At 47.4% G+C, this 71873-nt stretch overlaps 1 long non-coding RNA gene across 1 annotated transcript; it reads left to right on the top strand.

Annotated features, from left to right (window-relative positions):
• Positions 1 to 46078: 46078 nt before the first annotated feature.
• On the top strand, positions 46079 to 56197 carry LOC132243933 (uncharacterized). Its single transcript, XR_009455489.1, has 2 exons — positions 46079 to 46183; positions 55844 to 56197. It is a non-coding gene; the product is annotated as an uncharacterized LOC132243933 (long non-coding RNA).
• Positions 56198 to 71873: the final 15676 nt, after the last annotated feature.

Here is a 71873-nt window from a genome sequence, read left to right as displayed (position 1 = left end):
CTGCCTTTCTTTGTGGGGCATCACGAGTATGCTCTCTGCTCTCCTTCTTCTTCAGGTGCCTGTGTTCACGTTACCTAGACCGAAGTCTACTGAGGTCCCCAGGTTGGATTCCCAAGATGCGAGTTGTTGTCCAGGTCAAAAAGACACGTGCGCTTTATCCCGGAAAATGTGGTGGAGACCAAAATGGGGTGGGTTCTGGGCCTTCCCGATGACTGCCCAGCCTCTCAGAGAAGGGGGACCATAATCACCTGAGCTGTGGAAGCTCCGATATGGCGGGTGTTCCTGACCTAGTCCCCGGAAGTACTTACTGATGTCAGGGGCTGCTGATGTTTCCTACGGGTCACCCCCGATCGCTGGAGGGGCAACAATTGGAACTCCAAAACGTCCAACAGACCAACACAGGCATCGATAGATTCATGCTTGTGATTTCTGGCTCTTCCTTAACCTGTCCGTGGCGGCTGCCTCCCATCAAACTGTCCCATGCACAGCTCATGGCACCCAGTGGACACCTGCTGTTGCCTGTGAATTGAGAGAAGCACACATCAGATAGCACCCCGGCGCAGTTAACAAACCCTACCCCTGCGACACCCAAAAGAAAACGCGGCGGTGCCTGTGACGGCTGACTCCTCCCTTTCGTTTCTGCCATGGTCAGTGGAGACAAGTCCCCACCGAGAGGGATCTGCCTGGCCTTTGGCTATCGAACACCATCTAATGCTTATGCATGAAAAAGACACCCCTGCCGAGTTGCTGAAGGTCCAAGCCTGGGGTTGTCATGCACGCGTGTGCAAGAGACTGGTGCCATTCCCATCTAAAGAAATGGGTGTGGCCACGTCCATGGTCATGAAAGCGCGCACTGAGATCATGGGCATGGCAGCTCCCAGCAGACACAGAGCACACAGCACAGTTTTCACCTTAGCTGTGTGATACGTTTGAATAGGCCGTGTGCAGGCCACATAGCTACCAAGGTGCCGCTTGCTCTACATGGAACATTCTGCTTGCCAGTCGGTCGACGCTGTCACATGAATGGGAGGCATGTGTGAACACGTGATGAAATGGGAGGGAAGGACGTGCCCTCGGGGAAGCTTTCCAGTTGCCCTGTGTGCAGTGCTGGCCTGCCGCAGAACCAAGAGGGCTGCCGGGACAGCTCTCGCAAAGGGCTGAGTGACTGCGGAGTCCAGCCTCAGGGCCCAGGTTCCCAAGCCTGGCCAGCTGGGGAGCCCAGTACTGGGGAAAGGCTCCCTGGCGACAGGGTCTCCACGCACCTGATGGATAAAGGGCACGCCAGGCACCCCCACCCCCGGGGCAACGGTCCCTGGTTCTGGGTGTCCCACAGACTGTGGTGTTTTAAAGATGTCCTGTGGAAATGTTTTCCACTGATGATGGAAGCTTCCTCCACTCTGCTTTTCTCAGTTGGTGCGGCACAGTAACAGTAGTGGTCTGGACGTGCTCACCATGCCGTGGTTTTTCCTAACGTTGAGCCTGAAACGAGCCTGACACGGTCTTCCAGGAGATTGTCACCATGACTCCTGGCTTTCCCCAAGGGTGCCCTGGCAAACCGGTTGTCCCCCAAGCCCCAGATGGTGTAGTGACCAGCTGCAACCCAGTTCTCTGTTGGCCTTCTATTTTTCAGGCTGGCGAGTCCCAGATCCCGTCGCCCTTCCTCATATGGCTTGCCGTGCGAGTCTTTGAGCATATGGGTGACTCTTCTCCAGCCTCTCTTGAGCTTTACCATGCCCTTCTTAAAGTGCGGGGCCTGAAACTGGACTCAGCACTCCAGCTGTGGTCTCACCGCCACTGAGCTTAATGTGGATGCATGGGACATGTTGCGCTGTCGAGATGTTGGGCTGCGGTTTCCTGGACCCGCCTGCGCCTAGCTCCTTGAGACTTGGGAAGTGTTGTGCCCTCCAAAGGGTCTACTGCTCCGGCAACTTTCATCCATGTTGGGCTGGACGTGATGAAGCTCGGGGCCATTTCGACCTGCCCTGTGATAGCCTAGGGGCGACAAGTGAAACTGTTTCAACAGGATGGGATGGCTGCTTCGAAGTGAAATGCGCTTGTAAATGGAACGCCACTGCTTTGCATGGCCCTAGTGCCCGGTAAGCATTTCTAACCCCCCTATGCACCTGCTGCCCACCCGTGTCACTGTGGGCAAAGTGACTGTCAAATTGCATCTGAAGAGATGTCCTTGTCCCGTGCCAGGGCGGTAGCGGTTTCTAACCACATGCTCTTTGTTTGTGTGAGGGAAAGTGACTGCCCACAGTGCAGGGCAGCTGAGAATCCAGCCAGTGGATGCAATCAGTACAACCTGAGGACCGGCCCAGCAAATGGAACCACTTTGTGAGCCAAGGCCATGAGAGAAGGCCAAGCAAGGTGGCTGCGGCTTCTGCCCAGAGCCTAAGTCGTGTGCAGGCATCTACCTCTGCCCTCCTGTCAAGACCAGGGCTTTATGTTAAATGGTAACCTTGGCACGCTGCATAGCTGTTGTTGGGACTCCTCAAGGAGGACAATGACACCTGAAAGAGAAAAGCTGTCACTATGTGGCCGTGCACCAGAGCCGGCTGAGACACTGGGCTTGATGCGGTAAGATCGGAGCCTGAACGACCGGAGCCTGGAACAGATCTGTGATGAGTCAGTGCCGTTATGCCAGCAAGCGCCAGCTGTTCACCTCTGCCAGCTGTCTACATGACCCTGAAACCCATCTCTCTCCTCCGCCTAGGAAATAACCCAGGACCCGCGAGACGGGCGCGAGTGCCGGAGGGGAAAGGCATCGCTCCAAATCACGGGAAGCCTGCGACATGAGATGTGAGCAGGAAGCCTGGGCACAGGTGTGTCCTCATATTTGGAGCTGGAAGGAATGTGATGGGCTGGCTTTCCTTTCGGGTTTGTTGTCACGAGCTTCGGGGCTTTGGTCTTCGCAGATGCAAAAAGAAACAGGGCAACCGGCCCCCAGTAATGCTTGGTTTCTTTCCTGGGCTGAGGATGAGCCTGGCTGTGGACTGCCCTGACCTTTTCCTTCCCATGGGCACCGTGACCCATTGCCATGAGACCCATCTTCATCAGAGATGGGCTTCTTCCTAATCTGTTTTCCGAGGCCCTCAGTTCATGCTCACGAAAGTTTTGCTATCACGTGCCCTGCTTCCCCTGCAAAAGCGGTCACCGTTTCCTTCTCTCTGTCACCTTGGGCCAGTCTCATGGCACCTTATGTTCTCACCAACCTGACCATCCTTTGACCGTGGAAAGCTCATCAAGGTGCTGAGGGCTGGCATCTTTGCCGGGGGGCTCCTGGCATGCTGACGGTAAGCCTGTCGCTTGGGTCAGAGTGAAGCGCTCAATGAGAGGTTATCCGAGTGAGGAATAAGGGTGTGTGAGAGATACTCCCTTGCTCTGTGACAGAGAAGACGGCCACCGTCGATGGTATCTGGGCAGTTGGGTAGCTGTTGTCTGAGTCCTATGTACTGTGGCACCCTGATGACAAACAGCCCCCTGGCCATCCACGCACCAGCGGACAGCAAGACTTCCATTCGGGTGACGGGAGTGGAGCGACAGCCTCAAAGAGCAGAGCTCCTGAGGCATGTCCCATCTGCTCTCTTCCTTCTTGCACGTGCCGAACCTGGAAGGGCCCCTCGAGGGGTGTCCCCAGTAGCTTCTCTCCAGAGTGCCAGACACAAAGGCCTTCAGAGCAGCTAGAGAGAGAGTCTAGTGCAAACTGGCAATGTGTAGGGGGTGCATGTGCATCCCCCAAGCATGGCCTGGCCCCCACCCTGAGGTTGGACACCACTGCCGGTAGTGCCTGCAGGCGGTCGCCACTTACCACCACCCTGGCCCCCTGCTGACTGCCTATGCCACCGGCAGTGTTTGTGGGCACCTGCTGTTTGCCACCCCCCTGTGCCCACTGCAGCTACCACTGTGGTGGCCACTGCTTGGCCTGACCTCATTGCCAGCGTCCCTGGGGGCTGCCTGTGAGTGGTCCCTGCTAGCCACTGCTGCACCCCCACCACTGCTATGGCCGCTGCCACCGCCTGTGGGTGGTTCCTGCATCCTCCCAGCTTCAGGAGGCTCAAGATGTTGGTGCTAGTGCTGCCATGGCACCGCCTCCCATGCCGGTTTGGTAACATGTGCCTGGGGACATGAGGTGTGCCCAGGAGCATTCTTCACCAGATACCCCCAGGGCATGCCATAGAGGTGCCCTACATGACATGTTCCAGATCACCTAGGAAGACTGCGGGTGGAGCAGCAAACCAAATCCAGGAACCTCTAGCAGGCAGCAAGCCCGGCAGGCGAGGAGCCAGGAGCTGCAAGAAGGGAAGGTGGCAGGGCAGGGAAGGGCGTGGAGGAGTCGGGCCAACTGTAGGGAACTGGGAAGTGGTGTTTCTCCCCTCCTGTCCTGTCGGAGCCATGCAGACCAGCCCTCTGAGAGGTGTGCTTGTCAGGGGTGTGAGAGAGGAGTCTGAACTCTACACGCTGGTGGCATCAGCTTTGGACGGGCTTCTCCATGTCCTTGCCCAAACCCCTGCTGGGGAGCCTGAAATGGGGGCAGTGACTTGGAGTGCAGACAGAGACCCTGTCCCAATGCTGCATCATAATGGAGCCTTTGGACGGGTCGGCGACATCCGGGCCCACTGCCTGCAAGGGTTTCCCAGCAGGTCCTCGAGGGCCTGGGGGTTGTGGGAGGGCTGGGAGTTGCCTTGAATCTCTGACGTGTGCCCTGCTTGGGGTGCTGGAGAGGCAGGCAAGGGAACTTTGGGCAGAGGAGAGCTGGCTGTGGGGGATCCGGGCTGCTGAGTATGAGGTGGACCAGTACTGTCAAATGGCATGGGATGAGGTGCCTGGCAGGGGAGTGTTGAGCTAATGGCCCAAAGCAGGTGCGGGAGAGTGGGGGATGGTCCAGACCTCTCACCATGGAGATGGTTACCCCAGTGCAGGTTGGATGGAAATGCCAGACCCTGGCTGGCCCGGAAGGAGAGGCGCCACGTTGTCATGGCGGGCAACTCCCTGCCACGAGGAACGAAGGGCCCCCTCTGTTGGCTGGACCCCACTGTGTGTGATGTTTGCTGCCTGCCAGTAGCCCACAGCAGGGACAGCATGGCGAGGGTGCTGGACTGCGGCTGGCCCTGCTGTTACTAGCTCAGACTCCTCATGCACGAGGAGGTGGGGGCGCTGGGTGGTCTTCTTTGCACGCCTCCTGGTTGGCGGTCGCAGCACGCCTTGCATTGCCCGTGTCAGGGAGGTCCACCTGTGGCTCTGGAGCAGCTGCCTGGGCGCGGGGCATGGCTTCCCGGGCCGCGATGCACATGGCCATGCGAAGGACCTGCAGGGATGCAAGGTGCTTCCTCTCTCCCTGAGAGGTACGTGTCTCATCCCTTACAGGCTGGCTGGTCATCCATGTTGGGCCATAGGCTCGGTTGGATGGTGGGAGGTGGTGAGAAGCCATGAGATGGGTAACGGAACATCCTCTGTTAGCACTGAGAGTCCTGCGGGGCATTGGAATAGTGGAGGGGGGCACCCAAGGCACCCTTTGGAGCGGGTGAACCCCTCTATTCTCACAGTAGGAGCAGGGGAAACCTGTGGGAGGAGCTCACCCTCCTGCTTGCCAACGGAACCGTAGATGTAGGGGTGAACTGAAACCTGGCGGGACCCTACCTGTGGCAAGGCGCTAGGCCTTGAGGGCTGTAGGCTGTACAAATGCGACAGAGGATGTAGGAAAGGGTGGGTGGGGAGCGCTCTCTAGGTGAAGGAGCAGCTTCCGTCCACCCTCATCGCATTGGGATTAGAGGAGAAGGTGGGGGAGGTACAGCGGGTCTGGATCCATGGAGGTCGGTGTGGGGGAAGGGTCTGAGCAGCAGGGGTCCGCTGCCAACCGATGCGTCAAGAGGAAGAGCTTGGCCTGGAACTCTTGAGGTGGCTCTCAGAGACTGCACAGTTGAGGCGCGTGGTTGTTGCGGGGGACCCAAACTGCCCCGACCCCTGCTTGGAGGTGCTGTCAGCTAAATTCGACCCTTTGCGTGGGGTCATCACCCATGTGTGGGACCGTTGCCTGATGCGGGAGGACTACGGCACCACCAGGGACAATGCCTCACTCAGCTTGGCAGGGGCTGCAGGGGAGGGCCTGGTCGTGGTGCGACTGCTTCGTGGTTGCCTTGGGGACAGTGACCGTCCTTCCCTTGAATTTGCCAGGTAGCATCAGGTGGGAAAGACAACTTGGTGGGGGGAAGCGCTCAACTCGAGGAAAGCTTGTTTGAGGGGGCTCAGGAGCTGCAGGAGAGAGGAGTGATGGAGAGATGGGAGTCTGGGAGGGGTTGGTCGGTCCCAAAGGAAGCAATCCTTTGGGCTCAGAGAGAGACAATCCCATGCCGGTGGGGAAAGGGGATGCAAAATGTTCTTGGCTGAGCAGAGACATCCAGGGGCCCAAAAAGAGGCATCTAGGCAGTGGCGGCAGGGGGAAGCTACCAAGGAGGAGCTGACCTCCTGGGCTCACGCATGCAGGGAGGCAGCCAGACAGGCCGCGGCAATTGCACGGTGGTGGCTGGCGACTGAAAGTAAAGGCGGAAATGAGTGTCATTGTAGGTCGGGAGGGAGTCCAAGGAAGGTGCAGGGCAGCGCAGGCCTCCTCCTCAAGCAGCAGGAACCATTAGTGATGGGGGGAGGGGTCAGGCTGAGCACCCCCATGACCGTTTTGCCTCTGTGTTCCCGAAGCAGCGTGCAGGCAAGTCTCCTAATGGGCCCTTAGGTAGGTGTCACGGGAATGCCAGCCTGTCAGCTGTCAGCGCACAGTCTCTCAGACGGACTGGGTGCATTTTGGTTGGCGGGCCTGGAGGAGCTGCCTCCGAGGGGGCCAAAGGAATCGGCTGGTGGCACAGTAGTGCCACCGGCATGGTTGTCTGAGTGCTCATGGCGCTCGGCTCCAGTCCCAGGGGACTGGAAAAGGACTGTTGTGGTCCCTATTGTCAAGGATGGGAACAAGAAGGATCGGAGTCCTCGTGGGCCAGTCGGTCTCACCTCCCTCCTTGGACAAATTCTGATGGATCATAGGCGTGGAAGTCCAGCAGACAGTCTCACGGCAGGGCAGCCGGCCAGATGTGTAGAGGGTTGGGCGTGCCCAACTAAGCCGGGGACTTTTTCCGACCGGATCATGAGATGCCTTTCAGTAGCTCCAGTGGCAGCCTATCCCGGCTGCCATTGCTACCAGACCCGGGCCCGCTGCCCAGGCACCCTGTCCCACGAACCCCACACCTGGGAGGACCTGTGCAGTCTGGGTCCTTGGTCGGGCAGGCGGGCCAGGGGTGTGTAGCGTGTGGGAGCAAGGTGGGTGGGCCGGGCTGGGGAGACCCTAGGATTTCGGCAGTGAGGCCGAGGGCCCCGGCAGAGCCGCCATCGCCCAGCGGTGCATCCCGGCCACAGGTGCAGGTTCCGGGGAGTGGAGGGGGAGTCTGTCCTGAACTTCAGCCACAGCCCCTGCTGTTGCCACATGTGGGGTGGAGTCCCGGCCCTGTGGCGTGGCTCCCCACTGGTCTTCATGGAGCCCACGGTCTCAGGGCGGTGACAGCACAGGGTCGGGCAGATGCACGATCTTGCTCCCCGTCGCCCGTGCGACTGACTCTGGTTTGGCGAGTGGGGATATGCAGGGCATGGATGCCCATTTGGCCCCAGCCCCCAAGACATCTCTAGGTCAAACGCAGTAGGAAAAAGGGGCAGGGGAACAGTGTAACATGGGAATGGCTGGGGTCTGGCTGATGGCATCCCTGAGAAATAAGCGTCATGCCTGCCCATGCCTGGGGTTGCCCATGCTCCGGCGCCTTCGAGAGTGATGTCGCGCTATCATTTGCTTTCTCTAGGACCAGCTGAAAGCCTCCTCCCGTCTTGTGCCCAGGCCCTTGGCGGTCAGGTTTCCTGCAAGGAACCAGTGGCACAATTGTGGCAGCTCCAGCCCCTTCCCCCAGGGCTGCTGACGCCTGGCAAAAGGCTCACTTTTCCCGAGTGGCGTTGAAAGGGTGCCCATCTCTGAGCGCTAGCGGAAGCGATTGGCTCGGAAAAGTTGCAGCAGGGTCAAGCCGCCCAGTCTGGGTCCTCTTCTTCTGCCCAGGGCCGCTGAAGCCTAAACAGGGACAATTGAGGTGGGACGCTGTGGAAGGGGACCATGCATCCAGGCTGTCCTGGACACGTCCTCTCAGTTGGAGCCCCATGCTGTGTCAAATGAGAGCAAATGTTGGGGTGTTCTGGTTTCCCAGACTGGCTGTTTTGGCCCGGGACTTGAGGGGGATGGGTTGTCTGGTGGGCATGTGCTGCCTATGAGTTCTCTGGCAAGCCGGCGAGCAGGTGGTGGGGGTCTGGGGGGTGGGAGGGTAGGCCCCAGAAGGGCCAGGAGGCAGGGCAGGGGGTCGTGGGGTGGGAGTGAGGGGCACTAGCAAAAGGGGGGCAAAGTCCTGCCATTTGGGAGTGAGGGGCACAGGTCAGGCTGGGGCCAGCGGGTCCAAAGTGAGGGACAGCAGCAGGGCTGGAGGGAGGGAGGGCTGCGGCTTGTCAATGAGGAGTAGCAGAACCAGCTGGGGCAGGGTACTGCAGCTGTCCCCGGCGCCCCGCATTGTATTCCCCTGGGCCTGTGCCGGGTGTTCTCCTTTTTGGAGCTGGAAAGATGGTGACCCTAGAGTCGCTCCCTGCTCTTTGCTGACAAAAGCAACTGAAGCTGGGCCAAGAGAAAGGCTCAGGTGCAGGGAGAGCAAGCATGCCTCAGGGCTTCTGACCCGTGTTGCCTCCCTCTTCTTTCCCCTTATGTGTTCTGGGACCTGTGTGAGAAGAGGCCGTGTCAGGGGGCAGCAACCCCTGCCACAAGCCGGCTGAGGCCGGAGCCCGGCCACACTGCCGGCACACACCGGGACAGGGCTGAGAACCCAGTCGGCGGCTGTTGCCCTCGCCGCTTCTTTCGGGCCAAGCCTGGTCACGTTGCCGAACTCCCGTGATGCATCTTGCCAGTGGTCGCAGCCCCACGGGCCTCAAGCGGGATGGTGCCGTGAGAGCAGTGCACCCTTGTGGACACTGACCAGGAGACGGGGTCCCAGTGGGCCCCGTGTGGGGGCCGGCAGCATCACAGTTTGGTAGTAGAGCTGAGACAGCATGTCTGGGTCATGGCCATAAGCCTGGGCCCATTTTGCCATTTGATGGGTGTTACCTAACTGGCCCCTGGGGCGAGGGCCACAACCCAGTCATTTGTCAGCTGACAGATGTGGGCAGGGGCAAAGCCCTGGCACTTTGCATCATGTATCTAGGCCTCAGTGGCGTTGGCCTTTGGCCGCTCAGGCCGGGCCCAGGGAAAGAGCCCTGGGCCCCTGTGAGGGGGTCCCTTTTACATTTCCTGCCCCAACGGAGTGCTGCTGGTGGATACTAGGTGAAGCGTGGGCCCGAGCCAAACGGGCTGGCTCCCCCAGCCCTGCTTTATTGTTGCACATCTGTCGGGTCTCTGCCTAGTCGTGCCACAGAGGCTGTGTCTAGGTTGAAGCCAAGTCAGTGCGGTGCTTTCTTGGGTGTCCATTTGGGCCCGAGTCCCCAGTGTATTGCTTTAGAGCCGTTGCGGGTCAGCGTCGCCATGTTGCAGAGCCCCGCTGTGCTTTGTTTCTGTCTGTGTGGGCCTGGTGTGCTGTGGGCCTGGCACAGGGTACTTTTCTGTAGTTTGGCTGGCTTTGCTTAGCCCTCTCTTCCTGGCACTGGGCCCAGGAAAGCTGGGATTAGCAGTCCACCCTTTGGGGTGTTTGATGCTTGTGGAAACTGTGCTTCCCCCCTCATGTCTGCCCTGGGCAAGTGAGGCTCTGCACTCTAGGTTGGCCGGGAGCAATGACGGGCCCTCTGCAATGGTGCAGGGCCTACGCTCTCTGGCAGCTCCCAGCGGTGGAGGCGACCCGTGGTGCAGCTTATCAGACCCTCGGATGTGGGCTTCCCTTTCTGGGACATTGCTGGAGGTTAGGTGTGGGGGAGGGGACAGGCCCCTGGAACTCCTGACGGGAGAGTCACGAGTCCAAGGCGGCCTGGGCACGGGTGCGGAGCCCTGAAGAGGAGGCCTCCCCTAGACCACCTGTGTTTGTTTGTAGGGCTGTCACCTTGTGGACAGTGGTGATGTGGGCTTTGTTGGAAGGTTTGGGGTGCATGTGGTGCGGGCTTTGACATGGCATGTGAGATAAGACTTGCTGGGTTTGCCCGAGATTCCTTTTGGGTGCCGCCAGTTCCTGGGGCCTGAGACGCAGCCCTTTGGAAAGCAGACAATCCCTGGGCAACTTGGCCCTCTCTTGGGATTGAGACCCACTCTGCTGTGTGATGGTTGAGACCCTGAAACCCCGTGAGCCTCACAAAGTGCCCGGGGACCGTTTGGCATCCTGGCGTCAGATGCGTTCTCTCAGCGGTCTGCTCTCCAAACGTGCGGTAGGTCGGTATCCCTCTGTGAGACTTGTATGCCTGAGGACTCTGCTGGCCTGTGGAGAGGCTTCTGGTCCGTCCACCTCTATAGGCTCCTTTGTTGGTGAGGCCGATGGGACCCCCGTCTGTTTCCTGCCCACCCCCAAAAAGTTGGTGCCTCCTTTGGGGAAGTTGCAACGAGGCAGCCCCATGCCGAACATTGCCAGGGAGGAGGCCACCCTCGCGCCTTGAGAATGGCTAGAATGGCAATGCACCAGTTGCTCTAGCAAGGGAGTGACAGGGGATGGGGTTCTGGGTGCTGCACAGCTGTCCCAGTCCTGTGCATCCTCCTCAGGGCCTGGCTCCTGTCCTGCAGTCGGCCTCTGACCCTGGCCTGAGTGGCCCCCCTCCTCCTTGCCAGCACAACTGGCCCCTTCTTTTCAAGTCTCATGGGCTAGGGATGGGGAAGAGAAGCAATGAGTCCCAGTGGCCCACGCTTTCCTCTGCATCAGGCCCTGATCCCAGGGCTGTGGGTGTTGCGTCCTATCGGCCTGCCCTCCTCGTGTCAGTTCTGCTGGGCCGGGGCCCGGGCGGGGGGTTGACCAGTGGGCCAGGGAGAATCTGGTGCTGACAGTGGGGCCCAGCCACTGAAAGGATGCCCTGGCAGCCGATTTGTCCCAGGGGATGACGGAGGGGGAAGAGCCTGGCAGGAGTGGGTAGCAGAGGCGGGCAAAGGATGAGTATCTGAAAAGCAGGGTGGTGGTGGTGGGGGCTGTGCAGCTTGGCTGTAATCACCTGAGGGATAGGTGGGGCAGGCCTGCCCCATCCCACTCGGGCTCAGATCTCCTGAAAGCAGCAAGGGCTGAGGAGCAGAGCGGGAAGGGGCCTCTGGAGGCCCTAGAGTCTGATCCCTGGTGTGAGGCTGGAGTATCCCCCTCCTGCACGGTCCAGAGAGGCTGCAGAAGGCCGGATCCAAGGCCATGCCCCGGGTGCCAAATGCCCGTGGTGAGCTGGGGCCTCGCCATCCTTCAGTATGTCTCTGTGTGCACGCAGCACCATGCTGGGTTTGGGGCCCATGGGCCCCACCTCTCCTGGTCCTTCTGGCATGCTGGGGCCTGGGCCCGGGCCCCTCAATGGCAGGGAGGGATGGCACAGTGCCTGGAGTCATGCAGCCTCTGAGATGGGCCTGTGCTGGGTTTTTTAGGCCACAGGCACAAGCGGCAGGTTGTCCTTCAGCCAGAGCTCAAGTGGCAGGTGCAGAGAAGTGCCTGATGGCCACAGGCCTACCGCGTGGTGGTGTTGGTGCTCTCAATATGGGGCAGGCTGGAGGGAGGACTGAATGGGAGTGCTGTTTGTGGGGCAGACCTTTGGAGCAGACTGGCTGGGCTGGGCTGGGCCAGTGGTGGCTTGGGGTCTTTCAGGAGATGGGGGCCCTGAGAGGGAGTGGTGGGCAGCACGGAATGTCTCTGGGCTTGCACAGGCTGGCAGAGAGGCCTGTGTTGTGTGCAGCCATAAGTTGAGGGCGGGGGCGGGGGCGGTGGTGGTGGGGGCTGCGACTGCAGCATTGCCCAGGCCCAGCCCCAGCCGCAAGTGCTGCCAGGGCAGTGCTGGCTGGGGGTAGGGAGTTGGATGGAGGCATGGGCAGGTGGCTGGCTTGGGGGCTCCTCCATGATGCTGAAACTCCAGGCTGGGGGAGCTGTGGGAGATGGGGCACCTGCCCTTCAGAGTCACATGTCGGGTAGAGGCAGTGTGCACGCTGTTGGTGTGGCTCTGTGCCTGTGGTCTGTGCTGGGACCCTGCCCATCCTGCTGGGCAGGGTGCAAGGCCCCCAGAGCAAAGGTCATGGTGCGAAGTGACTCCTCGGAAAGCCCAGTCTGAGCCCTCATTTGAAAGGCTTTGTCTCTGGAGCAAGGCATGGGATGGGCTGGGAAAAGCCTTGGGCTGCCTCTCCATAGGGTGAGTCTTCTGAGCCTGTGCCCAGGATTCCTTGTGGTTGGAAAAGTGCAGGCGCCCAGTTTGTGTAAAGGGAAGCCTATGACCGAGAGACCAGACTGAGAAGAAGGCAAGCGGCCAGGAGGTGGGCTCGGGTGTCATCGTCGGTGCTGTCCCTTGCCTGTGCTGTTGGCCTGGGTGCAGCCCTGCCACAAGTGATCTTTTCTGGGACCCGCCAAATGGGGCAGCCTTTTAGAGTGTGGCCCAAGATGCTGGCGGGGGCTCTGGGTGCCACAGCAAGGGGCCATGTCCCTGAGAGCAAGTCTTTGAGTGGGTCTCTGTTGAGATGCGACTGCATGGGGTAGGTACCAGTCGACTGGGGCCCTGAAGCATGCCTCCGAGCCAGGCGGATGCCTCTCAGAGGACGCCTCATCCCCAAAGGCAACGGGCAATCTGGAGGTCGGTGAGAGGGCTGCTGGCAGCAGGCACATAGCAGGGAATGGGGACAGGTGGTGGGAGAGGCACGCTGGCCTCTACCTGCAGTCCCTGGGTAGGGGCGTGAGCTTTGTGGAGATCAGTGAGGCGGCTGTCCCGAGAATGGATTCCGGTAGGTGTCCGGATGCATGTAAACTTTGTTGGGCCACCGCGGGGTCCAACTGGAGTTGGCCCAATGACTTCATGTGAGTGGTGTGCCTGTCACATCGCTCTATGGCGATGGAGAGCCCTTGCCTTGGAGAACTTGTTCTGAGGAGGCGTGCGGGGGAAGAAGGAGCGGCGAACGGTAACGGTGTGTGTGGCGTATGATGTCTTAATGTGCTGTGCAAATGTTGAACGGGTGTCCTGACTAGTGCTGGGCGAGAGGGATGTGTGGAGAATAGGGGTGGGGGGACCTCCTGTGTGTTGTGTGCCCAGGGCTTCTGTGCGTTGTCATGTGCCTGTGGGGTCAGAGGGTGGTGGTGGAGGTGCACAGGGGAGAGGCTCGGCTGCGCCGGCCTGGCCAGCTGGGCTGGCCTGATGTGGCAGCTGCAAGCAGGAGCTGCAAGGGAGAGGGAGCTGGGTCTGTCCAAGGTGTCGTGGCTCTGTCCCCCATCACTGGCAGCGGCCGGCAGCCAGAGCATTGCAGTCTCGTGGCGCTTAGGGTTGACAGGGACCTTGCCAGATCATCGAATCTGACCTGATGCCCTGGGCAGGAGCAGGTGCCGGGGTCCTGTCATCCAGGCCAACACTCTGTCTAGCCTCCTGTCTGAGACCTGCAAGGTAGGAGAGCACCGCCTGCCTTGGAAGCCTGTTCCGGAGCCTGGCCACCCTAACGGTAAAGTCCCATCTCCTGATGTCCAGCCTAGATTCATAGAAGTAGGGTTGGAAGGGATCTTGTCGATCATTGAATCTGACCCCCCTGCCCTGGGCAGGACAGGAAACCAGGCTCAAATGACCCCAGCCATGTAGACATCGAGCCTCCTTTGAAAGACCCCCAGGGTAGGAGCCATCACTGCTTCCCTTGGCAGTCGGTTCCAGATCCTAGTCACCTGATTGTGAAGTAGTACCTTGGGATGTCTAGTCTAAACCTACTCGCTAATAATTTGTGGCTGTTATTCCTTGTTACGGGGGTGGGAGGGGTGGGTAGGGGTGCTAGGGAAAACTGGGTCTCTGTCAAAGCCTGCTGGTCCCCCCTGGGGAGCTCATAGATGGGCACCAGGCCCCCCTCAGCCTTCTCTGGCATAGGCTGAACAGGTTCAGGTCCCATAGCTTCTCTTCGTAGGGTCTGCCACGATGCCCCCGGATTGTGTGGGTGGCCCTCCTCTGGACTGTCTCGATTTTGTCGACATCTCTTGTGCAGCATGGTACCCAGAAGTGGACATGGTACTCCAGCTGTGGCCTGACCAGTGTCGCATAGAGGGGGAGGATTGTGTCCTTGGACCTGCTCATGATGCATCTGCGGATTCACGACAAGGTACGGTTAGCCCTATCCATTGTGACCTTGCATAGTGGGCCCGTGTTCATCTCAGAGTGAATAATGACTGCAAGATCTCTTTCTGCCCCCGTGCTCAGAAGAAGGGAGTTTCCCAGCCTCTGAGCATGCTGTTGGTTCCTACTAGCCAAGTGCAGAGTGCTTGCATTGAAACGCATCCTATTTTTGTGAGCCCACCCCTGTAACCTGTTCATATCTTGCTGTCATCTGTCCTTCTCTACTCGCGTACCCACCTCACCCCAAATCTTGGTGTTGTAAGCAAATTTGAACAGGCTGCTTTTTAGGCCATCGTCCCAGTCCATCTGACTGTGAAGGCATTAATGTTACAGTCAGCTAGTTTGTTGATGAGAAAGGGGTGGGAGACAAAAACTGTTGGTCGCAAGCGGTGGGTGTTCCTGCCAGTGACTCTGGGCGGTGCTGGAATTGGGCACCAGACACTCCCCCAAGGCCCTCCATTCCCCTGGGTGAGTTTGCCGACGGTTACCGGATGCTCTCACCGCCTAGTCTGGGGGAGGCTTTGCAAGTTTGGGCCTGGTTGCCTCGCTTTGTAGGGTCGCCCCGCCACTCCGTGACTGAGGGAGCGGCACTCCTCTGGACCTTCTCTCCGCCAGCCACCTCCCTTTCGGGACCGGATGTGGGACTATGACTGCAGTGGGCCCGGCACCGCAGAGAGGGGTGGGATTGCCTCCCGGGGCCCGCTCGCGACATGTCTGTAGATGCGGGACAGGTTGCAGCAGGCGCTGCGGACCATGCCCTCGCGTCGCTAGCTCGAGTTTGTCATAGAGGTGATGCTGACTTTGAGAGCCTTGTTGGCTACTGTGTGAAGAGTGTTCCCCAGCCTACGCTTGCCACCCCTGCGTCCAGATTGCCAAGCGAGATGTTGAACAGTATGGGCCCTGGGCCTGAGCCCTCGGGACCTCCCTCAGGCAGATCTGCTGATGGGTGTCCCTGAGAGGGGTGTGGCCCTCACCCTCACTGCCCACTCATTTACTCCAAGCCCAATGAACAGATGTCTTTCTTTATTATATGTATCACTATGTAAAGGAAGAGAGAGAGATTAATAAAAAAGGCATATATACCTATATATATTATCAATAGAGAATAATAAAACCAATAATTTGAATACAATCCAGCAATGTAGTCATAACTGAATCAGTCTCACACAGGGGTTTGTTCCCTTACAGTAGACTCACGCACTGATTACACTCACCTGGTCACATCCTTTTGATAAAAAACAAACAGACAAACAACAGTTTCCTTTTAGAATTAAACCTCCCCTCTCATTGTAATAAATAGCAATACAGTTATTGCTAGGATCTTCCACTAGATGATGTGAACACAGTGCCTGTCATTCTTGAGGCTCTGAACCCCCTTCATCAGGCTGGCCGGGGCGCCCAAACCTCTGGGCAGATGGTACAGGTGTTGGCTACAAATGTCCAACTCGGGATCCTTAAAATTCTGGTTTATTAGGCAGATTGAATCACTGTAATGAAGTTAAATCATAAACCTTGGGGCTGGTCCCCCACCCAACACACACACATGCACACAAACAGTAGAAAGCTACAAGAGTCAGGTATACCTATCACCTGTCCCCCAAAGGTAAGCATGTGTTTTCTTCTAGGTTGGTGGATCTCCTCCAGCGGGCTTTAAACTAGGCTTATCGGGGGGAGGGGAAGATGAGGGTGGGGGAAGCTGTGGACCACCAAACCATGTGGCACCCACAAGGACAGCCCAGCCTGAAGAAGGAGAACATTGGGAACCTGCAAGCCATTGGGCGGTTGGCACTACAGCACAGGTAAGCAACAAGAAGGTAAGAAATAAGGGACCCCTTGGGATTCGGAGTTGGCGGGGGGGGCAGCACAGGCACCAGTCGCAGGGCTCAAGTGCCTATATACTAATGCTAGGAGCATGGGGAACAAGCAGGATGAACTAGCGCTCCTGCTTGCACTAAACAACTATGACTTAGGGCTACCGGAAACCTGGTGGGATTCGTCCCACGACTGGGCGGTACGTATTTAGGGTTATAGATTGGACAGAAAGGACAGGGTGGGGAAAAAAGAGGGAGGGGTTGTGCTCTATATCAATGAACAATATACATCAACCCTCATCAAGACGGAATTGAAGGATGAGGAAGTAGAAGGATTGTGGGTTAGGCTACGTGGGGGACAAGGAGAAAGGGATTTGGTGGTAGGGGTCTGCTACAGACCCCCACACCAAGGGGAAGAACTAGATTTGGGGCTCCTGAGGCAGCTCTCAGAGACCATAAAAGCTAAAGAGGCAGTAGTCATGGGGGACCTAAACTACCCAAACATCTGCTGGGAGACACAGACGGCAAAGTCCCACCGTTCACGCAGGTTTCTAACCTGTGTACAGGACCTCCACCTGACACAGGAGGTACACGGTCCCACTAGGGGGAATGCCATACTGGATCTGGTATTGGCAACAGGGGATGACATGGTAGGGGACCTACAGATCGGTAGCCATCTGGGGGACAGTGATCACCTAATAATAGAATTCTTCATAAAACATTGAGTGGGTAAGGTAACTAGTAGGGTGAAAGTGCTAGACTTTAGGAAAGCTGATTTCAATGAACTCAGGCGATTAGTCAAGGATGCACTGCAGAGTAGGAGTTTTGAAGTGATGGGAGCCCAAGAAGGGTGGCTGTGTCTTAAGGAAATGATCCTTCGGGCACAAAGCGAGATGATCCCGATGCGAGGAAAAAGAGGGAAAGGGGCCAGGAGGCTTCCTTGGCTGATCAGAGAAATCCAGGGCAGCCTAAGGGCCAAAAGGGGAGCACATAAAAAGTGGAAACGGGGAGATATCAGCAAAGAGGAGTATACCTCCTCTGTTCGCACTTGTAGGGAGGCAGTTAGACGGGCCAAAGCTACCATGGAGCTTAGGATGGCATCCCAAGTAAAAGACAAAAGAAATTGGTTTTTAGATATATAGGGAGTAAAAAGAAGGCCCAGGGAGGAATAGGACCCCTGCTAAATGGGCAGAAACAATTGGTGACAGATAGGGGGGACAGGGCTGAACTCCTCAATGAGTTCTTTGCCTCATTGTTCCTAAGTGAGGGGCACGACAAGTCTCTCATTGGAGTTGTAGAGAGGCAGCAGCAAGGCGCCAGACTTCCATGTGTAGACCCTGAGATGGTGCAGAGTCATTTGGAAGAACTGGATGCCTTTAAGTCGGCAGGCCCCGATAAGCTCCATCCGATGGTGCTGAAGGCACTGGCCGACATCATTGCACAGCCACTGGTAGGAATATTTGAACGCTCGTGGAGCATGGGCCAAGTCCTGGAGAACTGGAAAAGGGCCAATGTGGTCCCCATTTTCAAGAAGGGGAGGAAGGAGGAAACGGGCAACTATAGTCCAGTCAGTCTCACCTCCATCTTTGGCAAAATGTTAGAAAAAATTATCAAGGCTCACATTTGCGAGAGCCCAGCAGGACAAATTATGCTGAGGGGAAACCAGCACGGGTTCGTATCAGGCAGATCATGCCTGACTAATCTAGTCTCTTTTTATGACCAGGTTACGAAACACCTGGACACAGGAGGAGGGGTGGATGTCGTATACTTAGACTTCAGGAAGGCCTTCGATACGGTATCCCACCCCATACTGGTGAACAAGCTAAGAGGTTGTGACTTGGATGACTACACAATCCAGTGGGTGGCAAACTGGCTAGAGGGTCGCACCCAGAGAGTCGTGGTGGATGAGTCGGTTTTGACCTGGAAGGGTGTGAGCAGTGGGGACCTGCAGGGCTCGGTCTTTGGACCGATACTCTTTAAAGTCTTCATCAGCGACTTGGACGAGGGAGTGAATAGTACTCTGTCCAAGTTTGTGGATGACACAAAGCTATGGGGAGAAGTGGACATGCCGGAGGGCAAGGAACAGCTGCAAGCATACCTGAAAAGGGTTGGACAAGTGGGCAGAAAACAACAGGATGCAGTTCAACAAGGAGAAATGCAAAGTGCTGCACCTAGGGAGGAAAAATGTCCAGCACACCTACAGCCTAGGGAATGACCTTCTGGGTGGCACGGAAGTGGAAAGGGATCTTGGAGTCCTAGTGGACTCCAAGATGAACGTGAGTTGGCAGTGTGAAGAAGCCATCAGAAACGCCAATGGCACTTTATCGTGCATCAGCAGATGCATGACGAATAGATCCAAGGAGGTGATACTTCCCCTCTATTGGGCACTGGTCAGACCACAGTTGAAGTACTGCATGCAGTTCTGGGCACCGCACTTCAAGTGGGATGCGGATAACCTGGAGAGAGTCCAGAGAAGGGACACTCGTATGGTTAAGGGCTTGCTGACCAAGACCTACAAGGAGAGACTAGAGAACCTGGACCTTTTTAGACTTCGCAAGAGAAGGTTGAGAAGTGACCTTGTGGCTGCCTATAAGTTCATCACGGGGGCACACAAGGGAATTGGTGAGGTTTTATTCAGCAAGGTGCCCCCGGGGGTTACAAGAAATAATGGCCACAAGCTAGCAGAGAGCAGATTTAGACTGGACATTAGGAAGAACTTCTTCACAGTTCGAGCGGCCAAGGTCTGGAACGGGCTCCCAAGGGAGGTGGTGCTCTCCCCTACCCTGGGGGTCTTCAAGAGGAGGTTAGATAAGCATTTAGCTGGGGTCATCTAGACCCAGCACTCTGTCCTGCCTATGCAGGGGGTCGGACCTGATCTATTGAGGTCCCTTCTGACCCTAACATCTATGAATATATGAATCTATCCTACAAGCGCTGGAGTCTGCCGTCAATGACCAGTTGAAGCTTCTTTCAGCGTGGTGTTATCCTCCAGAAAGGGGTCACTGGCTGGTCCTTTTGGCTGGACAGGACGGGTACTGGTCGAGTTGGAGATCAAGAGGGCGCCACTGAGGGTCACTTTTCACTGCTTTTTATGTGTCCTTGGCAGACTTTGGTGACTCCTCAGTTTTCAGGTTTGCCCAATCCAGGAGTCATTGACCCTCGTGGGACTTCCTCCCTCGGTGGCTACTGGATGGCATCTGTCAGCCCCAGAGGTCATCCCCATGTACGTGCAGGTTTGGAAGTCCATTGATGAATTTTCAATAGGGCTCTGGGACCGGTAGATCTGGAGATATTCAGCCCAAAAGTTGGTCCCCGGCGTTGATTAACTCAGACCAGGGCTTCTAGCCCTTGATCAGTGACATTTAGAGATTTCCCGGTTGTTACATTGTCTTTTATTGATTTGTTCTGCTGGCAGATCTGCAGTTTCCTTAGGTGTTAATAGCTGCCTGCCACTGTGTTACACATTCAATCACTGATTCACTCGCTCTTTCAGGGGCCCGCCTGATACAGGGAAGCGGCAGTTTGACTCCTGCCCTTGTTAACATTGTTACTAAACACATTTAGTTGAAAGGTGAGGAGTATAAAATATAAGCTACAAATGTCATGGCACACAAATAGATAAAAAATACCAAAATACACAGGGAGATACAAAATGCACACATACAAATTTTAAAACATAATTCCTTTTCTTAAAGTGAAAGAAAGAGTAAGGAAGAAAAGGTAGAAGAGGAAAAACATATCCAAGGAGGGGAGAGCAACTGCAGGCAAGAGGAAAAGGGGGCTTTCTGCTACACAGGTGAAGGGTTTCCTCTTATCTCTTGTGTAAATAAAATGTCTGCAAATACTGCAGGGTTAAATGTCTCCTCGCTGTGCTCACAGTCCGGCACAGGGGTTCCCCTACCCTGGCAGGTCCTTTGTTCCTGCAGCCCCAAGCCCTTCTGGCTCAGACTGGCCTCCCTCCTGCAGGCAGTGGTGATGCATAGGGGGTGCACCCCCTGACAGGGCGTGCTCCCTGCTTAGATGACGGGCAGGCAGGAATGCCAGTGCATGCCCTGCGAGTGCCAGCCAGGGAGTGGGAGCACTGGATGAAGTACCATGGCTACTTCTGGGAGCACCGTGGCCACTTCCAGGATTGCCATAGCTGCTTCCCAGTCAATGCCATCAGCTGTGGGGGAAGCCCCACCTAGTTAGTGATATTGGCTGCAAGGGGACACCCACCCCATGCAATGACTGACAGGTCACTGGGGGGGACACGTGCCCCCCCCCCCCCGACTAAGGTGGCATCAGTCACCAATGCCTGGGGGGTTCTGACCTGGCAGCTCCCAAACAGCCTACTAGCTGAGGCTGGCCATTCCCTTTCCCTCTTCTCCTGGGGACACCTGTGTCTAGAAGCTGCACAGCTCCATGCTTGGTGAGGAGATTAGCTCCTGATGGTCATATACAGGCTCTTCCTTGTCCTGATGTCAGATCCCAGAGCAAGTTTTAGTGCCTGTTCCAGTGGAGGGGCTGGGGGGCTGCAACTCTGCCCCCCTCTTTCTTAAAGCTGGAATTGGATCCTCCTCTCCTCCTTTCCCAAATTATGGGTGCTTTAAAGTGCAAGCACAGCCAATCAGAGCCCTCAGTTAGCAGTGGGGGCTCTGATTAGATGGTAAATGGTCCAATAAAAAGCATGAACAGTTCATAGTGTATTTTCCTGACTGGAAAAGCTATGGCACCCAGTGCAAGCATTTTCCGGCCTTTCTGTAGAAGGTACGAAACATGGCACGCCAACTGAGCTTGCAGCCCAGTGAGCTGTGCAGATGTTACACACCTGTGCAGGTGCATCTCAGAAAAAAATATGGCGAAATATTTTGACATGGTAAAAACTATCAGACCACTAACCTGCACCTGGGTATGTGTATACATGTGCACCTGCATCAGGAGCAAATCTGCTCCCAGAGTGCAGGGCTATTCCTACCTGCCTGCCCTGCTTTGCCCTGTTGCAGCAGCCAGAGGGAGCTCCAGGCTTCCCCAGTGCCAGCCCTGGGCTGGCAGGGGGTACAGGGGTCAGGCCTGAGTTTTGGAGAGAGTGGGGAACTGTCCTGAAGTGGGGGACAGCTTCCAGCTGCATGGATCTTGAGATCCTAGGCCCTCTGACACCTTATGCCTGAAAGTGGGACTAGCAGCAGCGTGGCTGGAGGGAGAAGATGCGAGAGGGTAAGGAGCTGGACAACACATACACCTTGTACTGCATGACACTTGAACCAGGTAGGGAATGGTTGGGGGCTGCACACTGTGTACTTATACCAGGGGGGCGGGGGGGAGAAGCTAAACAACGTATACACCCTCATGTCTCCCCTCTCCCTGGTCCAGGCAGTGCTTAACACCCTCCCACCCCCGCTCCCCCACCCCCCACATGGGCACAAGGCATCACCCCAAGCCAGCACCATCGAGCTACACTGTAACCCTGGAAGATCTATAGGACTTCCTGGGAACTACTGCTCCTTTATATGTGGCAGTCGCTGGTTGCATCAAGGAGCAAAACCAGTCAATAGGTGAGAGAGACTTTGTGATCCAAAAAGAAAAGGAACATATTTTAATGCTTAAATGTGATTTTTCCTACAAAACTCTCCACTGAGTTGAGCTAATCTCTTCCCAGACCCACGAGCAAAAAAAGATTTTTTTTTTTTTTCTCAACAGAGCTCAAGATCAGGTAGGTTTTCCCCCCAATCTACAGGAGGAAATCATTAACTATGATCAGATTTTTTTTTTTTTCAATAGACACACACAGAAAGAGATACAAGTTTTACAGACTGCTTGAACTTGGCCTAGACAAGAAGAAAATTACAGACAAAATCTGCTGCTTTTTAAAGTTAGTTGTGCATCACAGTGGCTTGTTTAAAATCTCCAGGGTTTTTGCTGCTGTTCTTGTCTTCTAATGAAGGTGTGACCATTTGTTTGATGGTACTGTGTGGTTATCCCAACTGACACCGTGGCCCCACCTGTTGCTGAGTACCACATGCAAACTTCCTTAAGAATAAATTAATGTTATAGGCATCAACCTGAATTGAACAAGTAAGGGAGAAGGGGCAAAGGTGAGGCGCCAAGGCATGTACAGGTCAAGAATCTTGCCTTAGTTCATCCAAAACATTGATAATAGAGCCATAAAGTGAAGCCAGTGCCAGTCTGATTATCATCTGAAAAATTCACCAGTAGTTGAATTAATGGAGGATTGTATTTCTTAGTGGAAATGGAGTTAGGGTTAGGGACAACATGGCTGCAAGGAAGTCAGAAAATCTGTGCTTTAACTCTTTCCCAGCTTGCACTCCTTTATGTCTAGTGTTTGTAGTAACAGATTTGTCTTTGGCTCACTTGTCCTCATTCTGATTTTCAAAAATGGCAAACACGTTTATGTCAATGGGAACTGCTGAGTACTTAATACTTGGAAAATCAGACTAGTTATTTAGGAGACCAAATTATAGTTTGTGTGGGGGAAGAGCATAGCAGGGAGTGAAAAGCCATTTCAGAACAAGAACACTCCAGTCTGATAATGCGGAAGCGGGACATGTTGGCATCATCAAAATCCCTCCTTACAAGTTCTTAAAAGAAAGGTTGTCAAAATTGACAATTTCTTGTAGAAATCTTTTATTTCAATGACATGACATTTTATGATGGAAAAATATTTTGTCACATAATTTTTGACCAATTTTATAATTGATGCTTTACTGCCTCTAATTCTAGGTGATGTCTCTTACTTGAGACAAAATAGGTTAGGTTTTCAAAATCACAGAGTTGGTTTCAGAAGAAGTTATGATGATTTGATTTTTTTTTTCTTTCTGAATAAAAACAAATAGTCTTGTAATTTGCTATAAAATTGATTTTGTTGAGAAATTCCCATTCATAAGCCCGGGATTTCTTGCCAGAATTTTGAAATATTTCAAAAAATGTTGGAATCTAATTTCCAACACATTTTTAAATAGATTTTTATATTTACATTTTTATTTGTACATGGTTTCATTATTTCCTAGTGATGTGGAATAATACCAGATTCATGCTGAAGTGAAGAATGGTCTGATTTGTAGGCCAGACCCACTGTATGATCATGAAAGGTCAAATAACAAAACTACTTTTTTGGGGTTTTCTTGTTTGTTTGTTTTTTGTTTGTTTGTTTTTTTAAGAACAAACCATTTGGCCTTTTAAATTATTGACACTTAATGAACCATTTCTTGTTCACCCACAGGTTTAGCCACTTTATGTTGTTTAAACTCCTTTACCTTTACATGAGACAGATCATAGTGCTCAGATGCCCCCTGGAATAGCTTTCTTTTATGGCCAAGAGAAAGGAAGGACGGTGGTTTTATTGGTCTGGCACTGCTTTTGGGCATCAAGAGAAAGAGATTAAGATCCTTGCTCTGCCATAAGCTGTTTGACTGTCACTTGAGACTTGATTTTTTTTCCAAGTGTTGAGCACAGGTAGTTTTTACTGATCTTAGTTAGAAATGAGGAGAATCAATGACTTGGAAGAGCTGAGTCCTCGTGTCTCTCTCGCTGTAGGTTCCCAATGGCTAAAAAGGAAAGAATAGCCCTACCTTTTTGCCAACATTGGTTTGAGTTGACTTTAGATGCGCAGTTCTTTGGGATCCGTGGCAAGGGTATTTGGTCCGAGTCTGTCCAGGGATCAGCTCCTGAAGACCAACGTTCAAGTGTTTGTTCCTCCTCCTTCAGGATTTTTAGTTTTCTACCTCCCAGCTGAGCACCTTAATCACTAAGCAGCTTCCTCTTCTAGTGTCGGTGAGGCTATCTCTTTCTAGCTTTTCCTGAAGACACTTGAAAGGTCTTGGGTTCATCCTGCTGAAGGTCAGAGCACTTTATTTCCCCTCCAAATTGACAAAAGTTTTTTTTTTGTTTGTTTGTTTTTTTTTCTGGATGGCAAAATAGTCTGCCATGCAGTTCAAAGGCTGTGATGAGAGTGGAAGGTGACATGAATTCACTTGGCACTGCATGGAAACACTAGCTGAACATTTTACAGCTTCTCCAAAGTTAAAATAATCCAATTAATATGTAACCAATTTGCCACACCATCCGCTACAGAGGTACAAGTCACTCCTTTTTCATGCATTAAATGCAGCATTTAGTAACTGACTTGACACCTAAAAGCTGTATAATCAGTCACTAATTAATTACTATTAGCCTGTCAGGTATTAATTAGAACAATTGACTAATGTCTTTCTAGTTGGCAATTGTGTTTTCATTGTTAATTTTATGCACTTAACGTAATGAGAAAGGCAGTCGTAAGAGATGGAAAAGGACAATCTACTCCATCCTTCTGTCAATTTAAATCAGAAACATGCCCGAGTGCTTTCTATGGTCTAGTTTAAAAGGCACATACAGTAGAGTTTGCAACACTTCTCTAAAGACTGTCTTTTTCCAGCAAGAGTAGGTATTTTTAGGTCCTGAGTATGATTAGCTACTAATTAAATGGACTGAACTTTTGGTAAGAGTTAAATCTACCACTCCAGGCTGAAGTTGCCATGCAAAGGGATCTCTTTTTCACAGGGATCGAGGGCAATACTGTTGTTTTAGGGATCATGAAGAAGGCACTATCAAAGGGGCCTGGGGATCATTATGCAGTAGTGTGAAAGAATTTGGTTGCTTCATATCATGGCTAGATTGTTTATTACAGTTCAACCAATTTAGCCTTACCTGGCTAGGAACATTCCCACTGCTGCACTGTCCTCACTGTTTCTGTATTTCCAGCCTTAGCAAACATGTTAGCTTGGGCTCCCCGCTGTGCTAGCTAAGCTGTACATAAAGCACCATCAAAAAAAAAATATATATATATGGATTTTTTTTCTTCTGTAGATGGCAGGGATAGGTTAAGGTAAAATCCTAGGTGGGAGCACAAGTTGACTGTATGTTACACACAAACCCATAAAGCTGTCCCTGGTAGCGATCTCCTTAGAGCCAAAATTCAGATGTTACATCAAAAGTCAATTGAGTCAGTGGGAGACTTTCCGTTCACTAAAATGGGCTTTAAAAGGGTCCTCAAGGAGCAGAGCCTTTTAATTGTGATGTGTCTCCAAGTGCAAGCTGCAGCGGTATGGCAGTAGAGCTGCATTTCAGTACAAGAAAACCAATAAAACAAAACTCCTTTATCAATAGAGACTCATTAAAACATGAGGTTATATTATGTTAAAGAGCATTTTGTAACCTTAAAGTGCATTGTATTGCCTCAGCCTAATGAGTACAATATAGGTTTGCAACTTTTTTTTTTATTATTACTCTCTATTGCAGATCATTTTACAAAAGAGCAATAATACCCTGGGATGATTAGACATGAATCTGCTACCATGATTTATTCATAGACACGTCATGTGGGGACAGAAATCTGCTCTGGTATAAAAGGCAGGCCTGAAGGGAAGTGATTTCAGAATGACAAAGCTAAGAAGGTTTAGAGTTTGGCTAACCCACGTTGCATTGGTGGTCTTTCTCTTGGACACAGACATGCCCATATGTGTGTGTGTGTGTGCACATTCGCACACACAGGTTATTATTGTTGCACAGTCAGGCATGTAAATATTAGGAAATGCCAGGATTTAAGTCTCTTATGTAACCTCATTTTGGGACATGTTCTACAGAGAGAGACAAGGGATGAAAGCACATGGAGATGACAGGACTTGCCCAAAGTCTGTATGTAGTGGAGTCAGAAATAGCATCTAATACTCCTGGTGCTTGAGTGGCTCTTGACATATTGGACTACGTTGCCCATCAGAAGTCTGCCCTAGCTGCTAGCAGTTTGGCTTCTGCCCGGCGGAAAACAGTGGGCCACATGCCACATTGTGAGGCTATATTTACCCATTTGCGACATTCTCAAAGTCGACATTGATTGGTGACACAAAACATTGTTATCCACAGCAATTTTCTAGATACAGCTGTTTGTTTCTGCAGTCGCAACGTCGGAAGTGCACCATAATTTCTCTACTGAGATGTTTGGGTGATCGCCTCAGCTCATCACTGTTCACAGAATGGACTGGGGGCTTTATGGTGGCCTGCATGAGAATCAGTCATTTGCCCATTTACTAACCCCTTTCGTCGCAAGCTCCCCTAAGGGTACATGGCTCGGTTCGGGATGCTGATGCAATGCAATAGACACACAGTAGCAACACACTGCAAGCATCAGAGCCTGTGAATAATTGTAATTCCCTTTTAATACTTTTCCTGGAACAAATAGTATGTGTGCATGCTTCCCTGTGGCTAGTAGCATCTGGTTAACTTTAGTTTTGATTTGTATACAAGAGATTATTATTTGGTCCATGGGTTTAACTCTTTCTTTTCTTTCTTTTTTTTTTTTTTTAATTGGCAATTTATAGAGCTTCAGTTTAGTTTGTAGAAAATTTTATATTGCATGGAAATTTTACTTGACCTTGATGAGATTAAATGGAAACTGTTCCATTTAATATTTATAGCAATTAGTGCTGCTATGTATTTTTACCAGGTGAATAAACGCTAGGTACATTATAACTGATGCTATGGCTGCAGAAACCTTAATTTTACCCCTTGTTGCTCTTCACTTCCCCCAAGGACACAGGAACATATGACTGTCCACACTGGATCAGACTCATGCTTGTTCTAATGGGAGTGCAGGGATCTTTTCATCTATCTATGACAGTGCTTTACCAAGGAAGTTAGTGTTTTGCACATACTTTTTCAAGACAGGGTGGTCTAGCTGCAGGTTGCCCAACAAATCAGTGTACATCCAGGAGTATAATTCAAGTCTCTTGAGTCTCTGACCTCACCATCTTGCAACCCTGGAAAGCCATTGTGACAGCACCAGATCCTGCTGATTTGAATAAGAGGAGAGACCTTGATTCTCACTGTCCCAGGGACAACGGGACTAGAGGGAGTCCCCGGCCCAGGGCCGGGGAGAACACTTAGGTATGCTCCGCAGGAGAGGGGAGCAGGCCGGGGAACCACCCGCGCGGCTCATTAGCCACGCTTTCATACAGCTGAGGCGGAGCAACGTCAGCGAGAGGCGCCGCTCCGCGGAGATAAAAGGCGGCCCTGAGGAGAGAAGGGTGCGCGGTGGGAGGACGCGGAGCCCAGGAGGAGGGGGGAGCCGCACCGCCGGAGAAGAGCGGCGAAACTGACGCGGGAGCCAGCAGAAGCCCCGAGGAGGAGCCTAGAGAGACGGCCAGCTGGATTAACCGGTGAGGTAACAGGGGACGAGCTGGCAGAGGCTCCGGGGAGCCGGCGGGAGACTCCGGTGAAGGAACCGGGTTGGAGCCGGCGGGAGCCCCGGTGAAGGAACCGGGTTGGAGCCGGCGGGAGCCCCGGTGAAGGAACCGGGTTGGAGCCGGAAGGAACCCGGCGAGGGAACCAGGGAAGACCAGGAAGAGGTCCCAGTGGGGTGTCGGGAAAGAGAGCCTCAAAGGGCGGAGAGGGGCCCTCGACGCTCAATCTTCGCTCGGGGAGGAGGGACGGAAGGTCCACAACCCAAGGTGGCGTTGGCCGGGGTGTAGGGGAGGTCGGAGCCCCGTGTGAGCCCTCCCAGGGGCGCTTTGGCGTTGGAGGCCGCAGCGAGGGGGACACCCCTGCGGCAGGCCCAGCCGCGACCGCGGCCGGCGAGTTCCAGGGACTCCCCAGCGAGAGCAGGGCAGGCCCGGTCAGCCGCCCGCTCAAGAGTTGCCCGGGAGCACCTCCTGGAACAGAGGTGGGCACACTCACATCTGTTGAATATAAGTGGGTTGATGAGGACTCTGCTAAACATACGGCATACATTGGGGAAAACAGCCTGTTCCCCGTATGTGCTGATATAAGACTATTCATATATTTGTTTCTACGTATGTACAAACACATACCTTCCCTCCCCTATCTCCCCCCTGCTCACCACCACCAAAGAAAGAAACACGGGTTGGAAAAGATAAAAACATAATTTGAAATTATTTGTTGGGAACAAAGAAGAAATATTAAATTGGGGTTTTGCAGGTAGAAAGAAGTTGATTATTACTTGTAAGCATTTGTAGCATCCTGGCTCCTCCTCAAAGGAGGACCAGATCCTCAGATGTTATAAGTCAGCCCCATCCTCTACCTCTCCCCCCAACTTCAGTGAAGGTGTGCTGATTTACAGTCACTGAAGTAGTCTCTCTGTGTCCATTCCAAGGAACAGATTATATAAATACTCTTCTTCAAAACTTCATAGAAATCCTTAAATTTTCTGCCACTTGACAGTCAACCTTTAAACATGGCCTACAGAGATGGACAATCAAGTGAGCAAAGCATGTCCCAATTAATTATTTCCTTAATGTCTTTGAATGGAACAGAAGCAAGTATATCTTGCTACTAATAGAATACCAACAGGAAAAAATAATAGTTCTTCTTCCCCACTGAAAGTCAGTGCTTTCCTTGAAACACTGCACAAGGCAATGGCACATGTCACACAAGACTAGAATTGGTGCTCATGGTGAAAAAGTCCTGAGGGCACTCAATTCAACACTTATGTTCCCTGTTCAAACCTGGTGGCACTGTCACTGTTGTTGGCAAACAGAGCAATCGTTGTTTTGTGTGAAGATCATGTAAAGGTCTATTAAATGGCTCGACAGCTGGAACAGAAGCAATTGCCTGATTTGCATTTTAAGGGAGCAGAAGATGTGCTGATCTGAATGTGCTTCCTTGGCTATGATAGATGACTAGATGCTGGATGTGACTGGAAGCATCCATACTTTATTTGTGCATAATTAGCTCTTCTTGAGAAAACTCAGATAAATCTCTGAGTTTAACAAGCATAAGAATCCTCACTCATTTAATGTGCTACTGTTATTGAACACATTTTCTTTCATGGATGTATATACCTTTCCCCCCCAAAGCCCTATATTTGGATATAGCATAAGTTCTGAGAGTTTCACAATGGTAACCAAACTAATGGTGGTTCTTGGGTTACTTTTTTTCCCTACTAACCAATGATGGAAGTTTACTTTGTTTTTAGGGGGTCAGAGAAGTTTGAACCTGAGGAGTGATTTATCTAATGTTGTAAGGACAAGGAGAAGTGTTTTGGTTGCCCATGAGTACCCTGAGTTATAATTAATAATTATTTTGCTGCAGTGCCTACAACCAGCTTGATAATGATTTAGGCATCTTGTGTTTGGACTGTGCTGTCTGTTGTGCTGTCCAATATGGTCTCAGTGTTGCCTTTTATTCTCCCATCTATATCTTCCTGTTGTCTCTTGTCCTGTGCACAGATTCTAAGCAAAGAGCATCATTTAATTCCCTGTTTGTAACTAACCTAGCACTATTGCTTCTGTTAACATCAATTCTCATATCGTAAATGGCTTAATCTGTCTGTCTGTCTAATGCTTGTGCTCAAGTGTGTATGTGTCACCAAGATCGGATTACCATATATCTGGGTTTCCCCGGTCACGTTCGCACTCTTTTTAAGCCCTCTGATGGCTGTCAGGAGTGACGGGCACCAGCAGGGACAGGGAATGGGGGGCTGTGGGTGAGGAGTGAAGGGCACCATCATGGCCCAGGGGGGCAGGGTACTGCGGTTTGGTGAGTGAGAGGCAGTCGTACTGTGAGTCATTGGCAGAGTCAGAAAATACATCCCAGAAGACTGAACTTTGTTTCATGCTGTATACCTCACTGCCTCTTATGCATTACAGTAGCTGTAATGCAACTATGCCTTTGGCTCTGGGACTGTTCAGCCTGGGGCAGAGAAGACTGAAGGAGGAGGGACTTGGCGGCTGATTATAAGTATGTAAGGGGTGAATCTTGGGAGCTGGGAGGAAAACTGATCAGCAGGGTACCCCCAGAGAGGACAAGGAGCAATGGCCATAAACTGGTAGATGGTGGTTTCAGGTAGGAAGCGAGTGTGGCAGGGCACTCCCGTGCCTGCTCCTAGAAGAGCAGGACCTGCCTGGGGAGAGCCCAAAGAGCCAGCCGGGAGCCCAGGGGCAGGTGGCCATGGCAACCGGCTAAGGCGGGAATTAGTCCGCACCTGCACCTGGTTGGCTGGCGGGAGGGGCAGGGCCATGGGCCTAGGTAACCCCAGGCTGACACGACGGGAGGCAGGTCTCTGCCGTCAGCTGAGGGGGAAGGAGCCCTCTGAGGTGAGAAGGGAAAGAGGCCTGACTCGCCTCTGCTCCGGGCAATGGAAAGGGGCAGAGCACACTGTCGGTAGCCTGTGTTAAGTTATAGCCCCGGGGCTTATGTTTTGTTTGAAGTTTTATTAGGCCGGTGGTTTGGGTGAGGCTAGTCCGGGAAGGAGGAGGCCTCATTGGGACCCACTACAGAGTAGAGACCCCGGCGCCAGAGAGGGCTCAGAGACAGGGCTGCAGAGAGCCCAGTGAGGGCAAGGAGCCGAATTACAATGAGGCCGAGGCAAGACAATGCCAGTGCCATCTGTGAGGCTTGGGGCATGGTAAAGGGGTGGTTCGAGCCACGCGTTCAGCCCATAAGGCTAAGATGCCCCCAAACACCCATTGTGAAGCAAGGGGTCCAGGAACCCACAGGGTTCAGTAAGTCCATCAGACCGTGTCCCAGAGGACTTAAAGGCAGGCTCCCTATTTTCATATTTCTCATCAAAGGTGTGGCGAGAGAGAGCTGAGGGTGCCCATCTGGCCAAATTGGCATGGTCAAGGGGCCTTAGGAGAACGCGGCCATCCTTAAGGACCCCGTCCCGTGACAGCAAGGAAAAACTAATTTGTGGTACGAGTGACCAGAATCTGGAGTAGACTGCCCACGGAGGTGGTGCCATCCCCAGCCGTGCAAGTCTTCAAGAGGAGACTGGGCTTGCTGGGATCGGTTGATCTCAGCAGTATTCCTGCCCAGAGCAGGGGGCTGGACTTGATCTTTCGCGGTCCCTTGCAGCCCTTAATTTCTATGATTTTTATCATAGTTTCTTCTGGGACTGTAGGCAGATTTAGTGTTTTAATTGTTGGTTACCTCACTGGGAGAGATTTCAGAGTAAGGGAAAGTAGAGTGTAATTCTTGTATCCTCTGCAGGATAAATAGGAATTAAATGCATATTATGGGTTTTTACTGAGTCAAACTGTGAATCCTGCATTCTTTTGATTGTTCAGGTTTTATTCTTTTTAATCTTAAAATAAAAGAGAGGGGAGGGGGGACACACTCCAGTTACAACTTCAGAAATGTTGTTTGTAACTGGGAATAAAAAATATCAAATGAGAAAGGAATGAAGCAATACATTGTCTTTGCTTGTTACTAACTTGCTGTTATTATTTTCATTAAATGTTCACAGGCATAATTTCAGTTATTTAAATCAACATGATGACCTAGTTTTAAAATCAGTTGGAGGGGAACATGGCTTTAATTATCTTTGGTGATTGCTTTATAAACCCTACAGAGGACATAAATGTAACCTAACGTAAATGTAAGGCTGCTGCACCAGCAAAAGGCCCAACAAAATGTTTGTTTGTTTGTTTGTTTGTTTGTTTTTGTGGTACCTTTTAATATGGTACCTAACTTTCAGCGAATAGAAGCAGAAAGTAAAAAGAGAATTCCAGATCTGATGCACAGTACTCTATGCATCAAATACCCTTTATAAATGGGAGAGTGGCAGACTCATACCCACAAGTATATTTCCTGCACTTCTGGCAAATATTGTGTTTCCATAAAATCACTCGATGATAGCCATAACCAACCACTGATATGCTGGAAGTGGTTAGTGGCTGCCATCAAGTGAGTCTTCAATTCAAAGACTGTCATAGGCCTTGTCAAAGCTCTAGTGGGTTTTCTACTGTGCTCAGTGAAAGGAACAATTAAGAGAACAATAGGGCTGAAAGTTACTCTGGAGTTACCCGACCCTACCTCCCTGCCTGTGTTGTTCCTAAATCTTCTCTGACCAATGCTTATCCAGCCTTCCCTTGAAAACTTCCAATGAAGCAGTTTCCCCAACTTCCCCAGGTAGTCGGTTCCACTGCCTTAACAGTGTTCAGCTGGCTTTTATTAGGGTCATGGCAACCAGCAGAAAGTATGGCTATATTCTATACAGACTTTCCGGTTGCCTCTCTGCAGTGGCAAAAGCAGGTTGGTGTTGCTCTGATGGCGAAAGAAGGTCTTATGGATGGGGGCTTGCTGTTTTAGGGGAAAACTGCCAAGACTGGCATTCCTAGTTTTGATAGCTATGGAAGCAGTTAGTAAATAAGAATGTATAAACATGAAATTTCAGAAGTCGTTTTATGAATATCCATGGCTCTTTCAATACGTTTAGACGTGCTGAGAAGAACTACTGTTTTAATAATTCCCAGCAGGAAAAAAAATTCTGGTTGCATCTTGACACCGGATAATTAGTTCTGAGCTGGAATGCATCAGACTGCCGAAGCATTTAGCCTGCTGTTCTTTATCTGTCTTATATTTTAAATGGCACTGAGGCTAATAAGCAGTTGTCGATGCATTTATTTGGTGCATTAACTGTCTAAAACACTTTGCATTTTTTTAGTGGTGATTCATTTTAATTTTGAATTGATGGGTGAAAATGTTCTCTGATTTTATTCTTAGGTGTTATGAACAATCTGCTTTATGTAACCGAGACTGAGCAGTTAATGCATCCCAGCACAGATCCAGAAGTACAAGGCAGAGCCTTGCTGTGGGATTGTGGTGACACCTGTCCCAGTCACGTGGTCATTTGGGCTGTTGCATCATTCCCTTGCATGGCATGAGTTGCAGAAGTTGATGTATCTTAACCATCCCAGCTTGAGAGGATCCTTTTTTTAACCAGGATTTCAATTGCACTTTTTGCTCGGAAGAGCATGCAGTACAAAACACTGGATCCTGATCATCGGGAAGCAATATGTAGACTTTTTCTTCCAGTAGACTGAGTTCTCTTACACAAAATCATGTCAATGTCTAATTGACATCGATAGCACAAGAAGTGTGATTGACTGACAGGCTTTAATGGAAGAGAGCTGGATAAGACCACATAAGCTCTCAATAGCACTGTTTTAATTTCTTTCCTGAAGATGGAGGATAAGAAGGAACACTCTCTGCCATCACTTCCCAAAGAAGTCACACCACCTACTTCAGTGAGAACAGCAAAATCTTGTGGGAAGAGGGAGGTGTCAACAAGCTAAGACTTTTTTTTATCACCGGTTCATGGCCCTGGGCTCAGTGGATTGAAGAATACCCAAAACCACCTCTATTCTGGGTAAGTTCTGGTTCTGGGATCTCAGCGTTTTAATTGCTATCATCCAGCAGCTTCAAATGATCTCTGTTAACTTTGCATCAATGTAATTTAAAATCGGTCTCAGTCACTAAAGTGTGCTAACGTATTATCATCTAAGAATCTGCATAATATGCAGGATTTTGTCCAATGAATGGGATGATGCTTTTTAAATTACACCAAATATATTGCCAAACCCCCAGAGATAGGAGAGGCTAAGGAGCAGAGGTCGCTAGGGGGATCTCAAACTGAACCTTAATTTCTGGATGTATTTATAAAATGGTGAGGGCTGCCATGGCTCAGAAACACCACTGATAGATGGATGGAGATACAGGCCTGATTTTCAGTGGGGTATAAAATGGTTTTAATGAAGCTGTGCCATTCGGCTTCAGTGGATGCTAGCAGAGCTGGGCCAGTTTGTGTCCCATAAACTGTCTCTATATTCAGAAGCAAAGATGGGCTAAATTCAAGGATGAGAAGATTGTGGATTTCTGAAATAAGCTAATTATCGTTGTTTTTTTGAAAAAATATAGTAGTATTTTGGTATGTTTGTTTCCTTGTTGTTGTTAATGGTCCTTTAGTACAAATTTTATTTCAGAGGAAGCAGGCCTCTCTCCAGCATCATACCAGACCTTGAAACTCAGTTCCTCTAGGGAAATGAGTATGTTCTCCCCAGATTTGTAAATCTAGATGTGTCTTAGAAGATATTGGACTTGATTTTCCTCTCACCTCACCAGTATAAACTTAGATGGCCATCAGTGGAATTACATGTGTTGATGCAAACCTGATGTGACAAGAGATTAGGACTCATTCCAACTTTATCTGATGGAAATGAGAGGAATTGGGATTGGCGCTCCTTAGAGCTGGAGCATGGGTGTATCTGTGGGCTGATTTTTTTGCTGCATTATGAGGCGCTCATTTGTAAAATGGTTATGCCGCCTTGCCTGTATTGGCCAAAACTGGACCCTACCATAGAGAGAATTGCTGTTCTGCTGATGAGATTTCGGCTCCCGAAAAGCTTTCACGATTTATGCTAGCCTTTTTTTTTTTTTTTTCTTAAACCCTGATTTCTATCCCTGAGTTTGTAAGACATGTCTGGTTGCATTACACCTTGTCATAATACGATATGTGGCATAAGTGGCACGCAGCTGAAAATAATGGGGAAAAATTTACCTGATGCAACACATGCTACCCTACCACAGCTGCTGATCTTCATCATGATAGTGCAATGTGAGAAAGCTAATAGATGCTTGCAGCCTGGGAGTTCTTGCCTTGCACAGCACAACAATTAGTGAGTTCATGACATTCCTCAAGTCTAAATCAACATGGCACATGCCATACACTTCATTAAAAAATTAAAAAAAAAGTCTTATTTTTGTCTTATCAGAGTCAGTACAATAGAAAATATTTTTTACCTTTAGCACAAGTCTCATTTTACAGGTATTCTTTTGGCTCTTTCTTTTCCTTTCATCCTATACATTTGTTTTCTTTATGCCCTGAAATAAATAGATGAGAGAGACCTGTAGGATGTACACTGTGTTGTACAACGTGGGGGAGCAAGTCTCAAGTGATAAAATCTCCAGGATGAATAACCCTTTTACAATGAGTGGAGCACATTACAAAGTCTAGAGCTGGTTCTGAATGTCTGATGGAATTGCTTGCCTAAGTCCAATAAAACCTTTTACCTGGATGTTCAAGACTTATAATTACTGCTAGTTTAAGTTAATTGGAATTGGCAGGGTTGGTTGGCTAATCAAACCTTGGTTTTAATCATTTACTTGTATCCACAGAGCACCTCGGATGCACGATTTTGCACCAGAAATGCATTTTTTGTTGTTGTTGCTATACAAACACAAAACAATACAGTGCCCCAAAGAGCTTACAATCAAAGTAAGGAAGCGAGTCATTTTTGCTAAGACTGCAGGAAGAATTGTCTCTTCATTAATCACGAAAGAGATGAATTGCATTCCCTGCAGCTTCCTGTGTGTATGGGTCCTTTTAGAAGATAAAATGGGAAGGCAGAGAGAGAAAAAGAGGGGTTTGCACACTCTAGCAAACACATAAGCATGAGCTTAACTTTTAAATATACAAGTATAGTCCCCTTGAGTGCTTTGTTGGATCTGGGCCTAGGGAAAAAGGAGAAACATTCCCCTGTTCCCTATGTGGCATATGGTATGATTGGGTTTAAATGATTCCTTCCCTCTGATTATACAGAAATAAGTTCAAAGGAATCTATTGCAAATATATAAGAGAGTGCCAGTAGAAAACTAATCTACCTGGTGTGCTGAAGTGCTGTGTTAACTGAGGATGCCAAAGCCTCAGCACTTCTCTTTCCCTGGATTTTTTTCCCTCTCTTTCTGTCCCAGAGACAGCAGAGAATTGGTCACAGGGTCAATTCCACTGAATTATACTGAAACCCTGTGACAGGTAGGGATCTGGATCTGTTGCCATGTTAGCAGTTCTGTACAACCCACTTGCAATTTCTTGTTTGTTACAATTCACAATATACTCTCCAAAAACTTTCATTCATTCACAAACAGTCTACACAGCAAGTTTCTCTTCTGTCAGGGCTCTGTGATCACGGATTCTGGCACTTGGGGCATCTATCTGGGAAGGAAACAAAGTGGGGAGAAGTGATTTCAGAGCTTTCTAAGGATGAATGCAATCAGATGTTTCCTCTGTCACTTTGGAAGGGTATCCATTTCTCTTGTGCCTTGTGCTGGAGGCATGTGAATGACTTCATTGACAAGAGAGTACCAGGTACTCAACTTTTTCTTCTACTTTGGTTAAGTTTGTCAGCCTCCGAGATTGGGTTTCTGTTGTTTCCAGGGCCTCTCTTTCCCTCCATCCTTATTTGCATTTTATTTTCTGCAAAGATAATGCATCTCAAAATCTAACACCAAAGGAGCCCAGTGTCAGACAAGCTGCTTTTTTATCATCATTGGGGAATTGCTGTCATTTGCTAAATATGTGACCCTCTCTCTCTTTTTTGCTGTCTTTGCATTTTCGAGGCAAGATAGGAGTGCAACTAGGGAATCAAAATACTTTCCTTACTGAAAGCAAGCTGCTCAGAGGGCCCACAGTTCCCTGTCTAACCATTCCCCCATTAAAATAGTCACAAGTTCTGCCTTCCTGCTTAGTAGAAATACATGGCCCATGCTACCAGATATTTCTGCCACTGCACAGGGAGCTCAGTTGGTGTTAGATTGTCTCGGATTTCCATGCTCTTGTGCTGATTTACATCAGCTAAAGATCTGGCCGCTGTCATTTAATCTTTCCCAAACATTTGTCTACAGAGACTTCAAGGTGCTTTCTTAAAGGAACCTAATAAATCTGCTGCATGCAGTCATGCCCATTTCACTGGGAATGCCTGTAAAATGGCTGTACGAGATGGTTAGATGCACTTTCACTCTGCATAATAGGAAGAGAAGGAAACAACGAAACATTACCAACAATATTGGTCACCATAGTAAACAGCTGTCTCCTCCTACCATTGGCCTAGCTGTGTTGAGTACAAGTTACACCAAAGGAGAGATTTAAAGGAAAAGAACAGGTCCAGTGTTGTAGGTGTTTATGGAAAGCCCCTTGTCTGTCTAAAGGACATGGGTCAAAGCAGGAAGGTTATTCTTTGAAAAAATAGCAAGTATGCAAGGGAGGCTGGCATCATGGGCCGAGAAGAGTGAGCAGCTGATCTCTTGATAAATAGCAGGTAGCATGAAGACTGGCAAGGAAGGTATCCTATGGGATTTGTAGAGCATCAAGAAAATCCATAAGAGCTGGGCACCAGGCATGCTTAGTAGGTTTTGTGAATGTCACGTAGCACATGTCTGCATTTGTAGGGCCCAAAATATTGGTGTGTATCTGGCTTCTCACCCATACAGCCATTCTTCACTTGTGCTGACCCCACAATTGACACTAGCAGTAGTAGTACAAGTAAAGAATAGAGTAAATATATTAGTGATGGGGAAAAAAAAGGATAACACTGCTGTTCTTTTTTTCTCACTGATGAACCCAATATATCATCGGTTGCCTTATATTGATGTTTTATGAGCCCCAGCAACAGTATGAGGAAGCAAAAGATACATGTTCATAGATTGTCAGGCTGGAAGGGACCTCAGAAGATCATCGGGTCCAGCCTCCTGCACGAGGCAGGAAAGATAACTGAGGTCAGGTGACCCCAGCAAGGTGACCGTCTAGTTTCCTCTTGAAGATTTCCAGGGAAGGTGATTGCACCACATCTGGAGGGACCTTACTCCACAGTCTGGACACTCTAGCTGTGAAGTTTTTCCTAATGCTGAGCCTGAAACAGTCTTCTAGGAGTCTGTGACCATTACTCCTGGTTTTCCCAAGGGTGCCCTGGTGAACAGTTGTTCATCGAGCCCTTGATGTATTCCCCCGATGTAGCGGTAAGCTGCTACCAGGTCCTCTCTCAGCCTTCTCTCTTTCACGCTGAAGAGTCCCAGGTCCCTCAGCCTTTCCTTGTATGGCTTGCCGTGTCAGACTGATCATACAGGTGGCTATTCTGTGGACTCTCTCAAGCTTTGCCATGTCCTATTTGAAGTGCGGTGCCCAGAATTGAATGCAGTACTCCAACTGCGGTCTCACCAATGCCCAGGAGAGTGGAAGGATCACTTTCTTGGTTTTGCTGGAGATGCATCGATCGAGGCATGCCAGAGTATAATTTGCCCTGTTGGCTGCCGGCTCGTTGTGGTCTATTATTACCTCCAGGTCCCTTTCATTCATAGTGCTCTTCAGTTTGGTGCCATCCAGCCTATAAGTATGTTGGGGGTTATTTGTCCCCAAATAGAGCACTTTGCACTTCTGAATTTTGAACTTCACCTGGTTCCAACCCTCCCAACTTGCCAGCCTATCTAGGTCTGCCTGTATCTGCGGTCTATCTTCAAGCATGACCACGTTTCCCCTTAACTTGGTGTTATCTATAAACTTAGCCAGTGAGCTCTTCACCCCCACATCCAAATAATTGATGAAGATGTTGAATAGCACTGGACCAAGCAGTGAACCCTGAGGGGCACCACTGGTTGCTTCTCACTAAGACAACATAGACTCGTCCATTAGGACTCTCTGGGTCCTACCCCGCAGCCAGCTTTGTACTCACCTAACTGTTTTGCAGTTAAGCCCAGACATCATCAGACAATGCCATTCATTAGCAGCATCTAATGATCACCACAGGCTTGTGCCAGTTAGACCCCCAAACCACTGCATAGAAGGCTTTTGATGTGAAATGTGATGGCACCTGCTAAACTGCATGGACTTTCTGTTGGTGGAGTTTTAGTTGACAGAAGGAACTGACACCTGATAGGTTTTTCTTCTCAAGCAGCTAAAGAAAGAAAGTCAGTGCAGTGTTTAGCTGTAGCAGGGGAGGCAAGGCAAAAGGAAAATGGTAGGTGAGGTGTGTTTCCCTATGAGCTGCCAGGAGGAATTCGGGGTGAGTCAGCCAACTCCTCCATGTACATCAGCCACCATGCAAACTGCAGCTCATCCAGCTTCCCTCAGGGCATCTGAATCCATAATTCCTTCCCCTGTAATAGTGACTAGATCAATACATCACATGCTTAGTGTGGTCTGCTTCCACATCTCAGTGTGGACCCTTGATTCCAGCCTTCTTGACATCTTTTTGCTCTGCAGTGTGTACCAACCCTGAATGCTGACTGCAGAGCATGACCTGAATTCAAACTCAACAATGCAGCATGCTGTAAGGAACTGTCCACATTAGCAAGTAGAAGGCAGTTAGTGCTGTTCAGTCTACCCTGTTCACACAGGCCTTCAGCTCACAGAAGGAGGACTGACTCACACCAGGTGCTCTTGAGAAATGCGGAGTCCTCTCGGCTCCATTTGAAGCCTTTGCACCCCCTCAGGAGTCCGTAGGCATTTACAGGCCTGAATCCAGGTCCCACATACTAGAAGCAGGGCTAAGCAGCCCAGGAATCAGGGCTGACATTGTTAACATTGGATGTGCAGCTCCATGTGTTGAAACTGGGCCACAGTTATTGTCAATAATACAGCAGTGCCTACAGAGTCTCCTGATGAGACGAGCACCCATTGAATTGGTATATATGTTTGAATACTGGAATATTGTCCAAGTCCTCCAAAAAAAAGAGCCAAGTGACAACACGGGTGAGAAAAGGACCCATGTCCCCTTTTTACAGATAGGGAACAAAGACACACAGGGATCATCAAGGCCCCAGAGGACTGTGGTGTAGAAGGGAATCCTGCTCCCCCAGGCCGTATTGCAGAGACAAACTCGTGATTCCTCCTTGTCTTACCAGTTTCCCTTAATATCCCAAATTTCTGCAGGATATCATTGGACAAACATTTCACCGCAACTTCAGGAAAGAGGGTGCACTTTTGTCTCTGCCAACTCACTGCAGACCCAGAAGTAGTCTTGGTGCGCATATTTACAGCACTGTATTCTGACAATTCCCTTTCTCCTTTCAACGGGCAGGCTGCAAAGCCCAATGAAAGGGAACAAGCTGTCAAGGAGACTCTGCTATTTTCCTCTCCAAACTTGCCTTTCTAAATCTATTTATATTTGATATTTCTATGGCATGCTTGTGGGAATAGAAGAGGCCTTTAGTGACAGGAGGTAAAAAGAAGAACTTAAATCATCTAATGCCCCAGAGGGAATTCTTCTAGACTTTGAAGCTCAGAAACTCTGAACCCTGTAGGCTTAATGAACGTGTGAATGTAAGATGCTTTATACTTGAGTTGGGCCCCTTAATAACTCCATACACATTTTGATGTACAGTACTAAAGAGGGCAGCAGGTAGACTCTGGCTTTGAAATTTGTTTTTGCTTCATTTCTTTCACAGCATCAAGACTTACTATTTCTTAGAAGCTGTTACTGTCTTTTTAACTTTAGCACCAAAGTCATTTTATGTTTCCTTTCAATACTGGAGTCGTATATACTGGTCATGAAGTTGAGTTGGATCCTGGTTAAGAGCTCTCTGTCTTGTGTAGACGTTCCCTGCATTTCGCACCCCTCCTCTTAACTTCAACAGAGATCAGAGGACACAATTAAAGTCTGTGTGACAGGCTACAAGAAGAAAAAGTTTATTATTGACCAGATCACTTTTTGGAAACCCTGTTTTTTCTTTTATAGCTTACATGCTAAAGGCTTCTTCTGCAGACTTCTTATCCCAAGGAGTGCTTGAAGAATTGCTTTGCCAAAGCAGTAAAGGAAAATGTTTTCTTAGCTCACTTCTCTGTTACAGTGAGTTCCTTTGTGCCACTTGAGAAGTGCTAAGGGTTTCTTGAAGTTGGCACAAATTACATTTCTATTTACTTAGTTCCCAGTTACACCACTGAAATGGTATAAATTAGTTTTAGCATAAATGAAAATCAGGTCCTATATTGCAATGCAATGGTCTTGTTATGGTGATACAAATTCACATAACTTGCCCTAATCCTTTCTTTTTTTCATGCCCTTGTGACAAGATATTTAGTAGAATTCGCAGATTCATGGGAATCTGACAAGCCGCACCAGGAGTACTTTTGCTTTGGCTTCAAACTTGCAATTTCAGGGCTATTCACTGTGTGCTTTAGCACCCAAGTGACTCTAGCTCCCTAACACTAGGTTACATATTATCACATGCTTTTTAAGCAGTTGTTTTTAGCACCAAGGCCAGCGGTCTGGTTCAAGGAGGGATCTTCAGGCTACCTGTGAGGAAGGAGTATGTCAAAGCTGGGCGGGGACACAATTATTTGTACTGAAGGGCTACTTAACCAGTTTTGATGAGCTGTTGAGGGCCACACACACATGCTCTCGCATTCCCTGGAGCTGAGCCAGGGCTAGTGGGAGCAGGAGCAGGAGCTAACTCAGAGCTGTAGGACACCCAAGCCCCTATCCCTGACCTGGGAGCCAGCACTTGCTGGTTGCATCCACAGCAGGAGTGCACAACCGAGTCGAGACAGGCTGGGCCGGGCCAGGCAAGTGAGTGTGGGGCCTCTTCCCCTGGCACCGGCTGTGGTTCAGGGATATCTGCTCCCCTGCACCAATTGGGGCACCTGGCAATTACCTGCTACCCCCGGTAGATGGCCCAGGTGGCTGCCAGCAGTAGGGGAGAGGTGCTGCATGACTTCACAGCATGGGCTGTGATATAAAGCGAGAGCCACGTGGGCAGGTGGGACTGCTTCCACCCAGCATCCCCGTGTTGTTGAAGAGAGGCCGGAGCTGGAGCCCAAGCCTGAGCACAGTTCATTCAGCCTCTGCCCACAGAGGATGCCCCAGAGGGGATGGAGTCTGGCCACAGGCCTCCACCCTGACATAAGGGCCCCTGGAGCGCATGCACATGCACACACATATCACAACCCTGTGGCCCTGTGGCAGGGTGGGATGAGACAGCGTGGAGGTCCACAGCCAGGCTTCACCCCAGGTAGAAGCTGGATGAACCATCCTCAGGCTTAGGCTCCAGCTCTAGCCTCTGCTGGTGCCAGGGGGTATTTTGGGTGAAAGCATCCCTGCCTGCCCGCCCAGCTCAAGGTGGCAGGCCCTGGACAAGTCGCTTTTGGGTGCCAGCCTCTGCTGGTGCTGTGTGGGCTGGCAGGGCTACTTCTGGGAGATGAAATCCACCACCTCGATGCCTGCTTGCAGGCTGCATAAAATCAATTGGCAGGCTGGATCTGGTCCATGGGTCACGTTTTGCCCACCCCTGGAATACGTAGCTTATATCAATTGTATCTATATCAGTGTGCCAACAGCTTCCATACTCCTGAATCCAGCTCCCCAAAGTAGGAGATTCCCACTGAGGTGACTAGGAAGGTCTCAGCTGAAATGGATTCAGGCTTTCTACAAGAATGTCTTGTGCTTCAGCTGCTGCCTGTTTCTCAGAGATGAAATGTACTCTGCTGGAGCATTGGGATCATGTGAGTCTCTGATTCAGAAAGACATTTAAGCCTTCATTTAACTGAACACTTGCATTCTTGTGAAAGTTTTCATCACTTAGAGGAGGGGCTGTGGAAGGCTTCCCTAGAAAATATCTCTTTTGTTCTTGAAAAGTGTCCTTTCTGCCATATCTAGTTTGCTATTTTTCCCCCTTTTAGTGCTTTCAGTTCCCTGTGATGCCTTCATTTCTCCGTTCCACAAATGCTTATTCCTCGATCAAGAATTGGGGAGACCCTGTATGGTGACACTAAGCCACACACACTGACACTGGATGACCAGATCATTCTTAGGGTCGGTCTGTGTCCTGCAGCCTATGTATAGACCCCCTTTCTATGAAGTACGCTGGTCTCCTCTTTCTGTAAAAGTTTTCTCTTAATTCTAAAACATTTGAGGTGGTATTATATCCTGATGCTTAAGGACTTTATATTCCTTCCATATTTTTTATTTTGAAAATGGTATTTAAGTGCCTGTCTGCATTTTTTAGCAACTTAATTTTTTAAAAATCTGGCCCTCTGCCTTTGAGAGCTGTTGTCACCATGAGCTGTATGGGCCAAATGAGAGAGAGAGGATAAAAAAGAATTTCCTGGCGAAATTTGAATTTGCTACCTTTCATGCTTGAAGAACTAAAGTCATGTGTCAGGGATGGATAAGAAGTGTTTACTGAGAGGCGTTACTTTTCATTTATTATCCCATACATTTTCCATGAATGTCATTATGTGTATGCAAATGTATGATGGCACTAAGTATCTATTTGAATGCTGGCATATTTGACTCCTAGTGTTTTGAAGATCTACTCTCATTGTATCTAATGACATGTACTGACATTAGAATCTGTTACTGGTTTGGAAATGCAGTTCAGCAGCTGCCGACTCCAAATGTTTAATTAGAAGTCAGGGCATAAATGTAATCATTTATCAGTGTTTTGGCATATATTTAACAGCACCTGTATGTCAAAGACCTTAACCTTGTAGCATACAAAGTGGTCTTGTTTAGTGATCACTGATTCCACATCATTTAAATGTTAAGCTGAAAAAAAATTCATGGAAAGTAATGGTATGTAAATTCTCAAAGGAGAAAATAAAATCTATATGATGTACATCTTTATTTCTATCCTCAGTGTTTTACAGTTTGACAAGGACATAGATAAAGTTACCCTTTGCCAGTGGCAGTGGAACACAGATTAAACATCTAGGAGCAATTATGAATTGGCTGGTGCTGGCAAACTGTGATAGCCTACCGGTTTCATGTGAATCTGTTACCTACACCTGTAAATCCTTGGTTTGTTTCCAAAACCTGAATTTTCTCCGCTTTGGCCCAGTGTTAGAGCTCTTCTTATTGAATGATTTTTGAGTGTCTGTCTTATTTTGAATTTAATATTGCAGAATGTTAGTGTTGCAGTATTGCGGTGTTTAGTATTTAAGTGTTTAGTATTGCAGAATTTTAGTGTTTAGTAGTGTCTCTATGTGGAAGTCCTTTGGTATTTTGAAGAACCCATTGTTTAAAAAGACAAGTATTTTAATGGTTGAAAGGAAGCAGGAGGAGGTGAGATCTGGCTGCTTTTATTTCTTTATTTGTCTTTCCATTTATTTATTTCACTGCCTCATGCTATTTTATGGTTCTTTTGTGATTGAAGTAAAAGTTCATCTTTACTTTAAAATAGCATACATTTCTGATCCTCATTATGGCAATAAAAACATTGAAAATGTAAATCATAAGGGGTCCTAACCAAAGGCAAACATAAGAATAATCCATATTAAATTTAGGTTAAAATTTAGATTTTTTTCTCCCAACTTATGTTTCTCTGTAGTCTAGGAAGCTTTAAATGTGGGTTCAGGCCCTTAAGGCAAGTGTACGTTATCTCCGTTCCTCATTTGGTACCACTGCTGTGAAGCTTGTCTGTCCCACTTGTATGTGCTCAACATTCACCAAATTCCAGAACTGAACTAAAGTAGTAGCTAGCATCACGTTTAGAGTGTGCCAATAAGCGTGCCCATGGCAGAGAAACCAAGAGCGGTGCCGAGCACTATTCTAAGGTTGCTCCATTGCCTCCTTTCTGTGATTTGGCACATACAAAGCAGGAGCCAGGTGGTGGCATATGATTCTTGGCAGCACTTGTAGGCATGACATGGGGGCAGTGCAGGCAGGCCCTCATTAACTCATGCAGGGTTGTAAAGGCCAATTCAATGGTTTTAATCACCTTAGTGTGTCTCTAATCTACCATCAGATACTTGTCATTTGAATTATGATATCACTCCTTCCTACTTGCTACTAGCATTGGAACAAGCAAAGGGCTGTTTTCACAAAGAATCATGGCAACGTTTTTATTTGTATGAATGTGTTGAGATTTTAAAGGAAGCCTAAGGGGTTTAGACACTTAAAACCTATTGAAATTCAGTGGGAGTTGTACAACTCATTTTCTCCTATCAACATACCAGTTTGTGTACATCATCCTACCCTCATTGAAGTCCATGGCATCATCCCACTGACTTCAAGAGTGCTGGGATTACACTTGAGGTGGGATTAATGCTGGAAGCATTTATGAAAAGTAAAGTCTCCACAAGCATACACTTTCACAGTGGTTCGTGACAGAAGCATTAAAATTGTAAGAGAGATTTAAGCATCTCCTGTGATGACTTCAAGCTCTTCTGTTTGCTGTTGTTCCCTTACTGACTTGCAGGACCGTGTGATGTTGGTGACAGGTCACACAGCATAACGGGTGCGAATGCTTGAAGTATTTTTTTACAGAAAATGGATTGTGAACAATCCATAGGGGGAGATATGTTTCTATCAAACATGTCCAATAAATCAAATGTGCCCAAGAAATCTTCTAAAAACTGAATCGGTATATGAATAATTTGTGAAGGGAGTAAGGAACACATTTGTAAAATAAGATTGTGTTTTTCTAAGCCTTAACTGGATATTTCAGTTCCCAGTAAATTGTGTGCCTAATTCATTTAAGCTTTATTGGCAGTCTCATCCCGAATTATTTGGTATCCATGCATTGTCTGGATCTACTGTCAGTGAACATGCAAATAGATCACGGACTGAAACAGGGTTCCTCAAAAAAATAATGGAATGATGAAATTTTCACAAGACATTCATTTGGTATTTTTACATATGCATGTAGTGATATGCTTGCAGGTTACCTTAACCAAACAAAATTTTCACTATGAACCCAGTTCTGTTCATGGTGCTACTGCAAAATTTATTTAAGGGTATTTTTAAAGCCCTTTTTGATTTTTAGCAGAAAGATCCTTGGATGTGAAAATCAAGTGGTGTTTTTAATTTTAGGGAGATTTTCTGCTATTTAAGAATTACTTAGCTTTGTTTGCCAGTTAGAACTGGTCTTTCCTTTAATTGCCAGAGTTAGCTGAGTACTTTCTGCTTCAGTGGTCATTAGCTTTCTCTTGTTTCTTCTTCAGTGAGAGGAATTTGCAGACTTAACTGTGAAACTACTTTGAGACTGAGGCTGCTCTGAGTACCTTTCCGCATTGTAAATCAGCTAACAGAACTTGGCACATCTTTAAGCACTTCAGGAGACTTCTTTGCTGGGAGTTTTGCCAGGGAAAATAGGAAAATGGGCCCATGGAGATCTAGAAATTAAGCACATGCTGACATGCTTTGCTGGATTAGTGCCTTGATCTCCTGGTATTCTCAATATGATCTGCAGTGATTGCCTTTGCCTTTGCCTTTCTCGTACCTTAATAGTCACCACCACATTTGGTCATTCCATCCTTCTTGAGTTGGTGTATCATTATTGACTGCTGCCACATGTGCCACCTGGCTTTTTTTTGGCGTGGGTTTTTTTGACCCAGGGATCTCCTAGGGTTAAAAAAAAACAAACCCTGTGATGCAAAATTAGCAGCACGGGGAACACCTGCATATGCAGCTCCTTATTTAAGGGACTCACCTAGCACCTGGCATATGCTGCCTACCACACATATTTTCCAGTCTGTAAGCAGTTCTTGTCCTGTTTGCAGCTCCTTGAGGAACTGACCTGCTTCTCCTGGAATGGCCTTGTAACCTTTGAACCATCATTCCTCTGTGAGTTTACTGCAATAACCTGTGTTGTGAGCTTGTTTGCAACATTTGTTAAAACAGCATAAATGTCTGATTCTGTTTGTCAATGAGGTGCTAAATATTTCCAGTATAACAGAGAGATACTCATTTCAGAGCCTTATTTTTCATATTTATTTTCATGGTTCCTTATGTGTGATACTATTGAGCGTGTCTTGGCTGTAATCATCAGAGTTGCCTATGTGATTTTAGAAACACAGTTAACCTCTCCTTTGTAGTAAGTTGATGGCCTAACTTGGGCAATTTCAGTCTTCAAGTCTTGAATTTAGGTCTCGGGGAGCTGCATGTACTGATCCACGCCAGCAGTTCTGAGAGCTGGTGCACAGGTTTCCTGGGAGCTCCAGTCAAAGAGTGGGAAATGCAGTTAACTTGTTAGAGCATTCAAGCCAAAGATGAGTACTTGGGCACAGTTCAGGGGTAAATAAACTAAATAAAATGTCACCCCTGTATTACATGGAGATCATGCTGATGATTGATTCAGTGGTTCCTTTTGCCCTTCAATCTGCAGATGGGCGAAGTTGCCTGATTTGCTTCACAGTTTTGATCGGGGTCTGAGGGGAGCCTTAAAACAAATGCTATGCAACAAGCTGAATGTTTCTCTATTCCTGGAACATGGCAGCAATGTGCTGGTTCTCATGCGGCACTTCTGAGCAATATGAAGTTGAGGTGTATGGGATCTATCATAGCAAGTGCTGAGTGCCTCTTACAAGCTGAGGAATGCTTAGTCCCTGGAAGCTGAATAGAGCTGAGGGTTCTTAGTCCCCCAAAGGAGAAGGCCAAGGCTCCACAGGACTTTCCACAGTGGGCAGTGCCAAGTGCATAAAACGGGCTGATAAGCCTTTACAAACAATCTGCATGAAGGCTGTGTAGGACAAGGGAACATCGCAATCATGCTGCCTAATGTACGTTTCCCAGTTTCTTTTTGAGAGGCAAGGTGGCAGTTGGACTCAACATTAGCTTTCCAGTTGATTAAAGTTGGGATTTTTTCCCCCCAGAAAGTCTGCAGAACATCCAACCAAACATAAACAGGTTCAGAGGTGTCAGTAAGAAGATCTGTGCTGTAATCAGGAGGGATGTCTCCTCTGAGCTGTATTAGTGGCAAAGAAACTACTTCTGTAAGAGTGAAAATCTCTAACCACTCCTAAAATAATTGATTGGGTGGATACAGCAGTGCTCAAAATGATTTACTGGAACGGACACATAGGTAACCAGGGTGGTGAGCATGATATAAATGCCTAGGCAGATGGAGATAGCCAACAAAATGGGCACCCTCAGCTAAATGGATTCCTACTCTGTTGGTGCTGAGAAAGCAGCATAGTGCGGTGAACAGCACATGGGGCTGCAGGTCTGGAGACCCGGTTCTTACTTGAGCCCTGCTGTTTAGTTTCATGGTGGTGTTGGGCAACTCACTTCCCCTCTCACTCCCCACTTGTGTTGTCAGCTGTGTCTATTTGGACTAAATTTTCCACCAACTGTTGCATATTATGTTTTTTGTATAGTGTCTGGCACAAAGCTGCCTCCTTCTTAGTCATAGCTGTAATAATAATAAAATTAGTTTCCTTTCAAGCATAGAAAATTAGGGTTGAATGGGACCTTGTCCAACCCCCTACTCAAAGCAGGACCATCCCCAACTAGATCATCCCAGGTAGGGCTTTGTCTACCTGGGGCTTCAAAACTTCCAAGGATGGAGATGCTACAACTTCTCCAAGTTAACTTGTTCCAGTGCTTTACTACCTTCCTAGTGAGAGAATTTTTCCTAATATCTTTCATGGAGCCAGATGGCTACCAGACTCTCATTTACCTCATCTTGTCATTTGTACTGGTGCAAAGTGAATGAGAACACCTGGTATTTTATGTTCATTCTGCAAGTGTCAGTAATGCAAGGGATATATGTATGTATATATAGATGTAAGTTGGCATATAGACAATAAATATTCTGACAGAGGATGAGGAAATAGTATGTTTATATAGGTAGAAAGAGACAACACTTACGCACCGCCTGTATTTATGGGGCGAGCTGTGCATTTGTGTACAGTTGTGGGTCAGGTCCTCACCTAGTGAAAACTGGTGTCACTAGCAGGGAGTTAGGCTAGCTTTGGGATCTGGCCAGTTGGGATGCCTTGTCAGAAATTGTGCTGCCTAAATGTCAGGTATAAAAATGTTTTTTGGAGGGGAAACTCTCTGGTGAAAGCATCGTTATGAATCCTGGACCATGAAATCTGTTCTACCAGCCAGCAGCTAAGTCACACCGATCTGTACCAGTCATATAAAGGATTTGTTCACTTCTAAACCTGTAGGTCAGCAACTCTGTATTTCTTCTATTGCCTTGGCTAAAGCTAAAGTTGGGAGCAATGACACTTTTTAATATCTCTCCTGCTTCCTATATATAATGTACCATTTTCCTCTGTATTTACAGAAGCTTAAAATAAAATGTGTGGGATATTTCGTAAAACACACTCCCAGACCAAGGTCTTATTATTTAAAAAAAAAAAAAAAAAAAAACCTTTCCAAGCCTATGATCTTCAGGAACTGGGAGCTAGGAGAGTTAACTGTGTTTATTGTCTCCTGCATGTCTACAGTCATCTTGCAAGCCCTGCTGCTGCAAAAATGATCCCTTGCCCTCAACTCTGTAGTGTACGAGGTCCCACTTCTTAAAAAAGCAAAAGCAATTTTGCTGCCTTCATGATTTAAAGCTTTGTTCCATGGTAAAACACAAAAAAACCCCTCTGAAGATTTAAAAACTGTACCATGTTTCTCAATATTGAGAGCTTGGGCTCATCCTTCTAGTAGACTTTTCTTGTTGTTGTTAAAGGCCAAAGGCGTGAGAGAAGTTTGCATGGTAAAAGACACCCCTTGGACTGAGAGTACATAAGGGAAGTTCTGCATAGACTCTGCATTAGTGGAAATACCCAGAATGCAGTAAGTTAAGCACGTGATTAAGTTTTTGCAGCATTGAGGTCTATGGAAATGAGAGAAAGGGGGAAGAGACTATCTCAGAGGGAGGTAATTATTTGGCCTTGTGGGCCGTATAAGGAGTTTTGCTGACCTGGGTCAGCATCCCACCCCCTTCACCCTCTCCCCATGGCACAGCAGTTCAACAAAACTCCCTGTGCATCCCCATCTTGTCCGCTTGTCCATCCACTCTGCTCACGTCAGGTCCCAGCCGATCTCCACGGAGACCCTAGGATAGTGGAGTGGAGAAAGCGTGGGGCTGGGGCCTGGGGCAGAGCCACAATCCCCTCCCCCAACATACCTGCCTGGAGACCTGGTGTGAATCACAGGGGTGTGTACCACAGGAGAGTGCAGGCAGCAGATGATGGCTGCCAGAAGGACAAATAAAACAGCTATGCATCAGCCAATGTGTGACCAGTAGATCCAGGGAGGTGCTCCTCCCTCTCTATTTGGTGTTGGTGAAGCCTTAGCTGGAGTCCTGCATCCAGTTCTGGGCACCACACTTCAAGAAGACTGTGGATAAGCTCAAGAGGGTAAAGGCTAAGGGTGTGGAGGGCAGGCCCTATGAAGAGAGACTCCAGAAACTGAGGCCTGCTCAGTCTGAGTAAGAGACAGCTGAGAGGTGACTTGATAGCTGCCTACAAGTATGTCAGTGGGGAGCATCAAGAACTAGGAGAGCAAATATTCACCTTAAGGGAGGACGAGGACCAATGACCATGAACTAATAGAGGGTAAATGCAGGTTGGACATAAGGAAAAACTTCTTCTCTGTAAGGGTCACCAGAATCTGGAACACACTCCCAGCAGAGGTGGTGCAGTCAACCTCCTTGGAGGTGTTCAAGGTGAGGCTGGACAGGTACCTTGTTGAGCTCATCTGAGCCCAACAACTTCCTGTCCATGGCAAGGGACTGGACTTGATGATCTAGATGATGGTCCTTTCCTGGTCTGTGTTTCTATGATTCTACACACTGGCCCAGGCTAGCAGGCTGGGGAGTGCTCCTGCACACCTCCCAGGGCTCCCTGTGCTGCTAGAGATAGCCAAATGCCTGGGCCACCCTTGCCACTTCATCTTCCAGCCATAGACATCTGTCCACTGCAGGCAAGAAGCAGGAGTGGGCAAGGAGGGCATCTCTTTTCCTGGGCACCTGCATCCCTGGATCATACCTCTGCACTCCACGATGTACACACAGACCTGACACAGAGCCCAGGAAAAGCCCTGTGCTCAGGCACAGCCCCAAGCAGCCCAACCTGGCTGCTGGGAATGGGTCAGCAAGCCTTCTCCTGATGCCATGTCATCTGTCAGATGCAGGCGGGCAGTGGGAGAAGGCATGCTTGTCCATGTCCCGCAGCCCAGTCAGGCTCCATGAGGCTGCACCTGAGCCCAGGGGTTCATGTCAGGTCTGTGTGTACATCACGGGGTGCTTCATGTAGTGCGGAGGCATACCTCAGGGATGCTGGTGCCAAGGTGCTGGGGCTTGTGCACAGAAAAATAGATGCCTCCCTTCCCCACTTCTGCTGCCTGCCTGCAGCTGAGAGCTGACCAGAGGCAGGACTCTGGAAGGAGCCAAGAGTGGGGAAGTGCTACTGCACCTCCCTGCGAGGAGGGGCTAGCAGGAGCCACAATGGAGCATGGGATGCCAGTGGACAGTGACCTAACTTGAACTGATAGGGGATCTGGTACAGAATCTAGATTCACTGGTCTAACCTAAATTGATTAAGTTGGAGAGCACATTGATCCAGGTCTATCTTAGACCAGGCTCCACCATTTTTAGACCAGTCTATGTGCAATAAACTTCTCTTCTGGGTTTCAGACTGGTTTCTTATCACTTAGAGTATTTTTACATGTAGTCTGGGGGTGGAGGGGAGGTGCTTTAATTAAAACGGCTTTGAGAGCTTCTCTAATGAAAGCACCCAAAATGTCTTGTGTATCAGCACCCCGGTGCTTCAAAATGGTGCTGGGGGTGCTTTAATTAAAGTGTAATAAACTAATTAACATGCTTTAGCAGACTTAATTGAGTCAATTATTCTGTGTACACCTGCAGGCGCCCTCAGACTGTACCTGGCCAGAATTTGCCATGCTTAGACCAGCAGGGTCTACAGTCTCATGTCGTGTCACTAGAAGAAGGCAGCAGAAGAGAAACCTGCAAGAAATACTGATGCAGGCAATTATGAAATAATTTACCTGAGGGAATTTTTTCTCCTATTATTTATTTGCACTGCAGTAAGTATGTAGGATCCTGTGTGTTAAATGCTGTCCAAAGTCAGATTGTGCCCCAAAGCACACTCACTCTAGGTATTCATTTTACAATAGTACTCAAACTCCAGCTGAGATGGGGGCTCACACTTCCTTCTGTGTCCACTGATGGTGAGTAATAATCTGAAGACAATAAAGAAGGGCATAATGGAAGTATGATCATCTCCTTGTTGCAGATGGGGAGCTGGGGCAAAGACAAATTGACTGTCCCAAGGTCACATAGGGCATTTAATGGCTGGTTAAGGCACCTAGACAAATTGGAGGGTTGGGCCAAAAGAAATCTGATGAGGTTCAACAAGGACAAGTGCAAAGTCTTGCATTTAGGATGGAATAATCCCATGCACCAGTACTGGGGGCTGCAGGTCTGCAGAAAAAGACCTGGGGGTTACAGTGGACAATAAGCTGAATATGAGCCAGCAGTGCGCTCTTGTTCCTAAGAAAGGGAATGGCATAGTGGGCTGCATTGGTAGGACCATTGCCAGTAGGTCAAGGGAAGTGATTATTCCCCTCAATTCAGCACTGGTGAGGCCACATCTGGAGTAGTGTGTTCAGTTTTGGGCCCTCCACTATAGAAACGACATCGACAAATTAGGCAACAAAAATGGTGAGGGGGCTGGGGGGCATGACTTGTAAGGAGAGGCTGAAGGACCTGTGCTTATTTAGTCTGGAGAAGAGAAGACTGAGGGGGTTTAATAGCAGCCTTCAACTACCTGAAGGGAGGTTCAAAACAGGATGGAGCTGGACTGTTCTCCGTTGTGGCAGATGAGGGAACAAGGAGCAATGGGCTTCAGATGCAGCAAGGGAAGTTTAGGTTGGATATTAGGAAGAATTATCTCACTAGGAAACAGTAAAACACTAGAACACGTCACCCAGAGAGGTGGTGGGATCTCCATGCTGGGAGGTTTTTGAAACCCAGCTAGACAAAGCCTTGGCTGGGATGATGTAGTTGGGGCTGGTCCTGCTTTGATCCAGAGGTTGGACTAGATGTGACCTCCTGAGGTCCCTTCCAACCCTCATTTCCTAGGAGTCTATGATTCTTGCCAAGTTGGGTTACATGAGGGGAAAAAAGATATGATTTAAAGATGGGGCTTGGTCATTTAATTAACAGGATTATGTGATGGGGTTGCTTGTGATAGTAGGGCATACAGCCCAGTGATCCAGCAGGTCATTTCCAGTCCTATGTTCCTAAAACCCAACCTGTGAAATTGTTTCAGGCTCATGCTATTAAAAACTGTCATTATTTTCCATTCCCCATAATGGCCAATTTATCCAATGTTTCCCTGAGGTAGAGCTGACTTAGAGAATGTGTTGGCTTCCTCCATACATCAGTACCAATCACTTCCAATGGGTTGATGGTGGCTTTCTCTGGAACAGTGGCCTGCAGGGACCTGTTGAGGGGGACCTTTCAGCTCCCCTGTAGCAATGAGATGCTTTGAATGAGCTTCTCCAAGAACAGGTTGATGCTATACATTGTGTATAACCTGCCAAAGGTACCAGTGCTGTTCCTACAAAGTTAGGCTATAGCTTAGTTTAATTGCAGGTATATCATACATCCTTGGAATCAATCCATACCTGTTCTTCCATCACTAACCTATTGCATCTACATATTTCATGGCTTCCTTGGCATTCAAAGCAAGCACTATGTTTTGATCAGATTTCCTTGCTTTTGGATATGAAGTGAAATAGTCAAATCCTTGTGAGTGGATGGTTTCCCATGCTGTTGTGTTTATTCTACCTGGTGCACAAATCAAGAGTGTCCAAGACTATTAACACCCTGTCAGAAATTGCTGACATGACATAAAATGAGATGTATTTAGTCTATTACTTTTAGAAGTAACCAGGTCAAATAATATTAGGCTTGTCATGAGAAAATGATGTACAATCCACTAATACTTCAGTGTGTGTGTGCGCACACGCGCATGTATTACACACATAAACCTACTGTAGAATTATCAATAGTCACGTACACGCTCATGCAAAGCTCTGTAAAAACAGCTTAGGTGCGAGGATGGATTTTCCAGTCTGAATCCCTTAGTTGGCATTACACTGTACTTTCTTAAGAATACTTTTATTTATGAAAGAGTTATGCTGCTGGGGCTAAATACTGCACTACGCTAGTAGGAGCCCTTCTGATTTAAGTCAGTTGGAAAAAAAGGCAGGTACAGACAGCCTCACAGCTTGCCATTAGAAACAAATGAATTGTGAGTAGTGGCATGCATGTGTCCTGTCTGAGGGTCTTAGTGCACATGCTCACTAAACTGTTCATGGGCTTAAAGTTAAGCACCTGCCTGGTTCTTGTGGGGCTGAGGCCTGGTATAGGAGATGAGTGTGGCCTACTGGAGAAGTCTTCTAATGCCATTTAGTTCCTTATCTGTTGGACTGTGTATCTTCTCTTTGCCCCAGATGTTTCAAATACTTAGGGGCATACTTACTTTTAGAGCCTATTCACAAGTAGTTGTAGGATCAGGGACCCAAAAAGAATAAAGCAGGTGCAAGAAAAGATTAATAATTACTTCCATTTTGCAAGAGGGAAGTTAAGGCATTGAGATTAAGCCACATGTCCAAGGTCATCTGGGTACTCTGTAGCAAAGGCTGAAACAGCACCTCAGTCTCAATCTCAAATCCTTATGCATTGGCTTACCCATGAGAACAACTTTCTCTCACGATACAGCACACGATGAATAAATTGTTGCTCTGTGTTGCCTTTGTATAAATCCAAAGTCAAAAGTGTTACTCCAGAGTGACAAACCTAATTGAAATCAAACGTCAGGCTGGTATAGCTAGCACCACAAATACTCACTAACATGGTAGTTTAGGTATCAGTCCTATTATTGGGTCCTTCCACTCAGTGCAATGTCAATGGAATCATTACAATGCAAATGTGGCTATGTTACCTCCCAAGACCCCCATGATAGAATTCATTATACTTGTCCAGCTACTGTTCTGATGGTGTACACATTTCACATCATCCTTGACATTTAAGTAATTCTTACCGTTTAGAATCATTGCAAAACTCCTACCTCATTCCCACAAATGTAACCTCTTATTTGTTTCCAGGGCCTATGTGAGATTTCATTCTATTTCCCCAAAACAAGCGCTTTGGTATGGTTTTTATTCTTTCAAAAAAAAATCAATGTAGGCAGCCAAAATACACAAATAAACAGCTGGTAATGAAGGAGAGCAAGTGCTCCATGTGGGGAAAGGGAATGTCATTGAGGAAATTGATTTTGGTTTCAAAGGTATGAAATAAAAGCGTTTATAAAATTATAAACAATACATATGTAGTCTTTGTATTTAATTTTTCCTTGCTTCTTTTATTTATTTTTTTTTAAAAGGGAGAGAGAATATAAAGAAAATGGCAAAATTTAGATAAACCCCAGATACAACTGGGGGGGATTTACTTTTCCACTTCCCACCCCACTGGCACTTCCAGAAGTATTTTTAGCCTGAACTGTTTTGATTGGAAATGCCCCCAAATGTGTAAGGATGAGATTGTGGAAGGCAGAAGTTGTCATGAAAATAAACATTTCTACCAAGGAAAATGTCCAGACCAAACACACCAGATGTTCTCATTGACTGAAATAGCAAATCTAGCCAGTGCAAAGCGAGTTGGACAAGCAATGCTCTCAAGTCTGATCCAGCAGAGCTTGACTTAGCTTGGAGCCCCTGGGGACTTAAAACTGCCCCTTACCTGGTTCATTTATTGGGTTTCTGGTTAAACATAACGGGCTGTTTTCTTGTTAAGGGAAGGTTTGTGCTTGAAGGCTCCAGGATTGCCATATCAACTAGAATTAAGAGTGAAAAATCTGCCAACTCTAGTTTACACTTCTAAGTATCATGTGTCTTATAATAGCAGACTTGCCAAGTCACCCACATTTTTAGTACAAATCTTATGCTGCTTGATTTGATTTCTATTTTTTAAGGCTACAGCTCCCAGAAAAAGGAAATTACCTGAAAGTCCCTACTTTCAGCTGTTAGTTTGCAGCCCTCAGGGCTGCAGTCAAAAGTTTGAAATGGGTTCCTAAATGCTCTCAAAGCAAAAATCAAATAAAAATAAAAAACTTGTCTCCTCCTCATCCCCTCTCCCCCTCCCCCAAAAAGATTTTTTTGAAACTAATCTCATCCTTCTGGCTCATGTTTTTTCATGATTGATGGGATTGCACCTATGGGTGTCCACCAAGACCATGGGCCCATTTTCATAAATTATGTACAATCTTGTAATGAGATACAGCTCATGCCCTAAATAGACAAGACAGACAAAGTATGGGAGGAAAAGTAGTGAGGCACAGCTAGCTGCAGTAATCTGCCCAAGGTTATCCAAGATCCCAGAGGTAGAGCCAGGAGAAGAACTCATGTGTCATATGTCCCCATTAGGTAAACTGCCTAACAGGCTGTCCCCACTTCCACTGTGCTTTGATGCAGGCCCAGAAGAAAGGACTGCTGCCTTACTTTATCTGAACCACTGTGCTCATCCCGACCTGCCAAGAAGTCATTTCAGATTTTTCTTTTTTCCCCGCCCCCACAAAAGAAGTCGGTGAAGTCCATTGCTGCTACAGCTCTATCCAAGCCCGGAGCAGGTCTGCAGAAAAAGAATCTGACTTGCCGAATTTGAACTCTTAGAGGAATTTCACAAGAAAGCAGTCACCCTTTCCGCTAAGAGCTGAAAACATTTATTGTTTGTTCCACTTTACTGTGCACCTGAGTATTTTTCACAACATAAGGAAGGTAGTTGTATTCCCCAACTGTGTTTATTATTATCCGAATTGTAGTTCTCCTGTTGTGAAGTTTTTAACCTCGCAGAACCCTTCGGACTCTGTGAGGTCATTAAGAAAGAAGAGGAGAGAGGTAATGACAGATGATTTTGGTGCATGAGGGTGCTCCCCGTTTTAGCCTGAATATTCACAAAGGAAAATGAAGGTCACATCCCAAGCAAGCGTGGGGATGTTTTCATGAGCACCTGGGCAGGAGGTGCTATTAAAAACAAAAAAGAGTTTTATGATTATTCTGGTGCAGACATCAGGCAATTAGGAATCAGGTCAAAGTAAAACATCAGATGCACAGAGACTGCATCGGAGAAGTTTTTATGAAAACTGGCAAAAACAAGTTAAGCAATTTCATTTCACACCTGCCGAAAAATGGAGAGAAGAGATTTTAACTCAGACTTGTCATCATGGAGAATGATAGCTCTCTTTATAGCGCTGTATGGCTGCTTTGACTCAGACTTGGATCAAGGCTGTGCTGTCCCTGGTCCTCACAGGTACACACAACTCACTGCTCCAAAGCAGGGGCTCAGGCACTGGATGGCTGTGATACTGGATGGCACATAGTGCTCCACCTTCTGCTGGAGGCTGCAACAGACTCAGGCACATTACTCTGCATTGGTTGCACTTAAGACATTTTTTCAAGCTAGTTTTTTTTTGGTTTCGGGTTTGTTTGCTTTTTGCAATCAAAGTGCTAGAAACATGCACACAAAGAAATCTTCTGTTCTGACACCATTACCTAATTCTGAGAACTTGGCCTTAAGCAATGCTCTATTGTGCTAAACCATAATCCAGCCCTGCTTTTATTTGACTTAATATTACCCTGAGAGGCCCCGTGGGAATAAACTGTGCCTCAGAGATGCTGTTTTGTGGGGAATAAAATTATTTCACCCCTCTTTGATGTGCAGTTCTCTCTCCCTTTGCTGCCCATCCAAGAGTGCAGGCTGCTGGCAGTGAGAGGGAATGGAAAATGTCATCTTTCCTCTGCCCAGTTGCTTGCAGGGGCATATGTTGTGCACTTAGCACCTGCCTTTTCCTCCTCCTTCCTTCCCTGCTCCCAGAAATACAATCCAATAGGCCATGGATGCACAGAGGGGAGATTCTCTTGTGAGTGAAGGACAAGATCTAGCTTAAAGACATTTTCAGTAAGGAACAATGATGATGAGGGGCCTAATGGAAAGTGTGTTAAAGTCAATGAAAATAATCCCATTGCTCAAAACACCCATAAAATAATCCGTCTTCCCCTGTAGGATGGTACAGTCACTTGTTCAGAGATGTTTTAAATGGCTGTACAATTTTGTTGTTTCATGTCCTTTAAATTCTGTAGGATTCATCCATCAGAGGCAGAGCATAAGGGAGCAATATGAAGAGAGGCCTTGGTGCTTGCACTCGCACAAGTGATGTGACGAGGGAGTTGTTTTTTTTTCCTTCCTAACGCTCATTCCCCTGATCAATAAAGACAATACAAATAAGAAAGAGAAGGAGTTAATATCCTTTATTTCCTTTTATTTATTTATTTTTTTCTAATTGCAAAAAGCCTGAGTACTTGTCACGTAAGTGCCTGGCTCTTTGTTTTTAAGAGGCAGTTTAAGCCTGGGTAGCAAATCATTTTACTTGACTGAAAACTGTAACAGCAGCATAAAGTTACCATGTGGGTGCCATAGTTTCGAGAGCCTTAACACTGCTTTAACACTGAGAAGTGTTGAAATGAAGCACTGGATAGAGTATTTTTTTTAAAGACAATATTTCTTCCCTGGATAAAAGGATTTTCTGTCTAGTCTGTCTCAGAAGGAATAATTTTTGCTGGTGTGTCTGTACCCGAGCAGTTGAAATCCCTTTGCATAAAGCCATTTGTCCTTGTTTTCAGGACTGCGCAGGGGTCCCTTTGTGTGCTAGGTGCTGTATTAAACTAGATGTATTCCTACTTGCAGATTTCAGTCAAATGTGAAGGGTATCAGGGATTGTTTTACACATGGGGCACTGTCTTCTGTTTTAGATCTTATCCTATGGCTAGAGTGTTATGCAGAAAGTGATTGCTAAGACAGAGAAGTCCATCAGGATCATCTCATGAATTATTCAAAACCTCAGTCCTTTTTCAGAGAGGTTAGGGTAGTTTTGTGATTAAAGCATGTTGCTGGGGAGTGTTGGCACTTAATTTATGGCCAAGATACCTTGTTCCAGACGAACCCAAACCCTCAAACTAACCATGACCTCTCCATTCAATAATAGGCACGTTTTATTGATACACAGTGATAGCAGATAAGAATAATGCAAACAATTCTGTATGTACCAATCCCAGAGTTCACAGAGGGAAGGTACATCTGGCCAGTACACAAACTTCACCCTGAGGTTCTTTCTTGAATGTCATATGTCAGCAGCCTGGAGGTCGTAGGCCAAGGTCCACCCATCCCCTAGCGTGGTGTGTGAGAGAGGCTGGTGGTATGCCCTCTGTCCATGGTGGCCTCATCTTCCCTTCTAGGGGACCCTTTGCTGCTCTGAAATCCCTCCTTTTGTATTTTTGTTTCCTCTCCAATGACTTTTCATCTCTGGGCATCATTGATTTGATTTCCTTGTGGTCATCATACTGTCCACATTCTTTCCTGCCAGCATATTCCTTTGTTTCATAAGCCTATGCCATGCACACATTCAAATTTGGGCTTTACTGGTCTCCGCTTAATTTTATCTGTCCCCCAAAGTCAGAAATCATAAGGGCTCTGCAGTTGGGCATTCTGACCTGGCCAATGCAGCAGAGTCCTTTATCTCCGTTATGGAACACTGTGGTACATGTCTTCAGTTTCCCAGTCTATATGTCTGCTTGCTGCTTGCCTCTGCCAGACACAGTGAGTCTTACAGGAAACTTCTGTCACAAACAGGATTATACAAATCAGTTAATCTGTGAAATTCTTGCCATTGCCCTGGGCCATTATCTACTTTACCTACAAGCCAGTTCCTAAAAGCAAACCTCTAAATGTCATTTTCTAGCCATCTGGGAGATTTGGTTTCCATTCCCTACCATGATACAGGCTTTCTCATGAGACTTTGAAAAGTTAGTTTCTCAGTGCCTTAGTTCCTACTCTGGAGTGGGGGCAATGAGGAACCATCTAACTAATGGATACAGAACTAGTTTGTGGTTGCTGATGAGGTTATGGCTTTCCTGCTCCTTGAAGTTGTTGGGGGAGACTTACTCCCCCTGTATTAAGTTAATAAGAGTGTTCAGTGAAGACAGAAAGTACAACTCTCTCGAGCTCAGGTGTGGTCAAAGCCTGGGTAGGGTTAGGATGAGCAGAGGAACTTGAAATGAAAGTGCCTAGCTGACCAGAATGACAAGCTCCTTGAGCCTTTGCTTAATCTACTTTGTACACTGGAATATGAGCCAGGTTCACTTTAACTTGTACAGTGATGTGTGGAAACTAGGGAATTCATTAAGTACCAACATTCAAATCTTCTAAGCATCTGCACATTCATAGGACTTGCACAAAGCCACTTCCCTCCTCTCTGGGTCTGATTTTGGTCCCATTTTGAAAACTGCTGGCTTGTAAAGCTCCAGGGATTGGATTACAGGATTAGGGTCGTTGGAACTCTCCTCCTTATGTCATTCTCCCAGCCCATCCTGCGTGAGATGCCATGACCGATTTTGCTCACAGCTAAGTCTAAGTATAATGGAAAGGAAACTTTAGCAATGGATAGCTTTCAAGTTGCAAGATAGCATTTGAAGCTACAATAAGCTTTTATCAGAAGAATCTATAAAACGTAACCTAGCATGCTGAACATACTAGCTTAACTGCCTGCTTACAGTTAAAAAAAAAAAAAAAAAAAATACAGTCTATAAAAAAACCTCCTGAAGCAACATTTAGAGTAATGGTGAAGAGAACATATTGTTTAAACAGACACCATAAATTTAATGTGGTTACATTGTTGCTAGCCAGGATTTTATTGATTCATAGATTTTTTTTCAAGTTACTTATCTAGAAATTTTTTGCGTCAGTTCCCAATTTTATTTTTTCTAACTATGATTCCCAGGAAGAAATTAATGAGCTATTATCTGAGGAGTGGAGGGAAAAGGAAAGTGATTTAAATAAAATGGAGTTTCAAATGAACACAAATCAAGAAAATTCTTTCTTTTTAAACAGCCTAATGAAGAAGCATTTGATAGCAGCCAGCATCTGTGGCACAGCCACAACATTTTCACATTCATAGCACAGTATTTATAGATTTCTTCTGTACCTGCCCCATTACATTAATGAATTGGAAAAGGAGTGTGACATTTATAAAGAGCCTGAGGACTGAGGCTGTCATAAGGGCTGGGGTCCCTTAGAACAATTGCTTTGAATCCTGTGGGGGGTGTGTGTGTGTGTGTGTGTGTGTGTGTGTGTATTGGGGCACTCCAAGCTACATAATGACTTAAAACACAGCCCTCAGCTACTAGTGGTGTGGCAAGTGCCGCAACCCAAGAGCAGTCCCAGCAGGCACTATCCTTTAGATAGCTCTCTGACCAGCTATTCCTTTTCTACTTAATTCTGCCTCTGAGAAGATGCTGATTTGCCTCTGGCTTATCTAGGTGGTCTAGGAGTAGCTGTGCCTATGATCTATTATGGGTATTTCCCATGCTTGTGGGCTTTGCTGGTTGCTGCATGTAGCTGGGGGTGATACTGCGCCCCCCACCCCCACTGCATGTCAGAAGATTTTTAAGCCTTCCTCAGAGACACTGATCAGTAGTGATGTGTAGGGGGTGCACATGTCCCCCCTGAGAGCGCTGATGCAGGGTGTTGGGCCACACTCCCTGTTTAGGCAACAGGCAGGAGGGCAGGTGGGAGAGCTTGTGCACCCCCAGCCAGCCGGGGAGTGGGGCTGCCAGCAAAAGTGGCTGCATTGCTTCTGGAAGTGGCTGCGGGACCATGGTGAGTGAGATTGGCCTCAGGGGGACAACCCCCCCCCCCCCCCAATCAGTGCAATCGGCCCCCATTAGTGCAATCAGATGCCAGGGACCCCCCCCTCACCATCGCTGACTGGTGCTCCCCCCGCCCCCCACTGACTCAAGAGGCACCAGTTGCCCATCACACTGGTTGTTGGCTGCAACCAAGTTAGTGGGGTTTTACTGGGGTGTGGCAAGGCTTCTAACAGGACTTAAACAAAGAGGTTCCTGGATAGAGGGTCTTGCCCCTCTACTTGGGGTCAGACCAACTACTATATTTGGGATCAGGATGGAATTTCACCCCATGGTGAGACAGGTATGGACTGTGGGGATTTTTGGCTTCCTCTGTAGCAGGGGGTGTGGCCATCTACTGGGATCTCTCCAGCATAGTTTGCAACCCCTTGCAGCAGCAGGACATTGGCTATCAAGGTCCTCCATTTTCCTAGTGGCAGTGTGCTGGCATTATCTCTTGTCATGTCAGTCATGTGACTAAGAGGTTAGACTATGAATTTGTATAGGATGGTTTGGATAGGGATGATCCTGGCTCAGGCAAAGGGTTGGACTAGGAAACCTCTTGAAATCCTTTCCAATCCTACTTCTCTGTGACTGACTTACTGCTGAGTCTGGTGTCAAGGATGCATTCAGCTATGTTGGCTGGACTTAGTTATATGGCTGTTATTCTGAACCTGGAAGAAGTCTCTAACTTTGACAAAGCTGCTTGACATGAGTCAATCCCTTAGCTTGTGGAAACTGAAGTCAATGCTGCTGTGCCAATTTAAATAATCTGCTCTTTCCACCCAGTAATTTTAGGCCATTTTTGATTTTCTGATTCACACTAAAATTAGCAGTCTAGGGATAAAACACTCGGTAAGATTATATAAATTGCACAGCCAGCATGGGCTCACAGCTGTTGGTCTGTGTTGGATAACGGAGGAGGAAAATAGACTGCTCCAAAAGTCTAAAAGTAAATGAATAAAGAAAGATAAAGTGGTGATGTTCTTCCTAAAATAAGCAAATTTTCATTTGCTCTGAGCTTTAAGGGAGTCACTCATAGGCTCAAAAATGCCACACTTCTCTAATCCACATTTCCCAAAAGGAAAGAAAATTGCTTTAGTCAAAAACCCAGGGGCAGTTTGGCGTATGACAGAATTTAAGATCATTCATAGATTCATAGATGTTAGGGTTAGAAGGGACCTCAATAGATCATCGAGTCCGACCCACTACATAGGCAGGAAAGAGTGCTGGGTTTAGATGACCCCAGCTAGATGCCTATCTAACCTCCTCTTGAAGACCCCCAAGGTAGGGGAGAGCACCACCTCCCTTGGGAGCCCGTTCTAGACCTTGGCCACACTAACTGTGAAGAAGTTCTTCCTAATGTCCAGTCTAAATCTGCTCTCTACTAACTTGTGGCCATTATTTCTTGTAACCTCCAGGGGCACTTTGGTGAGTAAAGTCTCACCAATTCCCTTCTGTGCCCCCGTGATGAACTTATAGGCAGCCACAAGGTCGCCTCTCAACCTTCTCTTTCGGAGCCTGAAGAGGTCCAGGTGCCCCAGTCTCTTCTCATAGGGCTTGGCCTGCAAGCCCTTAACCATATAAGTGGCCCTTCTCTGGACCCTCTCCAGGTTATCCACATCCCTTTTTGAAGTGTGTCTTCCAAAATTGGATGCAGTATTCCAACTGTGGTCTGACCAGCGCCTGATAAAGGTGAATTATCACCTCCTTGGTTCTGTTCATCATGCATCTGCTGATGCACGATAAAGTGCCATTAGCTTTTCTGATGGCTTCATCACACTGACGACTCGTGCATCTTGGAGTCCACTAGGACTCCAAGATCCCATTCCGCTTATGTGCCACCAAGCAGGCCATTTCCTAGGCAGTAGGTATGCTGGCCATTTTTCCTCCCTAGGTGCAGCACTTTGCATTTCTCCTTGTTGAACTGCATTCTGTTGTTTTCTGCCCACTTGTCCAACCTGTCCAGGTCTGCTTGTAGTTGTGCCCTGCCCTCCGGCGTGTACACTTCTCCCCACAGTTTTGTGTCATCCACAAACTTGCACAGAGTACACTTCACTCCCTCATCCAAGTCGCTGATGAAGACGTTGAAGAGTATCGGTCCAAGGACTGAGCCCTGCGGGACCCCCTTGCCCACATCCTTCCAGGTTGAAACCGACCGATCCACTATGACTCTCTGGGTACAACCCTCTAGCCAATTCACCACCTATCGGACTGTGTAGTCATCTAAGTCATAGCCTCTTAACTTGTTCACCAGTATGGTGTGGGATACCGTATCGAAGGCCTTCCTGAAATCTAAGTAAACAACGTCAACCCCTACTCCTGCATCCAGGTGTTTTGTAACCTGGTCATAAAAAGAGACTAGATTAGTCAGGCATAATCTACCTGCTATGAACCCATGCTGGTTTCCCCTCAGCATAATTTTTCCTGCCAGGCTCCCGCAAATGTGAAACTTGATAATTTTTTCAAAGACTTTGCCAAGGATGGAGGTGAGACTGACTGGCTTATAGTTGCCTGAGTCCTCCTTCATCCCCTTCTTGAAAATGGGGACCACATTGGCCCTCTTCCAGTCCTCCGGGACCTAGCCTGTGCACCATGAGTGTTCAAATATTCCTGCCAGTGGCTGTTCAATGACGTCAGCCAGTGCCTTCAGTACCCTCGGATGGAGCTCATCCAGGCCTGCGGACTTAAATGCATCCAGTTCCTCCAAGTACCTCTATACCATCTCAGGATTATATATACCTCTGAAGTAGGGATAAAATTAGCCAAAATCATGGTTATTCCTCTGTTTATTCAAGCAAACTGTTGTCCAGTAACACAATCTTTTCAGCCCCAAATTAGCTGATAGGGGAAGAGAGGGTCATCATGCAGGACACAAGCTTTGCCAGGTTGCTGTCCATTCAGATCTAAACTAGATTAATGTAGATTAAAAGCGGCTGTTGTGCAAGAGCTATTTAGTACTTTATGGGAAAGTAGGTATCTTCAGTCCATGCCTTATTGGGTGGCTATCTACATCATACAGACTGTCCGCAGAAATGTCATTCACTGAAAGCTGAGGTCCTGACCTTTCTCACTAGTAATCTTTGCATCCATTTGCATGCGAGTTGGCTCAGATCTTAAACTAGGGGTGGGCATGTAGTTCTTTTCTCTTACCCTCAAAGCTCCCCTTTCAGGACAGAAAGTGATGTTGGCCTGTGTTTTGATAAGCAATTTCAAGTACCTGACATTTGGTAAACAGCTGTAATCTCTTGAGAAGAACAAGTCCATTAGTTAGGAATGGTAATTGAAGCAATAGCTGTGAGCACAAGTTGAACGGGACCTTCCTAGGAGGCAAAGCTCTAAATCCTGAGTGTGAGTGTTCACAACTGAAGTCGAGGTCTGAGCATTGTTATTTCCTGAATGGATGATGATTCAATAGTGGGATGAAGATATTGTTTAGAAACCCCAACTGGAGCCCTTTCACTTAGGTATTTTATTCATGGATTACGTGTACTGGTCCATTGTATTGTGAGAAATGAGAAAACAGGCCTTGTTCCAGAGATACTAAAAAAGTTATATTAAGGAGCTACAGGCAGAGCATAGACCACAAAGAAACAATGTGATAGTACTGGTCTGCGTGGCCTCAGCACTCCAGTGGCCTAACCACCTTCTATCTTCTTTGCATTGATCATGCAAAAAGAGAACCTTTTTGGGGGGGGGGGAGGGGGGAAGGTAATAAATTAATTCTGCAGATATTCATAGGGTGCCTGTTCTGAGCATGAGTGGCATGGGAGAACATGTGTAGGTGTTAATTTGAAAACTGAAATAGTGGCTGGTAGGAGCAGGCATCTTTGAATGACCAGAGGTGGCAGTGCAGTAGTATGTAAAAAATGCTATGTCAGGATTCTGGCATAGAAAGACCTTAAGAGGGAAGGTAAGAAACTTGTTTGTAATGAAAAGAAGCTGGCTTAGGAGAGATGCCAAGAGAGTCAAGTGCCCGGCAAGACAAGGTTCTTAGAGTGATCAACCAAGGCATTTGTAAAAACAGGGGCTGGAGAAGAATATTAGGAGATCTATTGTGTAGCCATGTTGAGCTTGAGTAGATGCCTAAACAGCTGTGAGGAGTTGCCAGGGTCAGGATTTTAATGTGGATACAAAGGCACTGGTTGGAAGAAGATGAATAGACCTGCGAGCCATCAGCACAGATGCAGTAATTGAATTTGGTTTGCAGATGAGATGGTCAAGAGAGAATGCCTATTATTTAAGGCATCGCATATGCACATAATCATTGGCAGTGCCTCCCTAAAAAGAGCTTACAGTCTAAATAGATGAAGGAGACTGTGTCCCCATTTTGCAGATAAAGAAATGAGTCAGAGCAAATTTTAACTTGCCTACACTGACCCTATATAGGAGTGTGTGGCAGATGCACAGACTGAACCCCCATTTCAAGCCCTTTCCACTACCTTCACAAAACCGTATGCCCTTGTAGTCTAGGCATCCATTTTTCAGATGCCATTCTATGGTACTGTGTCCATGTTCTTGATATACAGATCAGGAATTATTCATGCAAAGCTTTCGATGAATTATTTTTGAGAGAGTATCATAATCTGTTCACAGATGGAAAAAAAAATGCCAACTAAGTTATTTTTAATCAAATATTCACTCTTCTCTAACATAAATAGTCATTAAAATAAAATAAAAAATTACTTCGCATGGAATGTCCCATTCTTCCAGATGCAATGTACTAATGAGAGGGTAAGTTTAGGGTCAGATTTTTTCAAAGGAAGTACAGTACCTAACTCCATAGCCAGGGGTGGACAACCCATCCTTAGCTTTTCTTGAAAGTAAATGCATGAAGTTACAGCAAGATTCTCACATATGCACTAATGCATTGTATTAAGTAGCTCATACTCTGAATGAGACTTGTCTATTGTTTCTCCATGCTGGCTTGATATATAGCATTTTATTTGTTTGTTTTTTTTTTTTATTCTGTGGCATATTACTTATCTAGTAAGTTCCTACACTGAATGGGTTAACACAGGAGCTTCCTGGCCTTATCTGGGGAATGCTTTTGCTCTGTTTCCTAGTTCCGTTTTGCTAATGTAATATCTCCCATAAATGGAGAGATAAGAGCTTGGGTATGGTATGTCCTTTTGATAACTCTACTGTGATTCTGTAGAGAAACAGCTAGTATTCCACTTCAATGCAGTTTTAGAACATCAGTGGTCTGCTCTCTAAATGAGAAGGAACAAAATACCTCAGTCCTATGGTTGGGAACGTGACTAGTTGTTTAGTTGCTCTGGTAGCTGACACTTATCCCATAACTCAGCAAATAAACCATTGTCAAAACGGGTGAACTAAATATTTAAAGTCAGGTCACTGGATGGTGTAAATCAGTACTGTTTATATCAGTTTAAACTTGCAGAGGATCTGGTTTCTAGTGCTGGGATCTTTTCTATCTTGAAATTAGAAGTTAAGAGCTTGGGTTTAATTTTTGAAGCACATGGTGGATTCCAGGGAAGGGTTTACCCTACCTGTGTTTTCATCTCTTGTTTTATGGTGTTTCAAAGTGTGGCTCTACTCTGAATGGCCACACTATGAATTTCCATCAAAAGAGAGTTAGCTCATTGGTTTCTTTTTTAACACATATATTACCAAAAAGCTTTCATACAAACCCTGGAAAGGTGCCATTTACATTGCCACTAAAACTAGAGTGAATTGCATTGATGCAAAACACATTGATCTAAATTGGGGAATCAACACTAGTAACTGGCTGAGGTGGGAGCAAAGCCCTGACATAGGTTCATGAGCTGCTTTCTGTATCTAATGGTGCAATTATTTTATCCAAGGGAATTTACTTCCATTTTCTCATGGCTTTCATTTAAATAGGTTGTCTTATTCCATCCCTTCTAAAATGTATGCAAGCTGTTGTGCCTTGGCAGAAAAAGCATGCTCCTCTTGTGTGTTTTTTATCTGAATGCATAAACATGCAGTTATCTTATCATGTCCTATTATATTGATTCATTTCTCTGAAGCTTGGTAAGTGGCCCTGAAAAGTCATCTCTCTGGCAACATAAATATTCACACAAACAAAAGCAGGATGTTAAACAGAGTACACACATCCGACACATGTGCATGAGAAATAGGAGCTTCCATATTGTAGAGCGAAGCACAGTTTGGGGGAATGGGAGATCTTCAAAAGGTCAGAAATCTGCTTTACCAGAGTACAGTCTAAAGGCCCATTCATTGCCGTGTTGTTCAAGCAGAGTGACAGTGAGCGATTCCAACGGTGTTATACAGGTATAAAAGGGATACAAAGCAGTGAGTTGGGTCGAGATCTGGAATCTGCCCTGGTGTCTTGGATTTCTGTTTCTCATATATTTTCATTAGCCAGGAAATCACCTGAAATTGTCCAAGCACCTTCCATGTGCAGGTAGACCAAACATTTCAGATGGCAATGATATGTCTGTGTATATATATAGGACAAGGAAGGACTTCAGTATTTCCTGGTACCCAGCATGAGGCACTTGAAAACAGTCTGATTCACAGAGGGTAAATGCTTGGTTCTTTCTGGAAATAATAAAAAAAAGAACACTCCTTTAAGGCACATACAGTTGAGCTCCAAAAATTCCTGAGTCCCCTAGAAATGACATTAGTGACTTAGAAATAGCTTAGACCTAGGCTTAAAATTGAACAAAAACAGGTAAAACATCTAGTTTTGCACTAAGGATTGTGCAAGAATGTACCTATATTCAAAGTTTACATTTTTGACTATCACTGCTCTCTTATGCATGGGAGACATAGACATTCTCTTACCCAAAGGACTGATTGTCAGACAAAAACCAATGACTCGTTTCTACAGTTTGCATAAGGCTTTTCCAGATCTTTACTCTCAATGTATGTTTGCTCGTTAAACAGTCCCTGGATATTCATTACACCACTATGAAAAATGAATTGAATTGATTAATGAAGTCCTGGTTTGCTGCTACTACCTTTTCATCTATCACTTGAAGCTCTCAGTCTGTACAGATGCATAGTCAAAGGACTGAATTCATCATCATTCAGCAGTCGCTTGTCAGGCCAACCCACATAAATGTAGTTAAGGCACAGAGTTCATATAATTTCTAACCTTGTAAACAATGGGTAGGGCCACAAAATAACAAATAAGTATAATGTATATGTAGTTATACCCTTGTAATAGCAGAATCACTAAAACATTAGATATGCTACTGAATGTATCATTGCTTATTTCATTATATTGCAATCTCTTACCTTAGATACCTTGGGAAAACTTTGTTAGAAGAATGCTCTGAAAAATGTTCTGCTGTTATGAAGAATTACACTTCTGCAAAATCACCTTCAATTCCAAATTAGGAAAATAAATCGAATTAACAACAACAAAAAAGATTTATTTTTTTTTTTGTGGGTAATACCTATTATTGGAACAACTGGCCTGTTTGAAGTGTTACTAACAAGCTTTTGGTTCCTACTGTGCCTTCGTCAGATCTCAGACCTCCCGAATATGCACCTACAAAAATCTTTGCCCCTTACATTTTTCCTGGACCATCACAGTTACAAAATCATCCCAACACTACCAGAAAAAAAAAATTGTAATGCTTCAAATTGGAAATAGCAAAACTAAAATCCCCCGTGTTTTTGTCAAAACAATTTGACACCTCAAAACAGAATCTTTGGTTTTGAATGGATGCGTCTGTTCTCCTAATCAGAAAATTGCAAGAAAAAATTAATTGAAAATTAGTATTTTCCCTGGAGAACTTCTGTTTGGACAAAACCAAAGTTTTCTGACAAGACACCCAATTTTTTTTAGTGAGTTGAGCAAAGGTTGCAGACTATACTTCTGGATAGAGCATGGTCAATGCAGGAAATCTAGCCAATCTTTTTTTTTTTTTTTTTTTTAATGAAATAAGCATTTGAGAAGTGAAGCTCTGACTGGAGATAAATTGTCTAGTTGCCACAGAGGATACTGTACCCAAGTAAAAATGTATATCCTGAGCATAAGGATGTGTGTGCAATAGCACAGTGTGTGCTGTTTGCCCATATAACGTGTGTTGTCTCATTGTGGTGCCCCAGTTGTTGTTAGTGACCATTGGGCAATGTCCAGAGGTTGATGAGCCTCTTCAAATCACAGCTGACAGTTTAGGCTTCTAGGTCAGAGAAAAGGGGTGCAACCATGGGAAATGCTAATCCTAAACTTGATCCCTGCTGCTACATTTGCTGCTACATTCAGTATAGAGTTGTTTCCTAAAGTGAAGCCATGTTCTTCACACAGTAACTGCTTTGCAAGCAGGGAGGGAGGTTTTCTTCCCCAGGAGTATTAGTGGGACACCAATGCCTTGAAACAGTCTAAAACTTTCATTCTGCTTTTGTAGAAATAAATAAGTGAAGCCTGAGGATGCAGACAGAAGTGACAGTTTTTTCTAGGGATGTGCGAAGCTTCGGGCGTGCCGATTTGATTTGAAGGAGATTCAGCAGCTGAATCTCTGAATCTGAATCGAAGCAGGGGACCGATTCAAAGCTCCAAGTTGATTTAAAGCTCTCCAAATCTCTGGAAAAAGATTCAGAGAGCTTTGATGATTCGGGCAGTCCCTGGTGGCTGCAATAGGGAGCTGCAGCCACTCCGAGTTGGTAAGTACTAGGGGTGTGGGAGAGGGAGCTGGAAGAGGGTACCATGCCAGGCCTCCCAACCCCCACCCACTCCCCTAACCTTCCCCAAGGCTACTCCCACCAGCCGCATTTCAGTACTGTAAAGAAAAGCCCCGGTGATCACCAGGTGCTTCCGGGCAGGGGGGCGATCCTCACTGCCCGTCACTGCCCCAAGCTTCATGGGGGACCCTACATGAGCCCCCTGACTCTCCCTCGCTCCCCGCCCCTGAATAATATTCAGCCAGATCAAATCTGGACAGTGATTTGAATCACCAAATTGAATCGCTGTCCCCCGAATTGACCAGATCTGAATCCGAAGTGAATACCAGCCACTTTGCACAGGCCTAGTTTTTGCCTGATCTGGCTCCAGAAAGTGGTCTACAGCCATAACCAAACAGAAGTGTATGGCTGCAGACAGCTTTAATAGGGCCCGATTCCATGAAAATATGAACCCTTATTGCATGAAGGTTCAGATGAACATGCTCCAAAATAGAGCATGTTCTGTAACTTGTGTCTGCAGAGCTCCCGGCCTGTTGCTGTTTTCAGAATGGGAGGGGAAGAAGAGAGCAGAGGGAGTTTGGTCTGGGAGGGTGGGGGGGTTCAGCTGGTGCTGGAGGGTGGTGCAGGTGTATTGGAGGTGTCAGACCCATCCCCCCAACCCCCACCTCCAATGTTCTATCCTTTGATCTTTTTATTCCCTCTTGCTCTCTTTTCAGAGCATGAGCTATCAACATTTTAATACCTGATATATTCTGGTAGCTCAGGTACTGTGCTGTATTATGTTGGCCTTTTTAGTATTCAGTATTTTGATTATCTGCCCATCCTTCCCCTCCTTGCAGGTTAGCAAAATTATGAGCAGGAGAAGAATGCAATGAACAGGCAGAATAAACGCCACATAGCAAATAGGTCAAAGTAGTACAACAGAACTACTCCTATAATCTACAAAATATATGATGCATCCAAATGTTTGATATCTCCCATCTGTTACCAACTTGGCAATGAGATGTGAAACTAAGAGGGAATAGACTGCAAAGCTGGCAGGAGAGTAGTGCTGAAGGAAATGTAGAGAAGGGCAACAAAAATGATTAAGGACACAGAGACTGTTTTACAAGGAGAGATTAGAGGAACTAAGTATTCATAGCCCAGTTAAAGGATGACTGAAATGGGAAGTGTAATACCATCCAGTTGGACTGGGAAGGTACTAGCACCAAGAAGGAAAAACAATTTGTTTGGGTGCTCCAGAGAGATAGTGGGATAAAATAGAGCAAAGGACAATTTAAGATCATAAGTCCGTACTATGATTTAGAACATATCGTAGTGTCATATATTGTTGCAACCCAAAGGTGGGTCGCAACAATATGTGAAAGGGTTGTGAACAAACTTGAAAAATGGAAAACCGTAGCCATTCCCTTGTAGGCTGGCAGAGTTCAAGCCTGTCCGGGGCTGCTGGGGCCCCCTTCCCCGCACCCCTCTGTCTTGCACACGAGGGGCTGGAGGCCTGGGGGTGAGGGGCAGTGGGTTGGGACCAGCCACTGATATTTTACAAATGGGTACTGGTACAAAAAATGTTGAGAACCACTCTTGTAGATTGTGCAGCCATACAATGGCTTAACAAAAGGAGTAAGAGTTAGTTTTTCTTACATCCTTCACTGGGCTCTGACCATAAGACCTGACAATTACATCCATAAATGGAGCCCTGTGCTCCCTCAATTGAGGGAAGGTCAGTGGTGCCAGTAGAGTATATAATAGGAACAGCTGTGAAATCCTACCCTTCTCTTACAGAATGTCTTGTGTTCAAAATCTTGCCTAACTTTATCCCTAATATATAGTTGTCCAATAAAAGATATCACCCTAAGAAATCCTTGCCTCTGGAAGAAGGTGAAGCAATATAAGAAATATTATGACTTCTTTGTGCCACTGGAAGTTCCCTTTACATTGAGCTGATCTTAGTGGCTAAGTACAGACAGTCAAAAAGCCAGAGGCTGAATTGATTCAGTCTTTGCAGGTTAGTTTAAACTGCAGTGATTGAACCAATAAGCAAATGAACAGATATTCACGTTTGATTCAGGAAATATAGCCACACGCCTGCATTGGCTCAAGCCAGAAGCCAGGGCATGTTAGAGCA

Source organism: Alligator mississippiensis, chromosome 11, assembly GCF_030867095.1.
Source record: "Alligator mississippiensis isolate rAllMis1 chromosome 11, rAllMis1, whole genome shotgun sequence".
Lineage (NCBI taxonomy): Eukaryota > Metazoa > Chordata > Crocodylia > Alligatoridae > Alligator > Alligator mississippiensis.
The sequence above is the reverse complement of the archived record's forward strand: the minus strand, read 5'-3'. Positions and strand labels throughout refer to the sequence as shown.